Raw genomic sequence first — 71,785 nt, 5'->3', positions numbered from 1 at the left:
GAAACAAGGACAGTGCATCATCCCTCTTTTTTGCTTTTAGAAAGAAACATGGGTCAAATTTCTCATGAAGCTCTGAAGAGTGAGCTATAGCCCACATAGCTATATCTTGCTCGTTGCTGTGGCATTTGAATATTTTATTGGACTCTATAATGGATGAAACTCAGCTACTGAAGCTTGTGGTTTTTTCTCTACCTTCAACAGACACTGGAAAGACCAGGAGGCATCTGGATTCCCTTTTATAAAACAGAGGGCACACGGAGAAAATTATTGAAGAGGGAGGAAACATTTACAAATAGTAGCTATGTGACTTCTCAAGCCAAAAAAAAAAAGAAAAAAGATAAAAAAAAAGAAAGCATAGTTTAATGGCAGGAAGTGGTCCTTCAGGGAACAATTCTCCGAAGCTCTTGTGCCATTTTTAGCCTTGATCACTTAAGCAGAGCACAGCAGCTCTCGAAGGACTGCTCTCGAAGGTGTGGGCTGCTGGCTCTATGGGACACGTGCGGGCACGCTGCTGGTCGGTCTGAGTGAGGAGGGAGAGAGGGCACGTGCATGCCTCTGGGGAGGTGACGCCTCAGGAAAGGTAGGTATAGAAGACGTCTGTGGAGGACCACAGATGGCTAGATTGTTTCTCTGGGAAGTCTAGAGAATATTTTTTCTTTCGTTGCCATTAGGTAGCATTGTCCCATGCTTTTGTTATGATTAGAAATAAAACCTAGTCTTGTGGCTGCAGCACTGGCTGTTCTGGCTAGCAAGAGGCAAGGTGAGGTTGTCTGCCCACGTCACGTTCTCCGAAACGTGGAGGGTGCAGTCGGATGGTGCGAGAGCCAGCCCTGCCTTACCCACTGAGGTGGGGCCCCTTTGATCTGTCCCACATGGGGCGAGGGAATGGACGCGGCTCGCCCGGGGCCAGCCGTTCCTGAGGCCTTCCCACGGCTGTCCCCAGAAGACGAGCACGTCTTCAGCCCTTTCCACTGAAAACAACTGCAGCAAAACAGTGCAAATAGCTCAGCACAAAGCCCAAAGCCTGGGTGTGCTCCCAAGCGCAGGGTGAATGAAAGATATTCACAGCTGGGCAGGCTGCTAATCACTTGGTGGAAACACTTCTCAATTATGCAACAGGCAGCCTTAAATAACCTCCTAGAAAAAAACCAAATGCTTCTTCCCTCTTGATGCAATACCTTCTTAAAGAGGCAGAGAAGCACTGAGAGAGCAGGGACAGGCAGCCACCGTGGAGTGCTGGGGGCTTCACAGAGCGGCTGTGGTGCGAGGGGTAGGGCAGCAAGACTGGTACGCGGGAAAGCCCGGCACGTGGGGCACGGTTGCTGGTCACGGAGCATTGTGCTTGTTTGCAGGGGGGAAGGTGAAATGCGGCAGGCAGGCAGGCAGGCCGGCCAGCCGCTGGCCAAGCAGGCAGGAGGAGGTTGTGACAAGCAAGGGGGAGGCAAAAAATGGCTAAAAGGGGAACTGGGAAGGAGAATCTACCCACAAGGAAACTTTTCTCAGCCGGCAGCATGACAGCACTCTCACTGCACGACAGCGGCTGTGCCGGCCCCGGGTGCTGCGCTGATGCCCTGGCTGGCTCGGGGTCCTCAGCACACGCAGCCCCGTCCTGGCAGCAACAAGCCTCTGCGATTGGAAAGCACAGAGGTGGAGACATTGGGACGCCAGAGCAGGTGGGAGACAATGCACCCAGCAAAGCTGTGAAGATCTGCCAGCCCTTGGAAGATGGTGGAGCAGTGGGGACTCAAGGCATCGTTTGCGGACATCAGACGAGCGTGCATGGTGTGCTGCTCCAGCCAAAGGCCTGCTTCCCATCTGACATCTTCTGGCAGCAATCACTTTTGAAATGGATGGAAGTACCTGTGACATTTTTGAAAAATATGACAATATTTTCATGTTGCTTGGAGAGATGTGGCTGGAGATAAGAGCTGTGTCTAAAACAACTCATCCTGAACTGAAATAATGAAAAACGGAGACTTATGCACAAGCATTTGCACCTAACGTACATAGACATGTGTGAAAAGCATCTAGATAAAGTGTCTGAGGAACAAGAACTATTTTCACGTGGGAAAGGAAGAGGTTGCATGAATCATTATTTACTTCCAACTTAGATTTTAGAGTAGTGAGGTTTTAGGGAGGAGAGATACCATCTAAAAGTTGGCAGAATTTGTTTTTAAAACACGTATCTGTGGAAATCCTATACTTTGAACAAAAAAAAAATTAAGTGACAGAAGTCAGAATAAACCACTTTGTTTAGCAAAATAGCTGCATGATCTACCAAACGCTGTCTTGTGATGACAAGCCACGTGAAACCTGTGCAGATAAGCCATCACCAGTGGCTAGTTTCCCCTGTCTCTCACTGACAAGGGGCGGGGAGGAGTATGCGTAATTAATACCCAGGGGACAAGTAGGGGACATCTGTTGAAGTAATCCCTCATTACTCTCGAGCAGGTATTGATCAAATGAAATCAAATATGCTTTTGTACTCATATTCCTCTGGATAGCAGAATCTGGAGATGGTCCAAGCAGAAGTAGCAGAGGAGCTGCTAGGTGGCCTGGTGGTACAGCATCCCATCCACCACTGCATGCCTGGAGGGGCGGAGGAGGTGGGACAGGGAGAGACCCTCTGCTGAGATGAGCCCATGCACCGCACTGCCGGTGGGCATAGAGGACAGACTCATCCAGTCTGGGTGAGTATTTAAGGGTGATTTTTTTTCTTAAGATTTTCACATGTGGTCTTTGATTAAGCTAGAAGTAGTAGGACAAAAATGAGTACTTGAAGGTTGGAAAAAATCACCTGTCATTTGTTCAGGAAACTCAGGTTATTCTGTGACTGTGCAAGAGAAGTTTCTGGGTGTGGTGTGACTTATCTTTTCCTGTTTCTCACTGCTATTCAGCGAGATGATGGCTTTTTAATTGCAGGTATTATCTTTATGTGATAAACTTAGTTCTGGTGACAAGATAAATAATGTAAGCAAGACTTCATTTTCCTCTCACCCGTTTCTTTGGTTAAGTAACTTAGGTTAGTTATGGAGGAAAGCAAAGTACAATGTAAACATACCCTTTTTTATCCAGCCTTTCAGTAATATTGTATTGTGCCAGGTAAGGACTTAATGTTGAGGTTTTGACATTATGTACAGTGATATGGCAAAAAACTTATGTTGTTTTGACAGAGATAATTTTACAACGATAAGCTGCAGTGTTAAAAAAAACCAACCCAGCAACAAAACTGTCTGCTTTCTCTTTCTTCACCCTGACCACAATTTTTCAGAAAAAGTTAGTTATGCAAAATTTTTCCTCTTAAATTTGTAATAACAGTTCCCTTGAAATTTCAAAGCCTGGAAACATTTAGAGCACAGATACCCTGGTTTGTTTGCTGTGAGGAAGGCTAAGCACAGTTCTGCACATCGGTCTGTCCCGAGCGACTGGTGCGGTATAAACGTGTCCGTCCACGCTCGGGCCTCCAGCTCTCTAGAGAATCATTGTGCGAAAAGCTGAGATGGGTGAACCAGAATTTAATGGCAGAAAAAGTGGTATCCTTGTGGGTGACTGGGGTGGAGTCAGCTGTTAGAAACTCACACCTAGCTCACGCTTCACCGCACCATCTGGGTAGGGGTGAATGGCCGGGCCGGGCAGGAGACACACCGCTGAGGTGTTCCTTCCTCCCGTGCTGGAAACACACTTGACTGGGGGCTTTCTGAGACATTTGCTTTCAAAATTCACAGAAAATGTGACAAAACCTGAAAAAAACAGATTCTGCTAGTTGTGTTTATGGAAGCAACGGACAAAGAGATCTCAAGGGGTTTTGCCACACATCCTAAAGACCCTGGGCCGTATTTTGTGTGGTGCAGGGGGAACTGATGGAGGCTGCATTGAGCTGGGCGTGAAAACAAGCTGTAATGAGCCGACTTCCACGGCTCTCCATGTTGCCTTGGTCATGCTGGAGAGCACAAGGGGAGCGCTCTGGCTCCTGCACCCGGGGACCGCCCAGGGTATTGCTGGGCAGGGATGGATGCCCTGACCTGGCGTGAGTGCCCTGCCGGGAACCCCCTCAGTTTACAAACACGCGGACCTCAGGGTAAAGCGGCAGCGCTGGTGTGTGCTGGCATACAAAACACATGGAGAGGAGGAAAGAAATGGAAATTCTGCAAAAGGTGAGGCAGCCGGGAGCCCGCTGCACAGCTGCCGCTCTCCCAGCACGACCAAACTGCCCGAGCACCTGGACACTGGTGTGAGCCCCTGGCTGGTTCACCCAGACTGCGCCCGCCAGCCTGCACCTGAGAATGGCTGGTGCCATTCTTCTTGGTAACTAACTCTTTTTAAAGAGGCAACATGGTCATCTCCTGTAGTAACATATGGGAAACCCTCTCTTTGCAAATGACCTTGTAAATGTGCCGTTTAGACCCTCCCCAGGCGGAGGCTCCAGAGAGAAAAATTCCTCTTCAGACCTATCAGGCCTGATTCTGTTGGAGAAGAATGGTCCTGAGGTGTCCTCAGTCCTGCACGTTGCAGCCTGGAGTCCTTGGAGCCAAGAGGGACAGGGAAATCTGAGATAAAGGATGTTTCTCTTAAGAAAATGCCTTAACAGGCTTCCCTTGGGTTATCTCAAGCCAGCTCCAACACTAGGCCACCACCGAGTGCGGCCAGGACCCCCAGAGAAAGAAATATCTCCTGTACAACAAGGATTTTTCATTTCTCCTTTGGGGATGGGCTACCCTGTGCTCTAACCAGGTGAGCTGCCACGTATCTTGCCCTGTGGCAACACCACGCCTGGGATCCCGCCGGGAAGGACTGCTAATGGGACACGCGACATTTGAACACAGCCTGGATCCGGGCTGAGCTGGCTTGCAAAGAGGCTTGGAGCTGGACAAGGGGGACCCAGCAACGCGCCCCAGGAGTCGGCAAGCATAGACAAGTGTAGGTGTGGTCATGCTGACCTCTAGTCACCACGAAGCACCCCATAGCAGAGAGGCTGATGATAGTTGGTCTATTGTAAATTTGTCATTTTTCATTTCTTCTTTTAGTTAGAAAAATAAAGATATCTCAATTCTGCATAAGCTTTCCCCCCTCCCCCGCATATAAACTAATCTGAGAGCTATTGAATTCTCACTTACACGGTGTTTTTTATTCTGATAGCGAATATACTTCTAAGTTCTTTTACTTGTGTCCCCATGTAAATCTTAGTACAAATATGTGAATTATGGTTTCTTAAACTAACGCTTTCCTCTTGAAAGTTTTCAGTGACCTGATGGAGGAAACCAATAGCACGCTGTTTTCTTTTTTAACGTAGGAAAAAATAAAATTTTTTGATTGTGTTTGCAGTTTGTTTAGCCCTTGTACAACACAGCAATTGAGTAGAATTAAAAATAAAGAACATCACATTTTCCAGACTGAGGGACCAAAGGGTCCTTTCCTCAGTTGTGCTGGAGCAGCTCAGTAGCCAGAGTATGGCAGTGGAGCTGGGTGGATGGTGCAGACACGTAGGAGTAGGCAACTTTTTGCATTGCCACATAATGCCAAAACTTGACGGTTGAACTCTAACCCAGCACCCTGTGTGTCATCCACTTGTTCTTTTGACATCTGACTTGTTTACAGCATGAACACTTATCTCCCACATACAGGGATCGAAACTCCCCAAAGTCTAGCACCAGATGCCAGAAGATAGAGTGGTTTACACATTTCGAACAGAGGGTAGGTAAAAAATTTTACCTGGTATGACACTTTTTCAAGGGTTTGACTTTGCTTATTTTTCATGTGGATTAGATGGGTACACAGGGGCTACTAAAGGTTAATGACACTGGAGAGCCTTTATACTGTAGGTTATCTCCCTAGGTCAATTTTTGTCTCAAGTCAAAAGTTTCTTGCAGTTTGGAACTGACAGTCAATGGGCTGTGTAAAATGATTAGGTCTTTTTAAAGGAATTCCACTTTATCAAACATGAACATGAACATTTGTGGAAGGATGAATTTAGGAACATTTTGGACATCTTCCCAAGTCCGAGTTGCACTCACATCGAGGGAAAATCAGAGGTTGGCAAATCTAAAGGCAACAAAGAATTTTTTATCATCAAATTAATCTCAGCAGTAGTAAATATCTCCTCTGGAGATAATAAAATTCTAAACATAGAGGGAAAAAGTGTTCAGTAAACATCCTGGTTCTGTATCTAACATTTCCCTTAAATATTTAATGTAATGGAAAGTTTTGTTCCTATGTGATACAAGTAAATAACATCACTTCTTCCTGAATGCAACTTACACCCACAAATCCTACAACAGTTGCTTGAAGAAGAAGGAAAACAACCAGTGTCATTCAATGTTAATTATTCAAAAAGAAAGCTTCTTAAATAAACCTGGTATCATGCTTTGCTGATGTCAATTACTAACCTGGTTGATAAAAGCAATTATGTAGACTTTTATGAGGTATTTGTTTGGTATAGTACAATGTTTGGACTGAAAAATCTAGCAACTTTACTGGCCAAAAACCCATGCCCATTAAACTGAGAACTGACGCACCAGCAGAATTACTAATAGGTTGGCAATAAGAAATCTTCAGCACATGACTTCTCTAGTTATTTTCTGCAAAGATCAGTGCCAGATTTTATCTCATTCTACATTTCCATCTCTGGCCAGGAAGAAAATATTAAGTCACTACTGATAAAAACCAAAGATGACAGGAAGACCGGGAAAACAGTAAAAACAGAGGAGGCAGAGGAGTGTAAAATATATGGATTAGCAAACTAGACCGACTGAAACAAATGCACTTTAATACAGGCAAATACAAGGTGGGGTATTATATCCTGAGAACAACAAAGAGCTTAGGGGGCACAGTGGGCAAATAGCTCAATATGAGTTCAGAGTTCATTACAGGGGTAAAAGGGAATGATGAAATTCATGGATGTATAAGCAAGCTAGGAGAAGATGTGATTCTTGCCTCTATATTTCTTATTGCTGAGATTTTTTCCCATGCTAGTAATTCTGTCTTTTTACCGGTACTTCCCAGGTCTCAGTGAGATCACAATTTTATCTTTATTATGAATATTTTTCCACTGCAAAGAGGGTGTTTATCCCTTGATTATGGCAATAAGTCACTGCAGAAATAGATAAAAGCCAGCTAGATGAACTTCTCACTTAACTTCCTTGTTCATGCCACAGCGGTTTATTCTCATCTCTCTTGATAACCTTGAAAACCTCAGAGTAAACAGGTGGGTCATCTTTTTCTCCCAATTTATAACATTAATCATTGTGTAAGCCGGATGTGAATTGCCTGGTATATCTCAACTGTGTTATGATTCAAAGAAGCTAAACATACTGATCTGCAGCCAACTGCAAGCGGCGTACAGAGAACTGTGGCCTGGGACTTTTCCTTGTTGTTTGACAACATTTCGGATCTTTTGCTTTATTAAAAAGAGAAATCGATGATGGAGCCAGGTAGTTCTTTGATGCAATTCCATTGACTACGCAGGAAAACCCTGTTTTCTTGAATGCATTGTTATTGCAAGTGGAGGATATATTGCCTTTGGCATCAATGCCAAGTATCTTGCCATTAACACTTATTTCAAACAGCCCTGCCCTGATATAACTGCATTTGCTCTGATTTTCTACGCTGGGAACATATTGGGCCTGAACTGGGAATTATTTGAGAATTCAAATACATTTCTAGAACACTGGTAAAATAACCAAGGAAATGGTAATGAAGTGAGCTTAGTCTTTAACTGTTGTTTAGTGCAAAGACATGCATCTGGTTCTACATGCTCCCTCTGGGCAAGTTTCATTTCGATTCCTCTATATCTCATGGAGTACCTGAAAGAAAACAAGACAAAGCAACTTCGGAAAAATGAAAGAGGAGTCTCAAAAGGTGAGACTCAGTTGATCCCAAAGTTATGTTGTTAGTGGGGAGTGAGTACATCCTCAATGCAGATAGAAATACTAAGTATTGTTATTTACGTATTGGAACTTTCACCTCAGGATGTCAGTGCATATTGTAATCATCAATGAATTTAATCTCCTAACTACTGAGTGAGTGAGTGTTATTTCTCTAATTTCACGCAGAACGAATATATAAATGGAAGAAGTGGGAGGTTAATTACCCCAGATATGCAAGGCATTTAAATGCCTAACACCCACTGATTTCAGGAGGCACTAGTTGCCATAAGTTTTGAGTGTCTCTGTGGTTTGCCCAGCATCAAACTGATTAGTCAGGAAGCTATGAAGTAAAAGTCAATCTGCTTATTGCCCTGATTTTCTAACTTTCTCCAAGAGGAGAAAGTTAGAAATGGGTTGTGAGATTCATCTCATCAAATGTGTCACCTTTACAGTGTAAACATCTACATCTGGACTAGTCATCTGGACGCTCCTTGTAGGCAAGGGAGGGAAAGACAACGGAGAGGAATTCCACCGTGGGTGTCTGCACCGCAAAAGCGGAATACCAAAACGCAGCCTACACCAGCTGTGGTCATCCACTTACCCTCGCCTCTCGTATTTGCTATCCTGAGATTCACAGGAAAAAGTTACAAAACTTATCCAGGGGATTTCCACGTAGTCCTTGATGCTATCTTTAGAGTGCTCTAATGCAGTTTCAGAATAAAGAACTTGTTTGTACTTTTTCGTGTGTCTACTTGTCTCCCAGCTCAAAACAAGAGAGTTTATAGATTAAACACTTACTGTTTCCACATGCCTATAAAGTTATCATCTCCCGGTTTTGCTGACCTCTGTGATGTCCTGTGATTATTTTCCGTTTATTATAGGCTTTGCTGGGTTAATTTTATCTGCTGATGATATTTTCATCATTGAAGTATTAAAACAGATTTATTAAATCTTTTATACATTAGCAAGTATTTTTAAATATCTTATTGCTTTTTAGCCAGGCAAAAATAAGTCACGATCGATATGATATAGCTACACATTCCCTAGAACTGAAAATATTTAGTTACACCCTTAAACATAACAGAAAGAGCATGTTAATAAAAACAGGTTAGGCACAAACACCGCTCCAGCAGCTATACTGCAGATGATATTATTACAGGCTGAACCTTCATTGTAGAGAAGAAAAAAAGAGATAAAACCTACCCATGACTGCTATATTTCGTGCTGGACTTTGATGAGAGCTTAATTCGAAGTTATTTCCAAATAGGAAGCATTTTTAACTCAAAAGAGTAAATACTGTGAAATTTGGAAGGTCAGCCCTTTGCAGAGCGTGGCCAGACTTCTGCATTTCTACAGCTGAAGCCATCTGCAAGATGAAGAAGGCAAGCATAAAGGAGGAGCGTTAGGTGGTGGAAATTTTCAGCAAGCCATGCTTGTGACCCTCGCCTTCTCCAAAGCCTCGGGGAGTGGAGGAACGTGCCCGACCCAGGAGGCGGCATGAGGGTGGGGGAACAGTGAGGCAGAAGCCTTGTTGTGGTGCAAAATGAAAGCACAGGTACCTTGGGGAGTTGGTTGAAGCTGGAAATGCTGTGCCATCTACAGCACATGTAGACACTTCTATAAGTGAATGTATAGCCGCACAGTGGAAAGTATAAGAAAGCTCTGCACATTGAAGACCAGCTTGTTCTTGGTCACAGCTGTTGGCAGGTTTCTCTTCTGGGAGAGGAGAGTGAGTCTGAATCAGAGAACGGATGTGTGACAGTGAGGTAACTCAACATTGTAGATGACATTGTGGTTGTAGTCAACTTACAATGTGCATGAAAAACATGTGTGTTTTTCAACTTACAACTTACATGAAAAACCCAAATCCTCAGAAAAAATCTTACGGCTCTGAAGAGGACTGAGTGCACAGCGGAGCCCAAAGTGGAAATCTGATGTAGCCCCAGTGCAGGGGAGATGAGCAAAGCTCAAAGGTCTGATGTAACAGCAAGCTGTCTGAACTGAAAGTCGGTTAATTAAATAATGAAACCCCGATGATATGAAATTCTGCCTTAATAGGTCTTCCCTGCTTAGTGCCCCAAAAAAAAAGCGAGAGGAAGAAAATTCTGGTGATGAATATGTTAAATTTGACATTCACGTAGACTCAGGTTTGGCTGGGACTGACGGGGCCTGAGCTACATGTCTGGTCTGAGTAATGCGTTTTGAACTTTAATGGTGCACACTACTGACATGACTCAAATGCACAGGAGCGCTGGCAAGCACTGGAGGCTTTCCTGCCTCCAAGCACCTGACCTGGTGCCAGCCTTCAAAGAAAACAGCTCTGCCAGGGGTCATCATTCATTGCTCTATCACCACCATCCAAACTTCCCTTTTTTAAAAAAAGTCTCTGGAAATGATGACTTTTTTCTTTCAGGCAAATGTAGGTTGGTCTAGACATGCACATGATTGTGAAAAAGCCATGCAACATCACCCTTTTCTGTTAGACTGTGCATTAATAATACGTAAATGAAAAATAATGTGATCTCTTCCCTCCAGTAGAAATAAGTCTTGTCCTCATTGCAGGTAATAAGTTCCAGGCTAAATAAGCTATAACCTATCATGCTGAAATATCAGTTTGGCTACTTTTTTTGCCTTTTAAGTGGTTGTGCATTAAGGACCACAGCAAGGGCTAAGACACCTAATTCCCATCAAACTGTAACCAGCAAGCAGCGCAAGACATAGAATCATAGAATCATAGAATCATACAGGTTGGAAAAGACCTCTAAGATCATCGTGTCCAACCGTCAACCCAACACACCATGCCCACTACACCATGTCCCTAAGGGCCTCATCTACACGTCTTTTAAATACCTCCAGGGATGGTGACTCCACCACTTCCCTGGGCAGCCTGTTCCAAGGCCTGACCACTCTTTCAGTAAAGAAATTTCTCCTAATGTCCAATCTAAACCTCCCTTGGTGCAACTTGAGGCCATTTCCTCTCATCCTATCACTTGTTACCTGGGAGAAGAGACCAACACCCATCTCGCTACAACCTCCTTTCAGGTAGTTGTAGAGCACGATGAGGTCTCCCCTCAGCCTCCTCTTCTCCAGGCTAAACAACCCCAGTTCCCTCAGCCGCTCCTCACAAGACTTGTGCTCCAGGCCCTTCACCAGCTTCGTTGCCCTCCTCTGGACACGCTCCAGCATCTCCATGTCCTTCTTGTAGTGAGGGGCCCAGAACTGAACACAGTATTCAAGGTGCGGCCTCACCAGTGCCGAGTACAGGGGCACGATCACCTCCCTGCTCCTGCTGGCCACACTATTTCTGATACAGGCCAGGATGCTGTTGGCCTTCTTGGCCACCTGGGCACACTGCCGGCTCATGTTCAGCCGGCTGTCAACCAGCACCCCCAGGTCCTTTTCCTCTGGGCAGCTTTCCAGCCACTCTTCCCCAAGCCTGTAGCGTTGCCTGGGGTTGTTGTGGCCCAAGTGCAGGACCCGGCACTTGGCCTTGTTGAACCTCATACAGTTGGCCTCGGCCCATCGATCCAGCCTGTCCAGGTCCCTCTGCAGAGCCTTCCTACCCTCCAGCAGATCAACACTCCTGCCCAGCTTGGTGTCGTCTGCAAACTGACTGAGGGAGCACTCGATCCCCTCGTCCAGATCGTTGATAAAGATATTGAACAGGACCGGCCCCAAAACTGAGCCCTGGGGAACACCGCTCGTGACCGGACACCAACTGGATTTAACTCCGTTGACCACAACTCTCTGGGCTCGGCCGTCCAGCCAGTTTTTTACCCAGCGAAGAGTGGGTATGTACATGCATGTATTTAAATGAGATCTTAACAATGAGGTCTGCATAGATAGGCATGCCTTTGTGGCACGAGGATTGCAACACAAGCACTTTAAGGTGCATCTTTTCACTCCAGAATGTGTAAAAGGAAGTAAGAGACTGTTTTTATAAGATAGCTGGCGAAATCCCCATCCTAGTTATCCTACAGCATACCTGGAAGCCAATCGAATTATTAAAGGTTTACACCAATATAAACGTTACCGGAGTTTGCAGTAAGATGTTTACCAGGCATCACTGCAGTGCGCGCTCTTCTGTCACCAACGTCAGGCAATAGGAAACGAAATGAGTCCTGCAACAAGTAATGTTAGTAAGTGGGAATTCTGACCGGGTGATCTCACGGTACATAATACTTCATGCCGTGACCAAATTCTGCCCCACGGTACTCGGTGGCGTATCTGAGAGTGGTCAGTAAGAACAGCATTGGTTTCAAAGCGCAAACCACTGCACAGAGCTGCGTTCCTCGGAGCAGATCCCCAGCTTGCTGGCTTTGCTTTACATTGTAAATGAGACGGGGATTTTGACCCTTCTTGTGATGTGCTACCAAACAGTCACTTTTTTAAAAAAAACAGTACCGTCTGGGAATTGGACTAACTCACGATGTGCATTCGTATGAGCTCATATGAATCCCTTGACATGGAGCCATAAACTGAGAGCAAAACCTAAGTTTCCCTCCCCCAAGTAATTCACCAGGGGAAATCTGCCTTTCTGCCCAACACCACGGATGTGTAGTAGGGCTTAACCTAAAACAAGGGGGGGGAAGCCAAATCAATAACGAAGAGAATCATTGCTGTCAGAGATAGGGAGTGGTGGGAGGGGGGAGAGGTTACGTACGTAATATTATTCACTTTAGTGAGGCTGGAGGAGGGGGTAGTGTGGATAGCATGCTGTAGGCTGTCTTTCAATATTAGATACAGGGAGTTTTTTAAAATTAACATTAGTACAAAAAGAAGTCATCGTAAAACTCCCAAGCAAAATCACCTGCTCTTATTTTAGGTTTCTGTTTGACAGACATTAAATACTTTTTTTTTAAAAATATATATATATGTATGTATACATACACGCTTTTTTTCAGTAGACATTTATCTTGACAAATGGGGACGCAATCACACCGAACTGACTAGGTTTCCTACAGCAGCTGTTGGGTGTAAAAGGGCTGCAAGAGCCCTTTGCAGGAGGTGCTGAGCTGCCTGGGAGGCAGCAGGAGGGCAGCCACGGCTCTGGCCAGCCTGCAGCAGCGGTCGGCTGCTGGGCCGCAGGGGAACTGGCCGAGTCGGCTCAGCTGCAGGTTGGGAAGTGATAATGCTCATACAGGGGCCGTGGCTGTCCTACTAAATATAAGAGCTAGAATGTGTCCTACTATATATAAGAGCTAGAGGAATAACCCTTGTAAGAGCCAGTGGCAGTCTTCTCCGAAATAACCACGGATGGTCAAGGAAAGGGGAGTTAACAAAGTAGCAGCTCAATTAGACCACTTCCAAGCATTTTGTCTTTCTTCCTATGCAGCTAGGACAATCCTTCTGAACCAGGCAAAGGTTGATGCTATCAGTATTTATCACAGATGTGGAGAAAGCATCAGCACAGAAATGACTGAACAAGTTAGTGCATTGAATCTGCTCCCATCAGTGACAGGTTTGCTACACCGCGGGTTAAACGAGAGCACCTGAGAAACGGAGCACTTGGATGTAAAGGCATCTGTACTTCTAAGTCCAGATTTTAAGGGGCCTTGGCAGTTTAATACAAACTGAAATTGTAACTGTTCTGTGTTGCGGTTTTCTATTTCGGTACATATTACACTATAGTGTCCTACTCAAGTATGCAGGATAAAATTATGCAGTCGCTGCTCCCCTGTGGCTCTCACCTGACCAAAACATGCATCATACCACCGTGCTGAACCACTTACTTTGCACGGATTGAATGCACAAGCTAATGTCATACACTGTGGCCTCATGGCCCCAAGTGCACAAAGTTATGCTCAGCATGAATTTTTGGAGATTTATATCTAAACCACTTATATCCAACATCTAGACGCTACTGATATCTTCACAGGCCCCCTCAAATACTGCCTGAAGTCCTTCAGCCCCTCTGTCAATAAAATCCCCAGGTGCTGAGGATCTCTCTGGTGAGTCTGTGTCCCCATTCCCCCGCTGCAGAGGTGTTCAGAGGCCTTCCTGGCGCCAGTCTCAGCAGGACTCTCAAACAGAGCACCGTCCTGGGCATCTGAACTACCAGGTCTGGCCCTACCAGATATCCCTGCTCACTCATTGCTTCCTAAACACAGCTAGGGATGAAGATTATTTTTTAATCTAGGGGTTAAGATTTTTTTTTCACTAGGTGGACTACCTCCTTGACATAGCGGTTTAAAAGTCGCTGCTGTGCCTGTTCAGAAGAGGAGCTTAGAGTCTAGTATCCCTGTGGTGGGAATACTAGGGTGGGAAAAGCACTTTAGCACATCCCAAGAGCTTTGGTGTCATGACGGGGGTCTTTTTTTTGTGTGTCTCCTAATCACTGAACTGCCTTTTCTCCTATGCTTATCACTGTCAGTGTAAAGGTCATAGCTGCCAGCTATGGATGATTTAACTGACTTTAGACACTTCTGAGGAATGGGGTGGTATAGATTAGGACAGTCTGTAGCATGTGCAGGAACAACAGGATGAAAGACAGCTGGCAAAATGGCTATATCACTTGCGATTCAATGAAGCGCATAAAAAGTGGATATGAAGCCACTCCTACATTTACACTAACTCAAACAAATGTTTTTCATTTCCATTTATTGCACTTCTACTTTCTCCAGGCCGTTGGTGGGTCAGCTGGAAACTGTACACCAAGTTGCATGGCAAGCAACTCATGAATGGCTAATCAAATAAGACATCTTTACTTAAATAACCACTTCTCGATAACTACCTGAGAGAGACAGGGTTTGTCCGTGAGGTCTGCCCGCAGCGAAGGAGTGGCACCGCAGACTGCGGGTCCCCTGCACCTGCAGGGAGCTCTTCTCTTCCGCTCTGCTGGGCGAGGGGGAGTGCTATGCGGGATGGGGATGGGGCCAAACAAGGGCAGGAAGAAAGGATGGGCAGATGGCTCACAGGCCGTAAATGGGATGCCTTACCTTCTGTGTAAATGTAGAACATCGCAGCCTGCACCTAAGGCTGTAGCAGCAGGGAACTCTTTGTTCTTGCTTTCCCTGCAAACCGCTGCCCACACTGAGTCCTGCCTGGGGCTCCTGGGGCACACACTTAGGTCAGTAGCTTGGTGTAAGGGCTTTGACCTAACAGAGCACGTGCTGCTTGGTGCTCCCAGCCCTGTTAAGCAGCCTAGTACTTCAGATCACACCAAGGGCTTGCTGAGCAGAGCACTGAAGTATCGAAAGACAAACTGACATTCTCCCTACACTAAAAATTTAGTACGTGCTTTCTTCTTTTCTGTATCGTAAGTTATCTATTAATATAGTGGTTAGATCCCCGAGAAATCCAGAAACATAGATAATATTCAGATCATCCATCTTCCCAGTCAGGAATTACTGTAATCATCTAAAAGTATCCCTTCCCCAAACAAAATGAATGTGTAAGCACAGCCTGCACAGCAATCCCTGCACTGTATTATAAGGAATTCCAGTGCGATGCAAGTAGTCATTAAGCCAATTGTTTCATATTAGTTTTGCCTTTCTACTAAGAAAAGAATCTCTGGCTATGAAAGATTTGCATCTTAGCAAAGAGACTTCCAGAAGTGGTCACAAAAAGGGAGAATCCAAATAAAAGTTCTCTCTTGCAGAACAGGAAGGAAAAAAATACGTGAACTTGAAGAGGTGTCTGGGCAAAGAGTAGAAAGCATCAGAGGGTCAAAATCCCCTAAGGACATTAGGGAAATACCAGAGTATGTTAAAAAAAAGGCCCTACCAGCTTTAATGTTCCCACACAAGTAAATCACAAGAGACAGGCTGGGCACTCATTTACATAGGAACTTCAGAATGAGACAAGCCTCATGTGACTTCAGGGTTATGAGTAATGGGCTCAGAAAGCAGCAGAGCAAAATCAGGGGGATCTGGGGCATTTAATCTGAAATCCTTCCTCTGCGCAGAAGTTGCAGTTAACAGCAACGGGAGTTAACCAACCTCCCGACGCTGAAGGTGTCGTGATGGAGGCTCTGCCTTTTCAGCGTGCAGGGGCTGATGGCTGCCGAGGCTGGATGCCGTGAGCTGCATCCGTCTCCTGGTGGAGGCATCCCTCCCAGTCTTTGGCCGCTCTTTCAGCACCGAGGTGTCCGCCTGGTGCAGAAGTTCGATGAATCGGGCAGGCATGTGAGTTGCATGAGTTGCAAAGAAAGGGGAAGGAGGGTACAGATAAACAGAGATTTTGAAAAAGAGGAGTATGCTGTACTCCTGTATGTATGTAGATAGGGTTGGTAGATCCAGCTCTGGGGGGAGTAGGCTGACTTCTGGGTTGTATGCTCTGAAAGGAGGGGTACATGGGTCCCGAGAGAGCTGGGCTAAACTGTAAGGAGAGCAGTTGGCGTGAGGGAGGTGGACAGGCATCCAGGAACATGGGCTAGAGAGCTGAGTGAATTACAAGGACTAGCTAACCTGTGGCAAAAGTACTCAGGAACTTAACATCTACATGGTTTCAATGGGGACATCACTGAAGCATACGCTGAGGTGTGCTCCTGAACAGGGATTAAAGGGTTAACCAGGATAGAGAGCAGCTGATCTGGAGAGGTCAGCCTCTTAGGAAAGGGTCCTCTTTCCTGACTGCACAGGGACGTTTGCAGCCCTGACTCATTTTTTTCCTTTGGGTCACGGGCAACACCAAGCAGCCATGGTAGTGTACAGTATTGCCCGTCAAGGCAGAGGTCTGAAACACTTGAGTGCCGACACAGGCACACTCGTGCCACACTGAGGGAGCGTTACAGAGCAGAAATCCCCTGGCAGTGGGGCTGGGTTAGGCTGAGCTTGGGATGAGAAGAAAACACCGCTTTCAAGTACTTTTTCAAATAGCACTTGGCTATTGGCAGCTTGCTTTTCAGGAGCAATCGAGCAACCCAGAAGCCAAGACTGGAAGGTGAGGGGCTTCCCTGCTGCCCCTGGTGAGGGGAGGTGGTAGGCCTGGCCTGTGCCCTCGGAGCTGCACGCGTGGCTGGGCATCACGCGCTGCCACCACCACCTCCCAAGGTGGCACTCAAGCAGCATCGGTTGGGAATCCCTTGCATAACCGATGGATGAATGAAGAAAGCAAAGTCAAGTCAGTCTAAGCTTAGCTTCTCTTGCAGCCTGGTCCTGATCACCCTTACTTTCCCACACCCGTAGTTCTGGGGACTGAAGATACTCTGCACCCACAGGAGCCAACTCCTTATGCACACCGACTGCATGGGTCTCCCACACTACCAAGAACTCTTCCTGAGAGGACAATGATGTAAGGTGGGAGTATGCAGAGACTTACAGCAAGTTTTCGTCTCTTCAAAGCGCTTGGCTACATCATCTGAACCAGGGAGCACTGGGTAATGTGCTGCATGGTGGTCCTGAACAGAAATGCTTTCTTCAGGGGGTGTCCCATGCTCAACTGTGCTCTCTCTCATCAATATAAAATAGCAAATTCAATCCTTCAATAATTTATTTTTTTATATCAGAGAATGTTTTTCAATTATACATTTAAGTTTGTAACTTTCAACACAAGAGTAAATATATGTAAAAAAAAATCCTGGCTGTGCAAATTTCAAGTTGCATTGTTTCAAATAATATAAATATTTTAATAAAACACATGTTCACATTAAGGTTCACAAAATATATAAAATTTAACTGAAATAAGTCATGAGTTATTTAATTTTTTTTCTTTTTAAAAACTGTTTTTTTAATAACTAGAAAAAGATTCTAGTATTGAGAAAGAGGCAGAATTGGGAAGTTCTTTGGATTCAAATGCTTCACACTTCCTCCTGGGAAGTCCAAGAATTAAATATGCCATTGTAGGAGCTTAGTCATGACCGACAGCTCTGTGCAGAAGGCAACCTGCCCTTCTCAGCAGTCCCTGTATGCAGTGTTTACAGGAAGTAGACATGTATTCCTGTTCTTGGGAATAAACACGAACACAAGCAAACAGCTTATATTTCCCCCCACGCTCCCACTCCCAGGACTGTTAAGTGTTTTCGATATAGCACCATTTCAGTGAAGGAAGTAGCTGGTATCGCTTTCTTCTTCTTTACCAACTCCTCCCCTCCGCTAGCCATAGATCTGTTTGAACTGGTAGCATTCGTTGCAGTAGCCGTTGCACTTGGCATTGCCATAGTGGTCACAAGCAGGGGCTCGGCAGCGTTGCTTCGGGGGCTCCTCTGCAGCCGGGTCCCTGGCACTCCCCGACGGCGCGAGCTGACCGAGGCGCTGGCACTCCTGGCACAAGTCGTCGCTTCTGCAGGCCAGGTTGTTTCTACACGAAGCCACAGCACACTGTCTCTTCTGGCTACTCAGCGCTGCTCGCTGCAAATCTCTGTGCTGTCCCGATCTCTTGAAAAACGTTAAAACACATTGTCAGTTGCCGTGCTGGCAGCACAAGCGGCTTTTCATTTACTTTCAACGCTGCTAATGGTTTGTATAGGTAACCACTGGGGGTTGTTGCGGACACATGCTTCTTCTGAAAAGTACAATACCAAGAGCCAAGTTGGGCTTTACCACAGAAAATAACAAATTTTCTTAGGAAAAAAATGCTTTTTATCTTTGGTAACTCTCAATGCTGAAAGGGTCAAAACAAACCAAATAAAAAAAAATCTGGAACAAAGAAAATCTGTAATGGGCTCAATGAAAAAGGCAACATGAAGCGGACTAAATCCGCTGCATAGCTCTAAGGGTAAGAAGGAAAATATCTCCCTGATCAGAAAAAAAACCAACTGTTGGTCCAATTGCTTCCACTGAAATTGCTGGCAAAATCCCAGCTGAGTGAAACTGAACACGGCCATGGTAACCCTAAACTGAGAATGACTTTCAGGAGTGTTGCTCAGTTGCAGCAGGAAAAAATAATGAGCTACTCTACGCTTGTCTTTCCATGATACTTAGGATGCAGTCATTTGAGGATTTTCTAGTAGCATCCTGAGTCGTTCACACAAGAGAAAAATGTGCAGCGCTAAACAAGAGGAAGATTTTGAGAAGTTCACACTTACTTCTGGCTGTCTCACCAGCTGTTCTTCCGTCCTCCTGGCTTCCTGAAATCGCTGGTTTTGGGCTTTAATGAAGCAGTTCTGGCAGTACCCTTCGAGCATCGTGCTGCCCAGGGTGCCGCAGTCGCGTTGCTGGCAGGACACGGTGTTACGGAAGGTGGCAGCGGAGGTCCCCAGCTGACCTGCTGCCGAGGACTTCCGCTGAGATCTCCTCTGGTGGCGTAGCAAAACGCTATCTGTAATGCAAAGTAAGGACAGGAGGAGTTTGAATGTGCCCAATAGATCTCATGACCCAAAGCAACTATGAAAAGCTCCCCGTTTTTAGAAAAAAAAAATCTACTAGCCTCAAACATGGGTTTTGGACAATCCTGAGACCCCTCAGTTGATGCACTTTCCTCCACATTGCATAAATAAGGGAGCTAATCTAGCCCAATTTTCATATCAGAAGTTGTTGAAACAGCTGATTTGGGAAAAACTTGCCCTCAGTGGGAAAACTAGATCCCATTGAAGTCAAGAGGAATTTCACCTTTGGCTTCAGCGTGACATCTGTGATCTACCCCAACACTTCCCTCTCGGCCTCCCCCATTTCAGGCGCATCAGGTAATGGAAGTACAGCAGCTTAATAGGCTTTTTAGTCTCATGAAGCAATCTTACATATTCCACAATCAGAAGGAAAAAATTTTAATTGTGAACAACGCTGGAAAATAATCTATTGCAAACTGGCATAGAAGTTCCCTAATTTGAAAGTATGGGGAAAGTGCAGCATTGGCACACTTGTCAGCAATGAAACAGTCTTAAGAGATAAGCAAAAATTCTCTTTTACATGTGCCTTTCACCCTCTATACCCAAGGGCTCTTTGCCTGTGTAACAGAGCAGTAGCATGAAAGATGAAGATTTCATGCTGTGATTTATTCACAAACTATTTCCTTTCTGAAGGTCTGCCTTTAAACACACGTGCACACACGTGCACGTGATACTACTAAGAAAGATTTCAAGGTAGATTATGACAACACACTCCTAAGTTACTCCAAAATACAAGCACATCATCTACAGTCAACTTCTACTTGCTCTGCTTATCAAGGCGACTTCAGTAGTCACTCCAGAGTGTTATACCTGTTACATCCAGAACGGATACGGATCTTCAAATTCATCCCAAGCTTTTTAAAAGTCTTGCTAACATAACTGGTTTTCAGTGGCATCAATACAACAGCATTTCCCTCACCGACTCCTACAACTTGTCTGGCTGTGAAGAAAATCCATACCAAACCATGACTGCAGTGGCCGGCGGGGAGGGATCAAACCCACTCCCTCTTGTGCTAGTTTTGCTTCCATGCAAGCCGACGGGAAGTTTTACAAAGAGATTTCACAGATCTCCCCCAGTGTTACCACGTGCCCCTTTACGGGATAGCAACGGCCAAAAAAGCACCTTCTCCTCAGACTGCTGCTTCTGCGCCACACCGTTTCCGTCACCCCCTGCCCTTTCAGCAGCCAGTGCACGCAGAGCTGCCCAGCTCGAGGAGGCCGACCTGCAGCCCAAGTGTGCCGAAGCTCACCCCATCTCCACTTACCGTGGTTTTCCCGGTACTCAAAGAAGCACAGCGTGCAAAAGCCCTCATTCTGCGACGTGCCAAAAAACTTGCAGCCGGGTTTCCTGCAGAGGTTGCCTCCCCTCTTCTCCTCGGGAGGCAGGGCCGGTGGCGGGGGCTCCTCGCCGCGGCTGTTGGGAGCCTGATGGCAGGAGTGCTGGAGGAGGCTCTGCGAGATCTGGGACGGGTCAGACGTCGATCTCTGGTGGCACGTGGGCAGGAAAGCAGGGCTGCCGTTTGAGGAGCGCTCCGTAGACCTTTTGAAGCAAGTGCTGCATATGCCGTTGAAGGTCCTTTTGGCCTTCTGACGGCACACCTTGCATGTGGCATAGTCTAAATGTCTCCGGTCATCAAAGTTGTTGCAAGGACTAAGCTGTCTGGAGTTGTAGCAGCGTTCGCAAAGCCCGTTGTGTTGCACATTCAATGTAAAGGGGCAGTCCGGTGTCCTGCATTTCATGGCCGTGGTCTCGCTGTATAGGAAAAGGCTCGGAGCAGTCGGAGGTGCGGAGCGAGGCCCTGTTACAGGCCCTTCGGACGTCCATCCCCCAGGTTCACAAACGTCCCCACGGGAGGAGCCCGACCCAGCTGCCTTCAGTTTCTCAGGTGCTGCTTTGGAGGTCTGCTTTCTCCCTTTGCTTCCCTGGGACCTCCGCTCAAAGCACTCGTGGCAGTAGGGCTGGGTGTTCACAGACATGTAGAAAGGGCAATTCGGCGTTTCGCATTTCACCTGTAAGAGGGAGAGCTGGGAAAGAGACAGTTCCTGTCTGTTCCTGGAGCAGGTCTCTCTTCTAGCAGGTTCAGCGTTCTCCTGCCACTTCTTGTACTCATGCTGTACCAGCTGAAAGTAATCTTCCACGAGGTTTATTTCTTTAGGGAGGTTGCCTTCATCTAACCTGACAGCCAAAAAAGGAAGATGGCATCAGTGGTTGAAAAGGGCAGATGGTGGGGGAGGAGGCAAATAAAAGCAATGTGGGGAGGAAATGTAGATTTAATGCACATCCATATTACTCAGCTAGAAGATCCAGGATGTTAAACTGTTGCTGTAAATGGAAATAATTTTAAAAGCAGGTGTTCGGTAACGTCAAATGGAGACTTTCACATCTAAAGAAATGGTCTGACACAATGCTAAACAGAAGTATTCTTAAAAGGATCTTCTAGGTGAGGGTTTTCTGTCTGAGAGCTGTTTGCACAAAGAATATGGATAATCTCTCAGAAGTGAAAAGAAAAGTCCCCCAAATCCTGAAGTCCTCTGAAGACCAGTGCTCAGCTGAGCAGAGGTTAGAGTGGAAGACCCCTCTCTTCACCAGCCCACGCTAAGAACTAGCCTTTTCTACAGCGGGCTCAGCATCTCATGATACAGTTTATCATGAAATCTGCTCCTGTTTTTGCCCTGTTGGGTCTGTATCTACCAGTGGAATTCTTCAAGCAAACCATGGGGCTTCAGTGCTAGCATCCATACACCATCCCTACTCTGCCCCCGACCGCAGGGAAAACCCCACACCAGAGCTTCACCGTGCCACAGTTGGTATGATGAGGAGCTAGCATTACTGGTGACACTCAAGAACACATCCGTGCTGTGGGACTAGGGAAGCTCAATTGCTGCTCTTTGTGTATGCATATATCCTTTGGGTAGGAGGACTTCAATTTTCAAGGCTCCTAAACCAGAACCACCCAACAGCATAAAAATATCTCCCTGCATGGTAATGGAAGCAAAGACAGAGGATACAGGGAGTCGCTTCCCTCCCACATTTGTGAAGGGGCTGGGCGGACACCGCTGCCAGCGTCCCCTAAATGTGAGAAGCCGACGGGTGCCGCCAGCTGCCCCCTGCACGTTACTGATGCTCAACCGTCAGGGGGACGAGCGCAGACGCCGGTTCCTCCACCGGCCACAGCTTCCTGCCTACTGCGGCACTGCAACAGCCCCGGCTGTCAAGGCATCTGCGCCAAGAACATACCGTCCCTCGGGCAGCCAAAATTACCAACTGCCCTTTATGCAAATGTGCCCTTACATCAAGTGCAAGAGTTCGGTCTAACTAGTTCCCGGGTTTAACCACTTTTCAGTCACCCTCTTGTGTAACCTAAAAGTCAGTGAAACTAATCCATTGGGTTTACTCTTCTAAAATATTAGTTTCAGTCTGCTAAGTCTAAAGACATTTTTGCCTTTAAATTTTAGACTAGCTTGAGCTCATACCACTTCAAAGCATGTCAGCAGTAATGCCATTATTTCATATTGCACATGTGTGCTACCGTGGAAGGAAAGACCAAAGGAACACACTGGGCAGCTCGGCTTCTCCCACCACCATAAACAAGGTAACTTTGAAGAAACAGGAATGACACTCACTTTGCAGCATTAATTAGATGAGTTGTACCATGATCCCAGCCTTGCACTGGAATTTCTATCACTATCAAGTAGTCTTTTAGCAGCTGCTCTTTCTCCTTCTCCTCTGTGTCTGTCAGAAAGTGCACGCTCAAGTCCTCAAATCTGCCTCGTTCACTGGTGACCAGAGGGACAGCCCGGATTTCTGTGGGGAAACAAGATGGGTTAGCATACAGATATATTTTACCAGGCAGGAGTAACCACAAGATGCAACACACAGAGATGTCATCACTGCTGCTGAATTTCGGAGAGAGGACAACGGCTGGCCAGAGCAACTGGTTTCTAAACAGTGCCACTGGGGGAGGATGCAGACATGCTTGCACCACAAACCTAGCCCCATCCCACGGGAATTTTAACGTCCCCATAGCAATTTCCTTCTCAGCGTGGGCAGCATTGTAGATCTTAGTTTGTTATACCTTTCCACGGGATGATGCCCTAACCTGAACCTAGAGAACTGCTACCCATTCAGAAGAGATGCATTAAAACTGGCAAAGCATATATCTCATTATCCCTGCCAGGCAGGGGTACACCGCTGCGAGACCACGTCTTTCAAAGCTTCTTCTCTTACGATGGCGCATGGAAAGGAGGCCAGAACACAATGAAGCAGAGGCCACCATTTGACTGATCCCAGCTTGCAAGCAAGTGACTTGTACTCTACTTTCAGCTGGCGTTTTGAAGACAACCTTTATTTTCTGTTCAGATTTACAGTCAAAACTGTTTCTGCTCACATTTTAAGCACATACTGCAAAGGAATCTTTTACATTAATTTTAACTTTTGAAATGTAAATCTAAACCAGATTATATTTTAAATGCTTTATCAGCATGATGATATTGAAGAAGCTACATAAATACCAAACAAGGTACTTGAAAAATACCTGGCCCGCTGTCCTTCAGAGTCACTAGTGGTGTAAAATGCATATTGTCGTAGCCGAGCACAATTGGGTATCTGTAGCATTCTTCAGCTGGCCAAAGGAGAGGCAAGTAAATACCACCAACATTCAGAGGAGCAAAACTGGAGCCTGACTCTAAACTTCTCACCACTTTATCTGCATAAGGAAGAAAAAGAAAACACAAATCAGTATGTGCTACAGGCAAGAGAAAACATATTCTGGGCGTTTTAGAACAATTGCTGAAAACGCCCCATTCTGAAATGCATCTACCTGAAAACAACAATTATCGAAGTAAGATTACTAACACAGCACAGAGTAACACGGTGAGATGACTGTCTGGACAACTCACCTGCAAGGACAATGACTGGCCTTCTGAGGATGTTAGCAAGGATGAAGATGTGGATTTCTTCCAGTGCATTATATGGAAGCCTGTTTCGAGCCCCAGATGTTTCTGGGGAGGTCATTTCAATGAGGTATTCCCACTCCTCCTCCCAATTCTGAGGAAAGAAACATCCATCAGCAACGGTTCAAAGACATGGAGGTCAGGAACCAACTGCAGCACAACAGTGCTCAAGATAATCGTATTTTCCCATTTCCTCCAAAGGAAGACTATTTCTGCTCTCCACTAACGGCGGAATCCGTGAAGCCAAAAAGCAAATGAAATCAGCAAGGCAACGCTGACGAGCACTCAGAAAACAGCAAGATTCCCTCAGGCCACCTTACCCGGGTGTCATAGTGGAGTCCCGTTTCTACAAACTCCTGGGATTTAATAGCCTCCCGCTGCCAGCGGAGCTTGAAGTTCCGTGTGTCAATCTCCCTGAGTGCGTTAAACAATGTTTTTCTTAAGACAAGGTCAATGTCTTCAATACCCCACATGTACTGTGATGCAGCATGCATGAGGCAATTTCCATCACCTGCAAAAAAAGAAAGGGTACATAATTTTTAAATGGCTACTTAAATAAAACCCCACAAACGCGCGGGATGTAGAATTACGCTGTGCGTATCCATATTCCCTGTGCACTTCTCTCTAAGCTTCGGACAGAAGGATTTTAACAAGAAGACCACAGCTATGAGCTCTCTGCTCAGAGACAGAAAGGAAGAAAGTCCCCTCTCTACCGGTTTCTCCCTTCACCGGTTGGTGTTAAGCTGTCACTCAGCAATGGTGGTGTGCTGGTATGGAATAAGGGGTGGAGAATGTGCTGGTTTTGGCTGGGGTAGAGTTGATTTTCTTCATAGTAGCTAGTATGGGGCTATATTTTGGATTTGTGCTGGAAACAGTGTTGATAACACAGGGATGTTTTTGTTACTGCTGAGCAGTGCTGACACAGAGTCGAGGCCTTTTCTGCTTCTCACCCCACCCCACCAGCGAGGAGGCTGGGGGTGCACAAGAAGCTGGGAGGGGACACAGCTGGGACAGCTGACCCCAACTGACCAAAGGGATATTCCATACCATATGACGTCATGCTCAGCATATAAAGCTGGGGGAAGAAGGAGGAAGAGGGGATGTTCGGAGTGATGGCATTAGTCTTCCCGAATAATTGTTAACGCATGATGGAGTCTTGCTGTCCTGGAGATGGCTGAACACCTGCCTGCCGATGGGAAGTAGTGAACGAATTCCTTGTTTTGCTTTGCTTGCGCGCGCAGCTTTTCCTTTCCCTATTAAACTGTCTTTACCTCAACCCACGAGTTTTCTCACTTTTACCCTTCCGATTCTCTCCCCCATCCCACCGGGGGGGAGTGAGCGAGCGGCTGGGTGGGGCTTAGTTGCCGGCTGGAGTTAAACCATGACAAGTGGGAAGCCTGCCCCTTATCTATCTTACTTAACTTCGACTGATATCATGAACTAAATTTTGGGGTCAACTGCAAATGTCAAACACAGTTGAAATAGCTTTTAAACACAACAAAGTCAACTTAAAATTACAAAAGAATGTGTAAATCTCCCTCATCAGTGTTTATACAAATATACACCTGATGGCACAGGGTAGAGATAATGGAAACCACTAAGAAAATACTATAGTAACACCAAGCCTCACATCCCCTGATGAGCACCACATTGAAAGGCTTGGCACTTGGCTGTGCTTGATGGAGGAATTGTAATTTAAAAAAAAAAAAAAAAGAGACAGAAAGGGAAGAGTAGGTGATTTATGTAAAGCAATTGTAGGAACACCTCTTGCCGTCCTCTCAGAACGGATAGTATGCTGTGCTGTTAAAAGTTTTATTTAGGGGTTGTTTTTCTAAAATACAAAATTAAAACTAAATAAATGAAAAACATAATGATTTGATTTTCATTTAGACACACTCCTTGCATTGAAAAAGTCCTCTTTACTCTACAGTAGGAAGGAAAGCGATGTTCTGCAATTTCAGAGGGGAGGAAACCAAGAATCAGAGGAGTTAACTAACTTCATTAAAAGGTGTGGCAAAGTATGCCTATGGCTGGGTTTCAAATTCTATCTCTAGCCATCTTCTTCAAAAGGGGATGTATCCCTTGAAAGGGAGACATCAAGAATCATTACTGTCATATCCTCAGATTCAAAACTAGGTCCGGTGTTTACTACAGTGGTAAACAGATTCACCGAATGCTAAGAAACCACAGCAATTTCCTTGGAATAGAGGACATCAACCATGGTAAAGCTACTAGATTTTTCTCATGTGGAAAAAACCTCACCCAAAGAACACCCACAAAAGACTTAAACCCAGTTTGCCACATGCCTTATGAGCTCACCATTTGTGAACACTTTTACTACTTTTTCTATGAAACTGCAGAGAAAAACCTACAACAGACCCCAGAACCTGAAAAAAGGTATCATTTGAAATCTAGTTAACACTTTATAAATTGCTATGGACGCAGTGTATATCAAGTTCCTGCAACTGCCTTCTGGTCTCTGAATGCTGTCTTGCAACTTAAGTCTGCAGGCTGCTTTCTTGAGCTCAAAAATCAGGGAACAACATATAAGACGGAAAAACTGTCTGGGTTTCCTTCTGACCAAGAAAGATAATATTAATCCCATAAAAATTTTCCCTTTGCAAAATCTAGAGCAAAGATAAGATTTTTTTTTTCCCTCTCTCTCCGAGAGCTCACTTTCAGTTCTTTATTGAGAAGTGCTGCCCAAAAATTCCTTACACAGCACTTGGAATTCCCCTGCGCTGTTTGACTAGCAATTGAGCAACAGTTGTACTTTTTGTTCTGCAGCGCGCAGGGCTGAGCAGCGAAGCCTCCCTCGGACTTTCCCGGGGGGTGTGGCTGGGCGAGCTGGAATGAATGCCGATTCATTATACAAGTGAAATCTCTACAGCCAATAGATGCTGGAATTTTTAAACTTAAGAAAAAAAAAAAACAAAAAACAGTTTCAATTTTTATACCTCCTACTGCTTTCCTTCTATCCTCCATCCACATGACTGCAAAGAAATGTGTGGTGATTCCAAAGGGCCTTTTTTAATTATAAAAAAAAAAAACACCACTCCACAAACTCATGCACATATTAGGTAAAATATACATTGAAGGATCCTATAGGAAATACCTTCTGTTTTCAACAATTAAAACCTTCATTAGAAAAAAACCCCAGAATTTTCTGAAGAAAGCCCACCGTTGGCTGAAAGAACTAGTATATTCCTCCCACACCTATGGGCCAAGCAGCTAAATGCTTTTTAAAGTATTCTTTATGCCACCTGGGAGAAAAAAAAGCCCATGTTATTTTCTGGGATAATACAGGGCTTCTGTCCCTTCTTTCAGGGATTCTCTCCTTCAGTCCAGTCTACCTTCTCTCTCCTGCAAAGGTCCCTCGCTGCGACTACTTTGCATAAACCACAGGTCCCCGAAGCCACTCCTTCTACACATGCACCTAATGACCCTAAAGCACTGAACCGAAGCAGAGTTCATGGCCTGCACAGGGTACGAGGGGACCACAAACCGAGCCCTGGCTTTGCCCTCCCTCAACCTGCCCTGGTATTTCAGCATCTTGTGTATTGGTACGCCTGCTCACGGATGGCATCCAAGTCACCAGTCCACAAATTGTTCCCATTTGTAACACTGGCCGACAGTCAGGAGACAACGCCAGAGGTCACAGTTATTGAATACAGTGTTGTCAGCAACAAGGGCCTGTCTGGGCAGCGTTAACCCCTGCAGGACTCGTACTAACAGGGGATGGGGGATTCCAAAACCGTTGCTCTTTGCCCTGGGCAAAAATTACGCACGCTATCCATTCTCCTAGTAAATCTGTATCTCCTGGGGTGAAGTTTTGAAGACGCAACACTTGGAGTGATGTTACCTTCCTAGTACCTGCAAAGCGCTGCCTGCCCTAGCTGCCACTCCAGTCCTTCCAGAAGTTCAAGACTACGCCATCTCCACGCACAGCCTAGTTACAGTCATAAGAATTTTACGCACGTGCAAAAGCCCACCAAAAGGTCAGTGCCTCTAGGCAGTTACAGAGACACACATTAGGATCAGGCTATTCTAGGTCACGGCACTGACATCTACACGGCGGTTCTGTTTTTATGGCTTTTGCACAACACAGCTGTGTGCAATCAGCCTGAGAAGTACGGTAGAACTTGCGATGAGAAGAATGTGGATTAGGAAGATAAGGGCAATGCGTATATAAACAGATATGGAAAGAAGCATCCACAGAACATAACATAAGGACTTCAATGATGCTGCAGGTCCACCACACCCAGTGTTTCTATAACCAGTGTCATCTGCTCCTTGAGCAAAGAATATGTATTTTCCATGTTCTTGGAGTCCTCACTGTCCCAGTCTACCTTCCCAGTTCGGGGCAATCTGTGCTGTAGGGAATCCTGAGTCCAAGTTTGCAGCTGCGTGATCATAAGTCATAGCCATTACCAAATCTTTCCTCCACTGAATGCGAAATGCCCAGCGACTCCTACAGTCATGTGCAAAAGTTTCCTGCTCAAGACTGTGGACACATGTCCAGGAAATCTTTGCACTACTGCTATACCTTTTAGTTTACAGCACTTGATGCAATACACACAAAGTAACCCAAAAGCCAAGTCCTAAAACCAGCACTGACCCTTGCAAGAAAGGGGCACTGCAAACTTTGTGTTGCACAAAAATGGCTGTCATTCACGCACACGGGAGTTACTGGTGAGCCCTGAGGGAGGGCAACAGCTGGCAAACCCCAGCAGGTAGCTGAGGATGAGGGAGCCGGCCGGCGTGCGGGGGCCGGGTGCGGGGCGCTGACTCCAGGGCCAGTGAGGTCAGGTTCCCAGAGACTCCACGTCCAGGATGCTCCCACCGGCACCGCTGTTAAAGCCGGATCAGCAAGTGAACCTTGCCTGCCAGATACAATGGCAGGGCTTATGGCAGGATATTAACTTCTGCTATACATACACGGGAATGCACCCCATCACTCAAAGCATGAGAAGTCTCCTCTTGCCTGGCATTAAGGGCCATTCGGCACTTCCGACGAGGCAGCCGACACATAGCAGAGTTGGATTCATGGAAAGGCGATGGATTGCAAGTCAAGGTTCCCGCCTGGTATTTTACTCTGATGTACCACGTGTTACTGATGTTATGAAAATATCTGTGAAATTTTCAGGCTATTCATAATACCGTGATATGGGCAGGGGACTGCTACAGCCTCAGGACAGTACATCATGTGGAAAGAATTTTAGTTTGCAAAACTAAGATTAAAAGGCATCACTTTTTTAAAGCCGTGCGCTTCTGTTTCAGTAACGTGAGCTCAGATGCTATTAATAAAGGTGCTACATTCGTATTACCCGTTTTAATGCGAGTGCACAGACCTGCTCAAAACTTACCATTAGTCTTCAAAGGGACAAGTCTCCGAACTTCCATGCACCAGTTGAGCTTCCTCTGGCGCTCCAGCGAAGTCTGGGTGGCCTGGTCAGTCAGGGCCTTCTGAAGTGTTTCCCGAAACTGAGGACAAAACTGGCACATTCTGAACATTTCTATGGTGTATCTGTGCATAGTCCTGAAGTGGTGAATTATTCCACTGGGGGGTTTGACCAGATCTTCAGGTGTCCTCTCTCTAATCTTCATGGCTTTCAGCATATTGCTCTGATACAAAGCTTGAGGAAGGATGTGTTGGCCAGCCATGTTTCTAGAAGACATCTGAAACGAAAAAGGATCCTTTTATTGGCATGTTAGTGTCCTTGCATCACCGCACTATCACTTCTGCAGAGATTGAGACCACACTTTCAGGGGCGGGATTCTGGCTGCAGTTTTGCCTAAAATGAGCACAGAGTGGATGCAGTCCACTGAGCCTTATATAGGTGATGGTTTTTAAAGCTCATATAGACCAGCCTCTCTGCATTACTCAGATATAGACACTGACCAGCTTATTCCAATCATTTACTGCTATCGCTTACTGAGATATTAAAGACAAATTATTCATATCTAAGGAAATTGCATCATCATTCAAAAAAAAAAAAAGCATTTAAATCAAAGTAAGGATAAAAGAAGGCAAGATCAAGGTAAGGGAAAATTATCCTGGAAACTTGACTAATTGATAATTGCACAGTGTAATCCCATATGAACTTGCTGAACTTTCAGCATGTTCCAAGCTCTTGTTTTGATGACATGCCAAAAAAAGCAGATAATGACCATTTCAGATTTCTGCAGCCCATACATTCTGAGAAGTGATGCTTTGTACAGGGCAAAAAGAGCCCCAAGAATTACATGCCATGCTAGTATCTGTCCCATACTTACAGCGACTGAAGATGGCAAATGAGGAATTTGTAGCAGAGCAAGTACTCAAGGACAGACTTACGTTACTCTTCTTGAGGCTCCTTATATTTTGTGAGCAGTAGAGCTACTGCACAGAGGTGCTTGTGCCATGCGTGGGGGTGCAGACTGCAGTGCCGCTATTACTCAGCGGTAAGTCAACATAGCTGAAAAAGCATTTCCACTTGGCTCAAAAACCCCAATATTTTTCCACGGTAGGACATGTAATGTTTGCTGCCCTGCATCCCTTTCTTCAGTATCTCTGCCCTCATAGGCTACAGCAGGAAGAACAAAAAAACCCCATAACCTCAAACTGTCTGTACTTTGTGGCTAGCTAGAGCCAAACGTAGGGACCACATCCCTCAGAACTCCCGTGCACTACAGTAACACCACCAACAACCTGTTTTTACACGGAGAGACTCCCCATGCTGTCCGTTTACATTACTGCTCTGTTTAAAAACAAAGCAAACTTTCTATTAAGACAAATAAAGATATGCATGCCTAACGTGTTTAGACTACATTAGGAGAGCCCGTCATTGTGATTATGAATCTGGGGACAAATATCAAGCCATAAGTATATATCAAGGTCTGGATATGTACCTTGCCAAGTACAGGGAGACAAGAAGCAACTGAAAACTGGTTTATGCAACTATTAGGAAGTTTTCTCATGGAGATGGGAGTCTGGAGGGCCAGAGAAAGAAGAAGAAAGACTACAACCTGAGAGACTGACCGGGAAGGGACTCCCAGGTCTGCAGAGGCAGAAGACCCCACTTCCACAGAAGGACTTAAGCACGTCCTTCCCCTGCTCTCTCCTGTTCACCCAGACACTTCCATTGGCGACATCTACCTCCAGCCGCCCAGCCGGAGTGCTGGAGAGGACCCTGCCAAGATAAGAGGGGACCTCAAACTCCTGCTGCCAAGAGCTGCCCTCTATAACCTCTCTGGGAACCAGCTGATCAAGAGGCTCAGTGAACGTCCTGTCAAGCCCTAAATAGAGGCAGGTGAAACACGAGATGCTGCAAAGTCCCTTCTGCTCAGTCCAGGCAATGTCATTCACACAATGTTTTCTCTGCTCTTGTAAGAGCACTAGGGACACGGCTCAGAGCTGTCACATCTTGCAACACACGGAAAAGCTTTCCTTTAGCTAATGAAGATGGCATATTCTTACCATTCCCCCACCAACATACAGCCTTAAAATGGAAATAACACATTTTCTCGTCCACTCACCCCACCAATATAGTTTTACATGTGCTATTTATGTAATCCTATATTTAAATGTGTGGATGATTTAAGAAATTAAATGTAAACAACCCCTTATTAATCTGTTTAACAACCACAGCTATACTTTGCTCCGAGGTGACCAAAATACTGAATTCCTTACTTACGTAAGTAGAGCCATTGAGTCAATGGGATTTTTTTACATGAATAAAGACTAATCACATGATAAAGAACTACCGGCATGGACTCCTGAAATGGTTATTTCCAGCTTTAAGTAACAAAAAGTACTGAGATTACAGAAGCATTCAATGAAACTATATTATTCAATATTATATTCTACAGGCATATTTTCCCCTCCGCACATGGAAATTACTGTCTATGCTATTTACGGTCATTAAATGTCAATCAAGGCAAAAGCTGAGCAACCCTTATTTTCAAAAACAATGTGATGAAACAAACAGAACTCAATAGCCACCTAAGCTAGAGATTTAAAGAACAGAAAGCTCAGCCACAATTACATTAGTTTATACTGCACTGTGCTTTACTGTATGCTATACTACTTTAACCTTTTGACATGTAATGACTAGGCATTCTCAGAAAAGAACAGCTGTAAACAATGATTAAATAGCTATCTGAGGCAGCATCCTTTCGGAACATGTAATACTGAGGATGCTGGGCTCAGGAAAGCTGAATACTGTTCTGAGATCTGCCAGTGACTTCATAAAGTTATTATAATTTTCTGTCCTCTACCTGAAAAATGGCAATAATAAACTCTTTTCCCTAAAGTGCTAAGGCAATACTAGAATAAACACGCTTCATACACCTTCAGCACCCACAGATTTCTATGCCTGGGTCTTCGTCTGAGCGCGTGGTACAGAACTAAGCATGTCATCACTCTTCACCACGGAAGAAGATGAGGATTGAGGGTGTTCTATATACCACAGGACTGGTTTACACGGCTTAGTTCCCTAACTTACTGGTGTGCTGGAAGCAAGTGTATGCCAGGTGGAAACGACAGCCGCTGTTGCCACCTGCCAGCTTCACAGGAGAAGGAGCTCAAAGCGGATAACTTTTCCAGCAGCGGCAAGCGCTACAAGCAAGCCCGGCGAACCCCCGCCGGTCGGTTTCCCCGCCGTACGTGCTGCGGAGAGCCCGCGGAGCCCCCGCGGGGGCCGGGGTCCCGCCGAGCCCGGGCCGGCGCCGATCAACGGGCAGCACAATTTCACCGCCCGGCCAAAGATGTCCCGCGCGAACCGGGAACGGGCGCACGGCCCCCTCGGAGCGCTAACTGCTCGGGTGCCGGGCGGAAAACGACCAAAGACCGCGGCCAAACCCGCCTGCTGCCCCCAGGCGCCCTGCTGCAAGCGGGACGGGGGAGATGGAGCCGGTTTGGGGGTCCGCCGCCCCGCCGTGCCCTGCCCGCCTCCCCTCCCCGTGCCCGGAGCGGCACTCACCTCTCCGCCGGCGGGCTCCTCGTCCGGTCGATCCTGCCGGTAACTCCTGCTCAGCAGCGGGGCTGGGGCGGTGGGACGCAGCCGAGCTCGGGAGCCATCAAGCCCCGCCGAGCCGGGGCTCCCTTCCCTCCGCCGCCCCCTCCCCGCCGGAGCTGCTGCCGCCGCCGCCGCCGCTGCGGAATGAAGGGCTGAGCCGAGCCTCTTGTTTTTTTTTCCCGTTCTGTTTCAGCGCCCGGGCGCAAAAAAAAAAAAAGAAAAAAGAAAAAACACACAACAAAAAAACCCCACCGGGGATTTCCACCGGCAGCGCCGGGGACTTTCCGACATGTGACAACCGCGGCCGCCGCCGCCCGCCCCGACCGCCGCCGCCAGAGGGCGCCGCCGCGCTCCCGGCCCCGGCCCCGCCGCGCTCCCCCCGCCGCCGCCGGGCAGCCCCGCCGCCTCTCCGCCCGGCGTGACTCACCGGCGGGCTTTTCGGGAGCCGGGCTGTCATTTTTTCCTTCCTTATTCCGTTTTTTCCGCCCCCGGGGGGGGTGCCCATCCCGTCCCGCGGCCCGAGTCGCTGGGGCCGGGGCATCTCTGTGCCCCCGCGCAGGGCATCGCCCTGGCGCCACTACGACGGTGTGAAAGGTCCCTCGGGCACCGGGGAGTTGTGCTGGGGAACCGGCAGCTGCAGCCCGTCGCGCCCTGCCGTGCCAAGAGCCGGGGGCTGCACCCCGGCTGCACCCTGGCTGCACCCCGGCTGCACCCCGGCTGCACCCCGGCTGTACCCTGGTTGTACCGTGACTGTACCCCGGCTGTACCCTGGCACCCTCTGAGCACCAGTAGCAGCAGCAGCAAGAGGCTCAGACTTCCCCAGGAACCGTTACCTTGTCCTTGTCCACACGGACGAGCGTGACAAGGGGCCTGCTGGACTCCTGATGCACGCAGAGAAGCCTCAGGGTGTAGGCGCCCACCCTCCCTGGAGCTGACATCCCAATGCGATTGAAAGGGAGCCTGTCCTGTTTGAAGCTATTGCTCTTCTAGACTGTTTTCAAACCCAAGCAAGTTTGTTTTGGGTTTTGTTTTGTTTTGTTTTGTTTTGTTTTTTTTCATTTAGGTTGCATCTGCTTCACAGTTTTGGCTTTTTATTGTAAGTAACCACAAGTGACTTCATTTCTTTAATTAGAGGTTAGACTGATATGTAATCCCATAACTCCATATGCTGGTATTTTGGGCAGGAGATGTTAATGTGCTTTAATCCAGCCCTGCTCAAGATAAGGTCATCGTAGGCAAGGGACAGAACTTTGGACTAAAGTTATGAGGTCAGGAGAATCTTAGTGCCTGTGTTTGTAAACTCTTGGCCGCGCCTAGCAGTTTGAAGGAATCATTAAATTTAATGATTGTAATCAATTAATTCACACCTTTAAACCATGTCCTAAAATCTGTGCAATGGAAAAACGCACTGAATAAAACACAATACTTAAGGCCTGTAAATATGACTTATAGATGGGATTTATGCTGGCAAAATGGCAGTTCCTTGCCCACCAGGCTTGCAACCTGAAGGCACCCAGAAATGAAATGCAGTGCAACAAAGTTTCTTGCAGTCTTAAAAGAGGACTCAGAGATGCTGAGCTCCTGCCCGTTCCCGAGCATCCGCCGCTCCCACTGGCTCGGTGAGAAGCTGGGGTTGCTCCACACCTTGAAATCAGGTCTTAAATCTTGACTCCTTCAGAGAACAGGTGGATTTTGGAAGAGTTCAGACTTGAGCTCCCTCACCTCACCTCCAGCAGCAGCAGCTGGCTCAGCTCATGCGCTTGCGTTACATGGTGTGGTTCTGTGGCAGCAGGCTCCTTCCCAGGGTTTATGGGCCTGTGTCTGGCTCTGCGCAGCCTGCTGACCTTCTTTCTCTGCCTTCGTTCAAAAAGAAGTCAGGGATGTGGCTGGAAAAAGAATAATCCCCATTTTTTTTTCTCCTCTCCTTGCGGAGATTTAAAGATTTTTGTGGGCGACTTGTTTGTTTGTTTGTTTTAGTACAGCTTTTTTTTTTTTTTTCCTTTTTTTCCCTTAACCTCTCTGCTGCCTTGGAAAGTAGTAGCTGTGTAGGAAGGCTCCGCACTTAAGGATTGATGGCCTGAGGGATGACTGAGATCCAAGGGGCTGGATGCCTGAGGGAACGGGGCCTGAGCGATGACTTGCATAACCAGCACAGCATCTGTTCAGTGGTTTACCCAGTGTATGTTTGCTTCAGCATCTTGGCATTCCCTGCTCCTGGACATTCTTCCCTGTCCCCTTATGTGGGCTGAGGTACTGGATTACTGAAGTGATCTGATTAGAAAACAGCTATATATATGTTTATATTTATTTTTACCCAAGCCATTTCTCTCATGTGATGTGAAGCCTGGCCGCTCAGTGAGTTTTACAGAGAGGATTTGAAGTGATGGAGAGTTTTACCGTGGAGTGGGAATGAGGAGCTAAGGTAGGAAGTAGGAACTTACACCCTGCTTTCTACGTGAAACTGCAGCAAATAGATTAACAAGTGGTCCTAGCCCCTTCTGGTTTTTGCTTACAGGAAGAAGGAAAGGAAGATAAGTGTGAGGAAGGAGATTAATAGTTCTGCAGGCATTAGCTGTAAGCCTATGAGGGAGACGCTGAGTCCCAGGAAAACCTGAAAAGGCAACAGCTTATTTTTGTTTTTCTAAATGTGAGCACATCTGAATATTCATAATTACTATTTACAACCCAATAAACTGAAAGTTGATTGCACATGGCTAAGGCTGATGTTTATCATACAGGTCTGAGCAGGATGGCAGGAATTTATTTGATCTGAGTTTGCACAGCACAAAATAAAGTTCTGTCTTGTCAACCGGATCTCCTAGGCAATATAGGAATACATTAAAAACATCAACAACATCAATAATTATGGAATGCATGAATATACATTCCTCTTTTCTGATTTACTCCTATTTCTTGTAATTATACCCCATAGTTTATCCCACCATTTATGATATAATGTTTATATTTGACAGAATATAAACATATATACATATATATAAGGGCAAGGAAAATTTTCTTCTTTGAAGTGTGTGCGTGTAGACACACACATACACACACACCCCCCTATACATATACAGATACACATATTTTTATGTATATATACATATCTAGATCTCTTGAGGGAAGGGGGAAGTTCTCCTTGCCATTGAGGACAGGATAAGAAATACTTTAAATTGCGGCAACCTAGATTCTGGTTAGGCATAAGGGTAAAAAACCCCACCCTTATAAGTGGTGAAGTTTGTATAACCCTGGAGCAGGCTGTCTAAGGAAGGTGTGGAATATCCATCTTTGGAGGGTATTTAAGTAATCAGTTTCATGCACATCAATCAATAAGAATTCTTTATTGTACTTGAGAAGAAGAATAAATCTCACAAGGCCCCATTCAGCTCTGTATCTCTAAATTATTTTAATTACTTCACTTCTTTTTACTGTTCAGGAAGGAGGAGCTCATGCTTACTAAACTAAACCAAGACCTCAGAGTGTCCAGAACACCATCACCAAGTGTTTCAGCGGTTGCATTAGGTCAAGACAGTACTCATATAATATTCTATCAGAGGATGATGATGATGATAATATTTATGGATAGTAACATTCAGCCTTTAATAGCTCAATCATTTGCCAGGTCTTTTAATATCAGATAATTCTGTAAGAGGTGTGATTCATCTAGAAGGAAGGAAAAGGATCATAACAGGGAAATCCCTTCTATTGCAATAGCAGTGCTTGAGGTCACGCTTGAGTTCAGCACTTCTGTCTTCCAGGAGCCCTTTCATTGCTTCTTTTCCTGGCGGAGAAGTGATGAGAAGAGCTTGTCAGTGCAGAGGAGAAAGAGGGAGGAAAATCCCTTAAAACCCTATCAGACAGAAAACTGGTGCTTACTACTGAATCAAGTAGTGATAGTAAAAACAAAAAAAATACCCAAACTCATCTCTGCCACTTAGAGAGCAAGAGCTGAACTGGTTTTGTGAATTTTCCTTTATACTCATCTGAATACAGTAAGAGAACTCTGGATTCCCAGGGAGACTTTTACCAGGGTATTATGGCAAGGGACTGTACTGGGAGTAGGGGTTCTTAATTATGCCACGGGGCCAAGCCTCCCTCTGCTTTTCTTCTGCTTTTTCTCTTCTTTTTTTTTTTTTTTTTCTCATTTTGTTCTTCTTTTTAATATCTGTGAGAGAAACACCAGAAGTAAAGGGCTGGAATTGCAATGGGTTCCAAAGAAGTTGAAAGTTCAAACCTTGCCCCTTTTGTTAAGCTGTAGGTTAAACATTAAGGATAACATTCTCCCATTAAGGCTGGTGAAACATTGCAATAAATGACCTATGGGGGCAAACATTGGACATTTTTAAGAACAGGTTATATTAGCTAGAAGAGTGTTAAGTATGGCCTTAACCATACTTACCTCCTGGTGTGGAGGTAACGCGCAAGCTGAAATCTCAGAGTGCCTTTCCAGTGCTGTTTTATGAAAGTCTATGAAATGTGTGAAAAGGTTGCAGTGGTAATATCTTTCTAACTCGATTTTTATCTGTTATATATTCCTCTGATATCTGTACACACTAGATCAAGCCTCAGAGCCCCTAAGGACTGCAGAAACATATAGCTGAGTACAGCTACATTTGAGATAGCAGCACAGCCCAGCATTACTGACTCTCTGCAATGCACAATATAGAGAATTCCAATAAGCCGGCAGCAAGAAATAAGCAGAAGACCAACATTATTTTTGCTTAGGAGAGCAAAGTGCTTTCAGTGGATTTTGAAGCAGGCTCAGACAGGGCTTGTGGCTAAATTGAAGAAAATAAGAATGGCAGCAGTAAGCTAAATCAAAGGCCCATCGAGCTCAGTGCCCTGTTTTTCACAGTGATTGAGAAGATGCCTAGGAAAGAGCATAGAAACAGGGTGGGTTGTTCCTGATACTTTTCCAGCCCACACTTTGCCACAGTTTTCCTATGGGATTTGGGGCTGTGGCTTAGCATTCTGGCACTTCAGTTTCTCAGTTGTACGGTAAGTGTAAGGATGTTTCTTGATTGTCGTGGTTTAACCCCAGCCGGCAACTAAGCCCCACCCAGCCGCTCACTCACTCCCCCCCGGTGGGATGGGGGAGAGAATCGGAAGGGTAAAAGAAAACGCGTGGGTTGAGGTAAAGACAGTTTAATATGTAAAGGAAAAGCTACACGCGCAAGCAAAGCAAAACAAGGAATTGATTCCCTACTTCCCATCGGCAGGCAGGTGTTCAGCCATCTCCAGGACAGCAGGACTCCATCATGCGTTAACAATTATTCGGGAAGACTAATGCCATCACTCCGAACATCCCCCCTTCCTCCTTCTTCCCCCAGCTTTATATGCTGAGCAGGACGTCATATGGTATGGAATATCCCTTTGGTCAGTTGGGGTCAGCTGTCCCAGCTGTGTCCCCTCCCAACTTCTTGTGCACCCCCAGCCTCCTCGCTGGTGGGGCGGGGTGAGAAGCAGAAAAGGCCTTGACTCTGTGTAAGCACTGCTCAGCAGTAACGAAAACATCCCTGTGTTATCTACACTGTTTCCAGCACAAATCCAAAACATAGCCCCATACTAGCTATTGTGAAAAAAATTCACTCCACCCCAGCCAAAACCAGGACATTGTCTCACACTTTTCCTTGCTTGTTTAATTTTGACTTCAAACTCTTTAGGATAGAGTCTTTTCTTGTTTTGTGTTTGCTGTACCTTAAAACCTAGCCACATGGTTTTTTACCATGCATATTTAGAGTGTGGTTCCTGCTTCAAGGAATTTACCATCCAAGTGTAGCAGACTTCACTTAACTGTGAAATGCGACTGTTGTAATGGTCTTTGATTTAGGTTGAGGGTTGTAAGCATAAAGCACTGCGTAGGTAACGCTGCAGAGGGATGGGTTCTGCACAGGGATGGTCTTCTCTTTCCAAAACTGTAGTAGTCAGCATGCCTTAATGCACAGAGCAAATGGCCGGGTTTAGGTAGTGCAAGTCCACTCATTTTAGCCTTTACCTTGATCTTTAGGCAGGGACAACTTCTGTGCTGCCTGAATGTATAGTGCACACCATAGCAGAGGACCCTAAAGCAGAGTCTGGGTTTCGGAGCTGTTTGCTTCAGCCAGCACTTTAGCATCTGTGAGTCAGCAACTGGTTAACAAACAAATAGCTAAAGAGAACGCCTCATCTGAAGTCCGGGGGGAACTACTATTGTTTTCCTTTCTTCTGTATTCCCGGGAACTACTATTGTTTTCGTTTCTTCTGTATTCCCGTCTGATGAGATTACATAAGCAGCTATTCTAACTTTAGGTAAGAAGTAAGCATTTAGCACAGAGCTATACCCTCTGGGAGTGGGTGGGAAGGGTCAGGGAATGGAGCTAGCGAATGCCTGCTTACGTAATTAAAGCCCTTACTCCTCTCTCCTCTATTCCCCAAACAATTTCAACATATAATGCAGTCAGTCAAACTCTCTTAGGTAGAACAGCCTGCGGTTCAGCTGACTTGCCAGTCTTTCAGGTCTTTAGCATCCTGTGCTATCTTAGCTCCTTTCCCAATGAAATCTAGTCTCACTGGAAGTTTTTATTTTCTCCCAAAATATATGCCGTTTGTATAGGCTGAATGGTAAAAAATTCAGTGCAACCTCTTCTCATTTCTTTCAGATATTTCCAATAATGTATTTTCTTACATATGTTTCCATTTATTAAGCCAACCTTACTCCCTTTAAAGTCAGTAAAGCTATTTTAAATTGTGGTTAATTTCCATGTGCTTGGTGAATACGTGAATGAATGACTCTGTATCATTCCTTACTAATGTGGGAAAACTGCTGACACTGTTTTCTCTCAAGATGGAAATGTCTCTTCTCCTCAACAGCTCTCAGCAATGGAATTATGTGGGGACTGCTAAGTGAAAAAAAAGTCACCATGTGAAGGTAATCTTTAGTCACAAATCATAAAGCATGAAGCTTGTCAATCTTTTCCCTGTGTAATTTTTGAAATTTCCCCCAATTCATAAAAATGTGGAGAAATAGAAAGAAATATCCATTTCTACAGTACATGGTGAATGTTTCTGACCAGCTTTCTATGTTCATAATTGTCTAGTCTGACCTTCTCAATAACACAGGCTGTTGAGCTTCATCTGTAGTTTCTGTGTCAGCCTCATAACTTTGGCTAGATGCACAGCATCTCCTTCAGGAAAAGACTATTTTGATTTCGTCAAAGAGAATAGAATCGTGTAAGGGGTCTGGTACCCCCAGCGCTTACTGTAAATCCTATTTTAGAATGACTAGCATAGGTGTGGGGTTTAATCTCATTCGGCACACCCCCAGCCAAACAATTTGACTGGGGGTTTACCTCAAAAGCATTAAGTATTGAATAGGTTTCAGTATCTTGTATGTTAAGAGGTTAACTACATTTTGGGTCTGTTCAAATCTCACAGCCGTTTTCCATGACAATGAGGAAGTTAATTCACTCCTGGACTTTCAAAAGCAGAGGAAAGGCATTTCCTTTGCGTAGAGCAAATTCAGTGCATGGGGAATAATACGAGAGGCTTATATGAGTGGCCAGAAATTAAAGCTAGCTTTACGAGTGGAGAGAAAATCTATTTGCCCTGTATTAGCAGAATTTCCCCAAGAAAAAATCCTTCAAAAAAAGGATGTTTGTTTACGCATGGGAATTTACCAGCATTTGCTGAATTAAATAACAGAGTCCACAGATTGTTTCCTAAAAACTAACCATCATCTCCCACCAGGGAAATGGTGATTTTGCTTTGTAAACATGGCTTTAGTCAATGTCCGTAGGGTGACTCTGATCATGTGTTTTTGTTTTCCATGGAATTTCTTCTGATTCATACTGATTTCAGGGAGAAGGGACTCCCCATTTTTGCAATTACAGCACTTATTGGTAACATTAACATAATCATTTATTCCGATCTTCACAGAGAGGGTTTTGTAAGATTTCTGCCATGTACATGCGGGGAATGTGTTTTCATGTCACATGCCCCCACTTCTGTAATTTTTGCAGCTGCAGAACACAGCCCACAAGCTGCTTACTATAAATTATCATCCATTCAGGTGGAGAGAAGTAAAAGTAGTCCCAGATAGATTTGGGAATAATAGAGAAAGAAGTAGCATATCATGCCCAGGAGATGCTATAGAAATCTATTCATCTCTGGTCTGCATGGAGCACCCTAAGTAACTGTGTTTCCATCCTCACGGTCCTAGAGCATTAAAATTGAGGACTGTCTAACCTGGAACACCTGCATCAAGCAAATGCATCTCTCTGTGTGTTGACCTTCTTCATATGGAGAGGGAGTCCCTTTTCATGGCGCAGTAACATAGTCCAGACCATGCAGGCAACTTCTGAAGGGCCGTAGATTTATGATTTTTGATATATTCCTGTGATAGTTCGTTGTCCAAAAGCATTTTGCATGTTTTCTAATTGGACTGATGAATTTGCCATACTCTTCAGAGGAGGCATTTCTTTATTTGGCAGACCAGTTTTACAGAAAGCTGCTTTTTCCATCGCAAAATCATTTTTTTTCATTGGGAGAGCTGCTGAAGGGCTAGTCAGCTCCTCATCATTGTGATCAAAATACGTTCACCTTTCAGTCCTCTCTGTACAGAAGAATAGATGTTGTGTATAAGAAAACTAAGCAGATGCTTTCGCATGATAGCTGAAGATGGATTGAAGGAAATATCCCGCCGTGGACAAGGTAAAGGCTGAAAGTCCAACACCAAAGATTTAAGTGTACAGTATGTACAGCTGTATCCTGGCTGGATCATGTCTGGCTTGTGGACCAGTAGTCAAACAACCTAAAAAGACCAGTGCACAGCTGATCCTGATCTCCTCGGCCTCCTTCTTCTGCTGTTCTGCCATTTTTTCCCTTTTATGATTATACACATTGCCCAAACTCGTTCATTTTAAAAATAGATGAAAGGAAACACTAACTATATGGCTAATTCTCAAATAACTTGTAATGAAATTTCATGAAGACAGGAGGCAGAAACACAAGGAGCTCATAGCCAGTAACTATTCCATGGGATTTGTTACCACAGTAGAGGTCACTAGTTGCACTGGCTTGACACGTTTCGATGAGGCCAACTAGGTCTGCCTACATAGGTTTCTGCTTGCAATTTCAGCAGGTTTATGACAACTTGTAATTTCCTGGCCTAAATAAAATCATGCACTGAGGAGCAGCTATGATATTCTTCCAAAGAAATGGCTACGTTTCAGGGGCAGTTCCAGTGTACAAGAAGAAAAAGAGAGAGAACTAGTATCAAAGAGATTGCCCTGTGCCACATCATCTGCTGAGAAACACAGACCAGCATATGATCGATTCCTATGCTTGTGAATAATAGTTCTTCTATCACGAAAGTGATATGTGGGCTTTACGCTCCAGTAAGGGTATACATCTATGTACACATGTGTGCACAAATAATAGAGAAGTGGAACAGAGAAGGCTAAATCTTAAGATGATAGAGGCAGCAGAAGGCAAACGACAGGGATAAAGATCATGGTGTGATATCTACAGAGTATAGAGTGGGTGGTTTTCACAGATTCCCCATGAATTTTTTCTCTTTGATACTCTCAGCAATAGCTTTTCAGCCCTTCTTCATGAGTCCTCCAAATCTTTGTGCCTCTCTGTTCTAATGGGTACAGTGCCAGGCTACCGTGCAGCTGGTGCCATGAGGGCACCCATCCCTGCTGCTCAGATCTGCCTGCCTTGCACTCCCCTGAGCTCCTGCCTCTGGGGTAGCCAGGGCAGCGTGAGCTCAAGTCTGTCTCCCCCAACAGTGCCCTTAACCAGTCATCCCCCTACCTGAGTAGGAAAGTATCATCTCTTTTGGGGTATCCAGCAGATCTGACAGCATCGTGACCAGTTATAACCATGATTCTGAATCCATGTCCTGAGAAGGGCTTGTTCACTTCAGTGGGATGGAAAATGAAATGGAGTGATAAGCTTCAGGTTTTTCTTGTGATACTTCAAGATGATCAGTCCTAAAGATAGGATCTCAGTGTCTGTATGGCTCGCTAGCTACGCTCTGACATGGTCACGCTCACCTAGCCCCTACAGGTACACTCAGCCTGGACATGTCTGTCTTTTAAAAGTCCTCCATCCAAAATAGGAATCATTAGTTATTTCTTGTCACAGACCAGGGCCTTACTCTAAGCAAACATCATTCCATCGTGCTCCTATGACTATTTACTCTTCTGGTGGCAGGTACATTACATTGCCTGTGGGAGCAGGTATCTATCTGATCTATCTATGTTCTCTTTCTACGGTACATTGAATCCCTAGAGATGCAGGGAGGAAGTAATCTCTGCACCCTCTGCCTTTGTGGTAGATTCTTGTGGAGATTGCAGAGGAAGATGTGTTCTGCCCCCTTGGCTGCTTGGTGTGTATACCCTAATCGGACATTAATGAAACCAGGATTATCTCTGCCCTCATGTTCTGCAGAGAGATTTGTTCCTTTATAGATAGGACAGCTGGCACCAGAATGGGAAGAATTTACAACAGGCCAAAGTAGAGCAGCACTGTTACTTCAAAGTTCAAAGTGGGAGCCTGCAAACTCTGGAGAAACTTCCTGGTACTGAAGCTGTTCCAGGCAGAGAGGGCGACTCCTTCTAATGAAGTCCTGCACGATTCTAACGAAGCCCTGCAGTAGTTCACCTACTTCCACTGAACTGTGCATAAAAACCCCACAATGCTGTTGTAGTCCATAGCTAATTTAACATCTGAATTGCTCATCAAAGGTAAATCCCCTAATTGAATATTCACCGTTGCATAAGCGTTTTTGCAGATTAGAGGCACCTACGCACTCTTACCCGTTTCTTGCCTTAGTTCAATACTCACTGTATCTGCTCGATGTTAAGCCATCACTGTTATTATTTAGAGAAAGCCGATACAGCGTCTCTCACGAATGAAATTATAGCATGTGTTTCAGTCTTAATTATAAGCAGGATCAGGTAAAAACAGTTTACTAAATTGCTCAGCATCGCTGGTGTTAAAACCCTATTTTTTCCATGTTTGTCAAATCACATCTGTTTTGGATGAAGTGTCTGAAGTTGGCCTCCACAGTGAATTTGGGGAGGGAGGTGAGAAAGAGGGAAAGCCTGACTTAAAATAGCTCATTCTTTTCTAGGGACAAGGCTAGGGGAAAAAACACATTGTTTTGCCTGTGTAAAAAAAATTCTAGCAACTTTTTCTTTAAATTGCTCAGATGACCCATTCTTTGGAGCAGAAACCTGACTTATGGCAACAGAAAGACTTATGCATCAGGGATGTGCTATTTGTAGCTCAAAGAAATGTCAGTCTAAACCTATTGCTAGTCAACAGCTATTTGCACTTGTGGGTAGACTTTTAAAAGTCAAACTACAGGTGGTTCTGTAATGAGTGACCACGGGCAAATTCCCCTTAGCTCCTCACAGTGGCTGTACCACTGTGCCTCCCTCTGTCCTGGCTGGAGCTGTGTCTCTGGAGCACGTCCTGCAGAGCTCACTCCATGCCTTGGCTTGGCCGTGCTGCTTCCAGTGAAGAGCATATTTGCCTGCCATCCAAGAAATGTGTTCTGGTTGACCTGAAACCATCAGGAGTCAGACCAAATACTTGCACCTGGAAAATATTGCAGTGTGAACACGAGTGGAAGTGGCAATTCCCCCTGTTGCCCAGTGGCCCAGGGGAGGTCACACGTACAGAATGTGGTTGGCACTGTTTAATTTCTGCCTCTGCCACATAAAGCCAGATGAGGACAGAGGCAAACCTAGATTTCCTTTACCCTCCTTGGTGAAATAAGGAAATCTCCAAGCTATGCTGAGGCACAGAGTATGCAGGAGGAGTCTTTCAGTCCCTCTCTCAAACCGTGGCATTTAAAGAAATAATTGTTTATTTTCTGGGTAGGAGAGAAAGCACCAAGGAGTTAGGTTTAATCATAGACTGACAATGAGGAATCTTACTGAGGTTACTCCAAGTAATAGTTAAATATTTCTAAATAGAGTAGGGTAGTCTCGACATGCAAGGTTGGAAGCACTTTACCCTGGACTATACCAGCTGGTGATATTAGCTGTGGAAGAAGAGCCCGGGTCTCCTCACATACCAAAAAGTTAACCAAAGGCTCTTTTAGTTAAAAGGCAGGAAGCTACAGCACTGCCGCCTTGTTCTTCACTTTGTGCCTTTTTTTTTTTTGTTTCCAATGCTGCAAATGGAAATGAAAGGTTTTCTAATGAGTAAAAATGCAGGTGAATGTAATTTTTCAGGTTAATAAAGGAACAGAAAAATCTGCATTTTCCTCCAGATCAAACCACTTTTATTGATTTTTCAGTTCTTCCACCAACACAAACTAGGTTTACCCAGAGCTGGAGTAAGATGCCATCCTGCAACTCTGTGCTCCCCACAGTGTGATGGAGCATACGTCATCCCCTCACAGATCCAGTGCTGCCCACAAGATGCAACCATGGGTGATCCAGAGAAGGTTTGCTGCAGCCCTTTTGTAGGCCAAGGCTGGACCTCCTACAGTTCCTGCCCCCCACTAGTCCAAATCAAGGTGGGAGGCAATGTAAATGAAACAAGGGAGCTTCTCTCTATTTTGTGCTTTCAGTGTGGCCTTTGCCTTGCCGGCCAGCATGGTAGAAGAGGGGAATATCTGTGACTGGTGTTATTTGAGTGGCAGCTGAGACTTGGTGGTGATTGCTGGTATCTAAAGATGAAGAAGACTGAATTTCAGAGGTGGGGAAGCTGGGGACACAGAACAGTTTCTGTGGGAGACGGGAAACCAGGAGCTGAGAAGCTGTGTAAGGGAAGCAATTCAGTCAAGCAATTCACTCATCAGTGGTACTAGAATAGAAACCAACTGGGACTGTGGAATCGGTGATGGAAGAAGAGTCAGCTCTTACTAAGAGCTAAAATACAGGATGAGAAAAGGAAATGACTGGAGAACAAAAGATCAAGTAAAGGAAGGAACTGAGTGGGACAGGGATAGGAGGAGCCCAGGGAAAAGGCTATGATGAGGAGTTGGAAAACAGAGAACAGGGAAGATGAAGGCTATCAGCAAAAGGACCAATATTATGAATTTTGAAGAGGTGAAGACTGAGCCAGAAGGGCTAGAAAAGACGACTGGAACTTAGTAAAGCAAGGAGCCTGGAGCTTGATGGAGAAGCTTGAGGAATGGAGACTGAAAGTTGAAGAGAACAAAATTAGAGGGATAAGAAAGAAACAGGTGGCACCTGAACAGGGGGGAGTGAGGAATGAAAAGGAGAAAATGTGAGGCAGTAGGCAGAGACATGTGTACCCCGCTGCGGAGTCTGTGCTTGAGCCTGTTGAAGCCCCTTGAGTTTTGCCATTTCTACACCAGGGATTATCCATTATCTTTGTCCCACACTTCCTATCGCTTCCCCTGAGATTAAAGAACATTAACGTCACTAAGTGTGATACGTGAGAATGCCCATCTCCTTCACAGTACATAAGACATTTGTCCTGGGGGAGTCAGGGACGTGAGGCAGAGCAAACAGGACATCCCCCGTGTGCCCGGGACCTCTGCCCAGCTCGCCGTCTCGTCCTGAAGCTGCAGGACGAGGGAAGGGACTGCACCGAGAGCAAGCACAGGCGCCTGGTGAAGGCAGTCGCATGCTGGCCTGGGAAACTGTACTTTATCCTCTTCTTTGCCGCAAAATTTCTGTGCGGTGCCGGGCAAATTTTTGAAACCTACCTTGTCAGAGGTGGTGACTGACTGGGTGCTCCTCGTATTATGCTTGTGTGGGTGGAGATTTCAGGTCTGACGTGAAGGAGTGCTGAGTTCTCACAGCTGTAGCTGAGGTAATGCATACTGTGCTTTGGAGACAGAAAGTAAAGTATTAAATAAACTGAGAAATCAGGTCCTTGGGAGTACACAGAAGTAATGGAAACTTTTGACCTTAATCACTTTGTGCTTCAGTTCCCTATGTGTAAAATGTGGATTGTACCACCCCCTCATGTTGCAGGGCTTACGAACAAAGATTAGCTAACATCCAAAGATACTCAGATGCTTTAGCGATGAGGCAAGAGCAAGAGTCTCTGAGTAATTTATGTTCAGAGCCATTTTTGAGTAGTAGGTAAAGTGTGAGGCTAGGCGCTGAGCAAAGGGGAGGACCTGAAAGCCCAAAGAGCTGCTCACCAAATGACTAGCTTTGCAGCCTGTGCATGCAAAGAGATGGCAGTGGGGTGGAAAAAGTTATTGTGAGATCCTGAAAGGACTCGCTCCTAAGGCACAGAGCAACTAAAACAGAGCTGCAAAGGTAACTCAAATTCTGGGATTTCCTACCCTGAGTAGTCGGTTTGTAAATGTCTGATGAACATTTCTGTGTGCAACGTAAACTTGTGCTAGCAAGCTCTGTTTGGTGAAACGGACATTTCTCTTTTTCTGTAATGCCAGATGAGTGAGGCTTTCCTCCTCGTAGTATAATATACTCTGTTGGTGAATAACAGTGTTATTAATGCAGTATTTTTAATTGATATGTCGGCATTTATAGTCTTCTTAGTAGCAGGATTTTAGAAAAGTGGGCAAGTATCGCAACCATCTTACAGAACTATCCTATCAAGATTTGAAATGAGCATTGAAGAGTTGGGAACAAACCCCAGATCCCTGCATCTTGCTCTTTCCCCTAAAGATCAAAGAAGACATGGATCAAAGACTGACCCAATTGTTCCAGCCATATTGGGTTAGAAACGCTGCGTAAATACACACAGGTCTGCAGTTCACCTTGGAGTCCGGTGGTTGTCCTGCCATTTAACATAACTAGGGGAATAGTTATTTGGCAACACCAGGCATGTTAGAGGAGAAATCCAGGCATGACATTGAAGGAAACCTTAATTTTACAAAAATCTCTGGGATCTGGATGGGTGTGATTCAATGGAATCAAAAGAGCTTCTGGTATCAACAGCGCAAAGCCAGGGACACGGATGACGGGCTTGGCTTTGGAATTAAAGGCAGTTTCCTAGAACTGACGTTCACCTGTACCTTAATGAGCAAAGGGGTACTCCTTTCCATTGCAGAGTATGTGGAATCCCCTCTAATAGCTGATAATGAAACTGTAACTGATACTCTTAAAATCACATATTTGGTGGTTTGTTTTTTAAAAATTTCTGTGAGTCACAGGAATCTGTGAGGCCAGTTGGGAGCAGGGGGAGAAAAAGAAACCCTCTACAATATAGGTCACTCATTATCGAAAAGTCAGTGGAGAAAAAAAAAACCCCAAACCAAGTCACTATTTTGGGTACAGATATATTTAATTTCTGAGCAAAAAAGAACCCACAACTTTGTTTTCTTCTCCACCGTGAAAATAAGATCGGAGTGAAATTTATTCCAAATGTCATGACAGTCTGCAGATTCAGAGCAATGAGTCTGACATCATGTGGGACATTTATCAGTAACATTTTAAAACTCAGTATGCACAATTTTCCTGGTGTCTGTCTTCACTAGTGGCTTCTCTTGGTCTCAGACATGAGTTTTCTCTTTTACGTACTCTGTATTCGTAGCAGGAAGGGCAATGTCTTGTCTCCCTTTTTTTTTTTTTTAACTTTTTGCAATATTTAACAATGTGGACTAGGACTGGAGCTTTCTTTAATTACACTGTGGAAATAATAAGTAAAAGGATAATATAAAAGTATCTATCTCCAGCCTTTCCAAGGCAAACCCAAGAAAGCAGTCATTAAACAAAGGGATTGTGCTGATTCTTACCTTCTCTTCTGCTGCAGCTCTAACTACAGCTGAAATTGTGGGCCTGACACCAGCTACTGGAAAATGGTTAATATTAGCTGTGAGCAGAAGATGCTGCAGGCCTTGACCTGTCATTTTTCTTCACCACAATCACAGCATGTATCGCATTTAGACAACTGATTCTCTGCTGTATTTGCTGTTGTAGTGTATTAGGATTTGCACGCAACAAGCACTTTCAATGAGGATTGGGACCCGTGGCATGGAGGAGGCAATGAGTATGAGCAGCTCCTGAGAGGAGATCTGGAAGAGAACTCAGAAACAGTAACATAGTTCAAGGAGTTCTTGTTCTTGTTCAAGTTCCAAGATTCATCTCAAGGTATTAAGGACTCTATTAATGAGGTTTTATGGCAGACATGCTGTTAGGGAGCTTCTAGCTTACCTGGTTAAACTTCTGGAAGATGATCTTTCTGGCATACCTCTTCTCCTGCAGTAAGATTTTTTTTGAGAAGGATTCAGCAGCAGGACTGCTGATTTTAATTCTTTATGGTGTTGTCTCTAATCCAGTCCATTTGAACATCTGGATTGTTATCTGGAGGAACATAATTGTTTTTCATAATGGCCTGATGCATGCAAACACATGAACTTACGCCCTAAAGTTTCTACTCTATTTTTTAAGACCAGTGAAAAAATGGAGAGGCAGTTCAGTGTAGGTAGAGTTCATATCTTATCTGACCAGCTGATATAGTTGGAAAAAACAGACAAAAAATTCAGTGCACAACTCCTTCTTCCAATTTGAAACAGAATATTCAGTTTTCAAAAATAAAGAGGCTTATTTGCAGGTTGGAGAAAACATCTTTCACTGGGAGATTTAAAGGGCTTTGGACTGAAAGAATCGTAGAATCGTAGAATACTTTGGATTGGAAGGGACCTTTAAAGGTCATCTAGGCCAACCTCCCTGCCATGGGCAGGGACATATTCAACTAGATCAGGTTGCTCAGAGCCCTGTCCAACCTGACCTTGAATGTTTCCAGGGATGGGGCACCTACCACCTCTCTGGGCAACCTGTTCCAGTGTTTCACCACCTTCACTGTAAAAAATTTCTTCCTTACAGCTAGTCTAAATCCACCCTCTTTTAGTTTAAAACCATTTCCCCTTGTCCTGTCGCAACAGGCCCTGCTAAAAAGTCTGCCGCCATCTTTCTTACAAGCCCCCTTTAAGTCCTGGAAGGCCGCAATAAGGTCTCCCTGAAGCCTTCTCTTCTCCAGGCTGAACAACCCCAACTCTCTCAGCCTTTCTTCATAGGAAAGGTGTTCCACCCCCCTGATCATTTTCATGGCCCTCGTCTGGACCCACTCCACCAGGTCCATGTCTGTCTTGTGCTGAGGGCTCCAGAGCTGGATGCAGTACTCCAGGTGGGGTCTCACCAGAGCAGAGTAGAGGGGCAGAATCACCTCCCGCAACCTGCTGGCCATGCTTCTTTTGATGCAGCCCAGGCCTTCTGGACTGCGAGTGCACATTGTCGGCTCATGTCCACCAGTACGCCCAAGTCCTTCTCGGCAGGGCTGCTCTCAATCCCTTCATCCCCCAGCCTGTGTTGATGCTGGGGGTTGCCCTGACCCAGCTGCAGGACCTTGCACTTGGCCTTGTTGAACCTCATGAGGTTCACATGGGCCCACTTCTTGAGCTTGTCCAGATCCCTCTCGATGGCATCCTGTCCCTCAGGCATGTCAACTGCACCACTCAGCTTGGTGTTGTCTGCAAACTTGCTGAGGGTGCACTCGATCCCACTGTCTCTGTCATTGATGAAGATATTAAACAGTACTGGTCCCAATATGGACCCCTGCGGGACACCACTTGTCACCGATCTCCATCTGGACATTGAGCCGTTGAGTACTACCTTCTGGATGTGACCATCCAACCAATTCCTCATCCATCAGAATGATCAAGCTTGGGTTTTGATAGGCATATTCTAAAGGAGACAGGACTAAGTGCTAATGGTAGAAAAAGGCAAACAAACCCCAGTGGCTGGAAATGAAGGCTAGACAAGTTCAAATGAGAAGTTAGATGCTCATAGCTAAATTATGGTTAATTGTTATTGGAACAAATACAAGATGGAGCCAAGATCTCTTGAATGTCAAATCAAAACAGGACAGCTCTCTGGATAAGCATCAGCCAAACACCACTGAATGCAACTAACTGTGTTCAGTGCAGGGGTGACTAGATGTGTAACACTGGGATCGTCAAACTATCTGATTGCCCCTCTTGGCCTATGACTCTCTGAGGCTGTAGGTGATCACTTTGTGGAAGAACACATAAACCTCCCACTGCTTAGATAAACGGGTCACAAACCCAACCACACACCACCTTCTTTGGGGAAAAAGGGCTGGAAGATATTTTCAGAAATAGCTAAATTATTTGGAAGTCCAGGTACCACCTTCAGAAGCGACCTTTGTCTCATCTGCGCTGAATAGTCCAGATTATTGCTAATATGAGCTGGCAATGGGTCCTCATGGCAAAACCAGCCAGCAGCATCCTGGGCTGCATCAGGAGGATTGTTACCAGTAGGTGGAGGGAGGTGATCCTTCCCCTCTGCTCAGCACTGGAGAGACACACCTGGAGTGCCGGGTCCAGCGCTGGGCTCCCCAGTACAAGTGAGACATGGACTTGCTAGGGTGAGACCAGTGAAAGGCCACAAAGATGATGAAGGGACTGGAGCATCTGTCATACAAGGAGAGGCTGGGAGAGCTCGGACTGCTCAGCCTGGAGAAGAGAAGGCTCAGGGGGATCTCATAAATGTGTACAAATACCCAGATGGGAAGAAGTAAAGAAGAGGGAGCCAGGCTCTGCTCAGTGGTGCCCAGTGACAGGATGAGAGGCAATGGGCACAAACCGAAACACAGAAAACTCCGCTTAAACATAAGAAAAACTTTTTTACTCTGAGGGTGGTCAAACACTGGAAGATGTTGCCCAGAGAGGCTGTGGAGTCTCCACCCTTGGAGATATTCAAAACCCGACTGGACACAGTGCTGAGCACCCTGCTCAAGTTGACCTTCCTCTGAACTGGGTGACCTCTACCAGATGATCTCCAGAGGTGCCTTCCCACCTCAGCGACTCTGGGACTCTGCGAACATGGTAAAGAGGCAAATTCAGCCAATGTATTACAGCCTGACATGTTTCTTTGTCTGGATGAACCTTGGTTTATGATAATCACACACAAATATCACTCTCCATACTGGTCTTGCTAGATGTGGGCGCTGGCAAGTACGTACATTGTCTCATACTAAAATACTACTGGTATTCATTGGGTAGTGTTTTTGTATTAATACATAAATAAACACAAAGATGTTTATAAATAAATATATACAAAATATTGTTTCATACCAATGCAACTTGCTCCAAGTCAACAGCTGGTAATTAATAAAAAGTATTTCCATACAGCTAAGTATCAGAACTGTTACCAGCACAACCATGGTGGCAGAAAATCAACTCTCTTATCAGCAAGTTTATACTGATCAAAAAAAAAAGAAATGTACACTGAAGTCCCAAGTATTTATGTAAAAACTCTGGCATAAGCTCCAAAATCATATAGGTATTTTTGAACCATTCCATCTTCATATGCAGGTAGTAGTATAGCTAAGGGCACGCAGTCATCTGCTTCCAGAGGAGACACATTTACACAGCTGTGAAGGTGCTCTATGCTTCTATACTGCAGGAAAAGACAAAAATTATATATTGATGGAAGTTAGGTCTTTCTTGATAAACTACATATGAAGCAAGAATTATTCGATTCCAGTAAAAAATTGCACCCCTCATTTACAAAAAATCTGGGGCTGTCCGAGGAGCGAAGTGACTCTTTTTGCCTCTATTTTTTTTTAAGTTTGGATGCTGACTCTAGTAAGTGAGAGCGCTGTTGGAGTGTGGATATTTCAAACACATCCTGAAATTGGATTAGCTGAGGTGGAATAGACCTCTGTGTGTAGACATTGGATAGAAAGTCTCTTTATCAACATACACAGTCTCTTAAACACATGTAGAGGGAAACATCATCCTGTTAACCCACTCAAAAAAGGAGAAGGTGTAGCTTTTCCGTGTAGGGACTGTATCCACAAAGCAGTTATGGGTCATAAAGCTGCGCTCACTTTCAAGAAAACCAAAAATGGCCAAATCAGGTAATAAACATCTTTGTACAGCTATGTTTTAACTGAATGAGGCATACACAAAAATAGCAATACCCTCCTTAGGAAGGTATATAGAAGCATCCTTTTTAATATAATGTAACTAGTAATTATTTTTTAAATGGCTGCCTTTGCCACTCAGATCTTCAAAGATTACTGTTTACTTCGAGGCGTCTTATTTTTTGTGTACCAGACACCCAAAAGAAACTCAAGGAAGGGCACTCATGTAGCACTGTAGAAGAATCTGGTCTGCTTAAGTATCTCTCAAAAGGGTACCACCCAACGAAGGCAAGCGAGGTGACCAGTCACTTTTGAATGGTTTGCCCCACGAAGACAGGAGTGTGCTGCTAGGTGTGCGTTGGCAAGCATTACTCCTGGATTGTTGAAGCACTCAGCTCTATGGTTTTCAAACACAAGTGTTCAATGCTGCTGCAAGCCTTTGGCATTTCCCTGCCTAGCAGTCATGACAGAGGGTAGTTTCACCTTGTGAGGGTTGCTTCTGGCCAGTAGTACAAGGCTGCCACAGCTGGAGGGAGAACATGAATGGTCCTCCTGCAATTATTTTATCGGTGGGAGAGAGTCTGCTGCTGTTACATGCTGCTGAAGTGGCTTGAAAAGTTGCACAGTAACTCAGGTCAGCGGTGCTGCATCATGGTAATATGTGCTAGGTTGCAGAGTTGCTGTCATCGTGACTTTAAGCAACAGTGCTTTTCTCCTTGCAGGTGCATGTTTACAGAATTAAAAGAGTTAACTACGAGATGCTGATCTAAGAAAGAAGGTCAAACCACTTTCATCGTTTCCTATTGTCTCCCTTCGTTTCCACAGCATTTTGGCACGATAAAGCATTTATGACTTTCTTTGCAAATAAGAAATCTGCTACTGCAGACATTAAATCTCTCTTAACCTCGTTGGTTCTTTTCATACCTGTAAGTGACCACAACAGATCAGTTGTTGCTTAGGGACGGCTGTTGACATCCAACCTATTTTCTTCGCCTTTGTTACATGATCAGTATCACCCCAAAAGGGACTTATCTGGTACACTCGCTGGCGTAGCCGCTTCAAGAGATGGCAGATTGAAGTCATTGGTACATTGTGTTTCTGTCTTCTGCTACGTGTTCAGTGGAAAGGCCCATCCTTGCTGTGCTGGTCTGGAGTAAAACTCTGTGCTAAAGATACATGCATGTGGGAATGAAAAGCCCCTGTGGGAATGAAAAGCCACTATATTCTTAGAAATAGATGGCCTCTGGAAGTGGTGAGTGTAGCGGTCAGTCATCTCAGCCCACTTTGTGCATCAGACGTGGGAGGATGCGCCCACGCTCGTTAACATTTATATAGCTATAGGCTAATTTAGCATTGCTTGACTGCTTTTTTTTAAGCAGTATCTTCTTTTCTTTCTTTCTCTTTTTTTTTTTTTTTTTTTGGAGGGGAATGCCAGACTTGACTAACAAAGACAAGAGCAGACTAAATGTTTCCTTAACAGGAAGCCACTAGCTCTCTGCTTAGCAAGTGGGGAGGTAAAGCCTTTAAAACTGTTCAAACTTTCTTATGCAAATTTCAGTTACACACAAGTTAAGCTTTTGGGAGAATATCCCAGGGAAAGCCTATTCAATTGGAAATTGAGCCCCTTAGTCCCTTCCAAAAGGTGATTGCGGTCTCTCAGTGATTATAAATGCACAGTACACAAAACTGCATGCAGTACCACACAGAAATCCAAAGGTGAGGGGGCTTTCAGGTATCCCAGAGTGTTGTTCCACAGTTTCCATCCAATCCAGTTTTGGCTGAGGATAACATCTTTTCTAAGAAAAATATTAGAAGAGCTTTGAAGCAAAAATAGAGCATTGAAAGGCAAAGTAATGCGGTCCCCCTAGAGGAACATGACAGTTTCTCCAATGAAGACATTACTACAGTTGTAGCCAGAAAATTAGTGTTTGAGTGGCCATTTGAAACATCTGTGTATACAATTGCCATTATTAGAAAATATGCCAGAGTCCTGTCAGAGATCAAGGATGCTTTCTAACTGCTCTTCTCACATACATCAAGGAGATAATTTTTGTCTCCAAACTGTTCTGCCTTGGACTTGGGACCTGTATGCAAGTGTCTTAGTTGGCTTGTATGTGAGGTTGCCTTAAAACTGCACTGTGGCACATACATCCCAGAACTGAAGACCATCGTGTGCCTGGCCTGATGGCTGTCAGAGAGACTAGCCTGAGACTCTGCTTTTATATAGGCCAGCATCTAATGGTCCTAAGGAGGGGACACCTCAGTTGAGTATCAGGAGAGCAGAGAGTTATTCAGGCATGTCCCCTCCCTTCACCTCCCACCCTCGCCACTGTCAGGAAAGCAGGCAGTAGCTCATACTACCAGAGGATGCCTTTTGCATTTGAGTGAGGTACCTGCGGCTGAGCATATCTCAAAGTAGGCACAAAGCCCCAGGGGGGTGTTGCTGTTTGAGCTAATGCTTCAGGGCGAGAAGCGCAGTCCGTCCCTTGACAGGCCCAGGTCCCGCTGGGCCCAGTTTCCTCAGCTCAACCCCTTCACCAACAGGAAAGACAGTGTTTTATCATGGTGACATGGCCACGCATCTTCATGAGGATTGTCTGCCTACTAGCCAGCTCTTGGTGTACAAGACCTGGGTTGTACTCTTGCTTCTGCTATGTTATCTCTCTGACTCAGTTTCCTCATCCGTCGAATGCGAGTAAGGATGCTGCTCTCCTTTGTGAAGTCTGTTGAGCAATGTGGATGAAAGCGGTGCACAAGGGAGAGGAACTGGGAGGCAGCTCAGGGGCAGAACACAACGCTGGCCTGCCGCGGTCTGCGGTGTGCGACTATGCTATGGGCACCTAGTGACAGCTGTAATCCTTCTCAGATAAGGAGAGGGATGGTCTGAGTTGCCTTAGCTACCCTCGCTTTGCTCGTCTTCGTGAGGAAACAACCACTTTTATCCATGTGGCTGACATCTGAGAGAAGTGACCATTCTCTAGAGAACTGACAGTGCTTTTTGGCACGCCGGAGAATTTTATTCCCTAACAGATAAGCACAGCACTTGTTTCTGAGAAAGAACCCTGGCCAAACCGACTATCTCTAGCTGTCCACAGCCGTAGGTTGTCACACGGCCACACATCAGCAGATAAAGTGCTCTGGGCCCTGCTGGAGGGTGGGAGATGGTGAAGGAAATTCCCGGGGTGCTGCAGAGGGTAACGTGGCAGCAGTGGAAGCAATGATTCAGGAGGCAGCATTATTTTCTCTGAGTCATTGCTGACCCTTTACCTCTGCCTGATGTGTTGCTGCATAGTTACTATCTTTCTCATGATATTTAAAGCTGAGGGTTTGACACTTTTTAGCATGAGTGGGGGCTACAGAACTTTTTGCAGTAGCAGGTTGAGATGAGTTTTTACTGGGTCATGAGAGACAAGATAAGAGGCACTCTGAGATGACCTGTCCTACCCCTGCCCTGAGGTAGGACCCCACACACCTCAGCTGATCCTGACAGATGCCCCTATTACCTGTTCTTAAACACCTGCAATGATAAGGGTTCCACACTCTTTCTTGGCGATATCTTCCAGTCTCCTTTGCTGACTGGAAGTGTCTCCTCACGTTTAACTTCCAGCTCCCTAACTTGTGCACTCTGCAGTTGGAACCAAGTAGTGTGAGTATAAGCGTCATTTGGCATCAAACACTTCCACTTGGAAGGAAGGAAGAGAAGGATTCTTTTTTGCATTAAAGAAATGTGGGGAAATTAGGTATTTATAATGCAAATGCCTAGTTTCAGACTTTGTTTTCCATCTTTATAGTGAAAAGCCAACCTAGAAAACCCCTCACTGCAGGCTGGATGTTGCAGGTGCCCCTGATCTGCAGTTAGGACCAGTATGGCAGCACCAAGCCATAAACCCCACGTCACTGGTGGACGCTGCTGCTGTTGCCGGTCCGAGGCCTGCGAGCCCAGGCACCGCTTCGCTTCGACATTTCATGTGTCTGCAGGGAAGCTGGGGGCCGTTGTGATGGAGGTGGGATGAAGCATATGCGAGCAACGGAGTCACTCTGCGGGTGGCGGGAGGGCAACAGTCCCATTTGGTGACCTTGTCCTCACCCACCCATCCCCTAGCATCCTCTCGCCATGCACTGGGTGACAAGCACAGCAGAAATCTGACGTATTTCTTATTTTGATTGTGTGCTGAACAAGTAATTCCCAACGGACATCAGTGGTTTCGCTCAGGCTGGGCGGTAGCATTCAGCACACCCCATGGCATGTCGGCTGGGTGATCACGGTGGGGTGCTGATGCCAGGCGGGGTTTGGGGCATGGCCGAGGCAGCACAGCAAGACGGGGAGTGGTGCGAGGCAGTCCGGGAAGTCACATTCCTGCCACAGCAATGACAGCAAAACTTTTTAGGACTTGGCTTTCCACAGAAGCACATACCAATGAGGTTAATGTCTCTTTTTAAAATCTTCAGAGAACTTCAAATCAGGTCCTATACCCCTTCTTGTCCTATAGACTTATCTTTTATTTCACTTTTATCAACCAGATAGTTAAGCAAAGAGCTGGATCCTCGATAAATCAGAACAGCTCAATTGAAGTCAATAGCACAGCTATGTTATTTTAGTACCAGTGTGTGTGTTCAGACCCCAAATTGAAAATTGATTTATTATCTGCCTAGATATAAATTCATGGCACAGGTCCTCACTTTCCCACACTGTCCCATCCTGCTAAAGATGTCACCAGGCTGGTTCAGCTTGTTTCGGTGTGGATGTGCAGTAGTTTTTGGTGCTGTGGATCGTACTCTGCAGCCACTGCCTGCATAGCAATTCCCTTATTAATTTTCTCTTTCAAAGGTGGCAACTTTACCTTCTCCTTACCCAGCAAAATTCTGTCCTCGAGTACCAACTTCAAATATATGCATATATCGTATATCCACTTGTATACTAATTCATTCCTGTGCCTCTGCTTAATTTATCAAGAATTTTGCATTAGCCAAACTCTTGTAATTACGTAATGGAGGAAAAAACAAAGGAAAACCACTTGAAGCATTCATACTGCACATTTACCAATACTGCTTAATGCACCTAGTTCTTGTGTATCAAGTATGTGGCAATTTCACAAGAATCAACTGCCACTTTAGTGAAAGTGATTTTTAGCTATATGACCAGGGAAAGCCACTATTACTTTTCATTTCCCAACAACAACCAATTTAGTTTGAAATTCATATTTTGTAATAGCTGAAATGAATATATTTTCTACCAGACAGTCCTGGTGACTTCTTACCATAAGACCAGCAACATCGGGCAGATGGAAGCGGATCATTTCTGCTAAGAGAGGTCATCAGTCCTGTTGCAAAAGTGTCTTCTGATTCCAGCTGGACACATAATGACTAATTTCTAATGAACAGTTTTTGCAAGTCTGTTGGTTTGCTTGGTTTTACTCTATACTGACTTTCTACCTTTTCTACTGTTTTGACAAAAGCTCTGCAGTTTCTGAAGTGCAACGGTTTTCTGCACAGCTCTGCTTCTAGCAGTCATCTAAGTGTGTTTTACCTTTAAGGGCGTGTACTCCTGTGGATAGCGATGTCAGCTCTAAGGAGGAAAGTGATTTTTCTCTTTTTTTGGTTATCTCATTTTTGACCTGGCAAACCCAGGTGTGGTTTAGGTGATTGCCAGCTACGCCAGAGGGCTCGTTTGGCTCGCTGCGGCTGAGGCCAGAGGCTGATCTCACGCACATTGTTTTTACAGGCGTGCAACTCTGCTGACGTCCTTCGGCTTCCTGTTTGGTGCGGCTGCACTCGGCGTCCTCGGCTTTAGGCACGACCTGCGCCCCCTTAGACTTCACCCTCCGGATCTCGTTTTGTTTCAGCAGCCCCTCCTGCCTGTGAATAACGTTTGGTCGTGATCACAGCGCGGGGTGGCTGCGGGGAGGGAAGGTCCCCTCTGCTGCAGCCCTTTCGGTGGCAGCAATGTGGGCGAGGTAGGTGTGCGCGGGAGGGAGAGGGAGCAAGTTTCAGGCAGGCGCTGGTAGCGTGCGAGACACGCAGTGGGTGGTGTTTCCCCCCCAACACCATTAAACCTTCAGGTTGCAAGTGGGCTGAATCCTGTCAGGTCATAGGCACGTTATAAAAATAAACACAGACCTCTGAGGTGGATCGGTGAGGGGGCAGTAGCATGGGTAAATCAGATCATTCCTCTCTCTGGTAGACACCGAGAGTAAAATCAACTGTTCCTACTGCCAGGCTGAAAGGTTTTGCCTCCCCTTAGCATTGCTGGCGTTGGTGCTGTATTGCATGTCTTGGACGGCCACACCAAGGAAAGGTCCTGCCCACGCTGAAGTTTCTGAGTGCATTTGAAGGTCCTGAGTGCTGTTTTCTGGTGCCTGACCAGAGTAATAACAACGGGCTAACGAGCAGCTTCTCTGAGAATTACTGAGACCAGAATCGAGGGTCATGCCAGTCCACCCTTTTATCTTTGAGATATTAGTTAGGGAGGTGGTTTCAGAAGAAACCAGGGCAGACAGTGCTTTTCCCTGTGTTCCAGGTCTGTCCTTTTCTGAACCTCATTTCAGTAATAAACTCATATAGCACTCCCAAAAACAAACATCTCGTAATATAAGCTGAGGATTCCATTGCCTGAAGTATTCTGCTGTCTATATTTAAGTAGTAGTGCTGTGTTTTGTCAGCGGGAGCAAGAAAATCAAAAATATCTTTCACCCTTTAAATTGGCTAAGCTTCACTGCAGACATAGCTGTCATATGCTGTGGCTGCTTGCAGGACTGGTCTAAAGAGAACATTTGCTTTTTCCAGTGGTTTCTAGACTTGCACAACCGAAGAAAGTAGTAAATGTCCAATCCAGTGCAAGTGTAAGGATGTTAAAAGACAGGGCTGCCAGGCCCTGGACAGGCTGGTGGCGTGGGCTGACAGGAACCTCATGGAATTCAACAAAAGCAAATGCAAAGTTGTGCGCCTGGGAAGGAAAAGGCCCTTGCAGTGATATAGGGAGGGGACTGACTAGGGGGAAGAGGACTGGGGACAGGCAGCAAGCTAACATGAGCCAGCAACGTGCCCTCACAGCAAAGGAAGCCAACAGCATCCTGGGCTGCGTTAACAGGAGAAGAGGCAGCAGACGGAGGGGAGGATTATTCCCCTCCACTCAGCGCCCATCAGACCACATCTAGAATACTGTGTCCAGCTTTGTACACCCCCTTCCCCCCAAGTACAGGGGAGTTGGAGCATGTTCAGCCGAGGGCCACCAACATGGTCAGGGCTGGAGCACTTACTTACCCTGTGAGGAGAGGCTGAGGGATCGGGTCTGGTTCGGCCTGGGGCAGAGACATCTTTGGAGGGACCTAACGGCAGCCTCCCAGCACCTATGGAGAGGTCAGCAATAAGACAGTGCCAGGATCTTCACAGCACTACTCATTGGGAGGACAAGGGGCTGAAGTTGAAACAAGAGGCTCATGCTGGATGTAAGGAGACACATCCCCATGAGGACAGTCAAGCACTGGACCAGGTCACCCAGTGAGGCTGTGCACTCTTTGTCCTTGAAGGTTTTCAAGACTGACTGGATAGAACCCTGGGCGACTTGGTCTGAGCTCACAGCTGAGCCTGCTTTGAGCAGGAGGTTGGAGTAGAGACCTCTCGATGTCCCTTCCAGCCTGGTACCCTATATCCTATACCTAGGATTTAGCGGGTATCCCACACTCCGAGTGTCACGAAAAGTCTCAAAACTGGGTGAAGGGCTGAAAAGATAAAAGGAATATGTTTTGACCCCTCTCTCCACCTTTGACCGATTGATTTACCTAGTTGATTTAGCTGCAGTCCAGGAGCAATTGTATTTCCTGATTTCTCTAACCATGATCAGGCAGTGGGCTTGTGTTAAGTGTTGGCTTGGCAGCTGGTATTTTAAGATGAGCTCAGAGGAGGTGAGCACAGGGCAGAGGGGATAATGCACCCATTGCCTGAGGAGCTTCTAATGCTAAAGCAAGGCTCAATCAAGCAGGAGTGCCTGAGCCTCATGGGAGGCTCAGAGGTAGGAACAGAAACCCAGCTTTGCCCAGCAATCTATACCCAGTGGGATACCCCTGGTAAGTGAGCTGCTGATACATATGGAGACAAAGCAGATAGGGTGGGCCAGAATTTGACACTTTTAATCTCCCCAGAATACAAAATCAATATTATACCACAGCATTAAAATAATTGCTGTTATTTGGGGTATTTCACTTTTCCAACCTAAAATTAGTTGTGTGCGAATTCAGCTCTGAGACTAAGGCACCCATGTTGCCTGCGGGGCAGTCGCTGTGCTGAACGGTGCCACTGTATCATACTTCTTCCTTCCTCGCAGCTCAGAAGCTCGATGTTGGTCTGTCCCCTCCCCGCGATCCCAGTCCTGAGCAGTCACTGGCAGTCAAGAGAGTCAAGAGAAGTCACCGTGTTTGTGTTCGTTGTTTTTTTATGAATGCAGGAATTACCACAACTGAGTGAATAATTCATTCATGAAAATGATGCATGAAAAAGAAAAGCGCTCCTCTGTTATTCTTGGAAATTGTTAACCCAGTTGCTTTTTTTTGCCTTTGCTGTGGTGGGGGCCGGCAGCGGCTGTCGCTGAGAGCCAGCGAGTTCGCGCTCAGTGAAAGTTTGCGAATGGGGGGGAGGAAAGGTGCATGTCTTCTGGGGATGAGCTCTGACCCACTGTCACTGCTGGCTTTTGTGGGTGTTCTCAGAAAGTCCTGCCGGGCGGCCGGGGTGACTCACCGGCAGCTGACTGAAGGCAGGCAGGAGGCCAACAGCCCAAGCACAACTGGAAAGTACAGAGCAAGCCCAGTGCGCACCAGAAAAAGGAGAAGACGACATGCAACAATGTGTCCGTCTGTCTGCCTGTCTGTCTGTCACAATGCTAGAAAAACCAGTGACTCTCTGTATTCCTTGCAGGATATAGGGGAGCTCGGTGCTGTGAAGCCACCTTCGTTCTTGCAAGAGGGCATGTTAAATGGTCACATAGCAAAAGGGGAAGCTATTGTAGGCTTCCTGCAGACTGTTTGGCAAACCAAACTTTCTAAGGCAAATGTGATATTAAATCCTTTCCAAGGCACAGCGTATTTTGAGGATCCCTGAGGACTAGGGTCAGGTTTACTTTATCAAACCTACTCACTTCCCTGTGAAGCTCCTCTTGCCACTTTCTGGCAGGGAAGTGATGGAGACCCAACGGGATAATGCCATATAGGGGTAGGGGTGTAAATAGAGCCCAAGTCTTGTTTTGTGGCATCTCCTTTACTGGGAGCTCTGAAGAGCAAGTTAGGGTAGCCAGTTCTGTGCATTAGCCCTGGAGCTCATGAAGTCTCATTTCCTACAGAGCTGTGTCTTCAACTCTTGTGACAGCAAGCTCTGACTGGAGATCTTCCTGTCATGGGCTTGTTTATAAGGTGCCCCTTCTCTGTGGACTTGCTGGTGCTCGAGGAGGATTATGCCCCTGCCACAGCATCCCTCCACCCCTTGGGCCGCTCGCCCTGACAAACTGCCTCTTCTCACAGATTTGGCAGAATTTAATTTTCTTCAAAACTCCTGCCCCTGAAAGTCATAGGTGGCATTAGCCAACAGGCTCTGGGCTAGCTGGCCAGGTGTTTCTGAGAGAGGGGGCGGGCAGGAAGGGCAGGATGGACAGGCAGACAGTCAGACACACGCACCATGACTCCTGGCGTTTTTTAAAGAAGCCAAGATGAACGGCTGCTAGGGGTGACCCCAGGCGGGAGCTTGTTACTGCCTCTAGGACCCTGCCTAGACAGAGCTGGATTTAGCAGACCACCAGCAGCACGTGCCTGGGGCTTACGCTAACGGGCCCTACCACCGCCCTGCCTGGACATCCCAGGGCTGCGTCTGATGCCGGTTCCCCCCACTGGGCCTGATCCTGAGCCTCACCTGCAGGCCGACATCCTGTCCCCATCCCCGGGGAGCTGCCCGATGCGGAATCCTGGCTGGTTCCTTCCTGGCCCTGGATGCCTGAGGCACATAACCAGGAATGAAGAGTCACAGGGGTGCTTGAGGCCAAGGAGCTACAGCATGTCCCTAGCTGCAGCCGAGCCGTGGTATTTCAGAGATCACCAACCCCCCAGCCCCGGCTCCCACTGACACCAAAGTTATTCATCAGAGGCAGGAAAAAAGCCTTCCTGGTTTCAAGCCTCTGGGGAAGCACTGAGGCGTGGGCTCAGCATGATATAATACAGAGCAAACAGTGATTCAGTTTTGATCCAAAGCCCCTGGTGAAGGGCACGGGCAGCTTGGCTTTCTCTCTTTCTTCCTTGAAAGGGCAGATCTCTCTTACATCCCGGGGGAGATGTGAACACATTTCCCCCTTCCCGCAGGGTCAAAAGCAGAAGGGTTTTGTGCCATCAAAAAGCCCACGAAATCCGCTTCACTTCTCTCCAGCGGACAAGTACCATTCAGCTGGCGTACCGTGACTCAGACCGTATGGGAAACGCTGCAGGCTGCTCTCTGGGGGTGGAGGTGCAGTTGTTCCCGCTGCCGGTGGGCAAGGTGAAGAGGCTTGCTGGAGCACCCCAGCTGCTCTTGCTGGTATGGACCATGAGATCGCCACGAGGGCTGCTCCAGGGACAAGTCTAGGAGAAGAGGTTTACATACCGGCAGTTCAGGCTGGGTTGGTTAAATCACCACTTAAGTAACTGCCCTAATATGGGCAGGAAGGACATTAAACGCTGGAGTTTAAAGAGGGAACTGACACTAGTGTTTAGGGATGAAAATAATGAAGCGTGCCTTTTTTCAGTGAGTGAGTGATCTCCAACTGCAAAGAGGGAGTTTTTCAGAATGCAGGCACTTACTTTCTGTGGTTTGTACCGCCTGACAACCATTCAAGCTTCAGAAACTGTCAAGTAAGTCTTTTCTGTGATGAATGGAAAAGCAAATTGAAAAGCAACGCTCTAAAAACAACTGACCTTTGCAAAAGTTCAGTACTTCATAAAATCAAGGGCTGATAGTGCTGGCGAGGGAGCGATGCAGCTTGCAGCAGGCACCACGCAGCCTCCTCTGCTGAGCTCCTGGTTCCCAAAGGCGAGGGCGGAGGGAGGTGAGGTGTGTGGTAAGAGCAGGACCCCATAAGGATGAAGCAGGGACCAACTAGTTTGCATTTGCTTGTAGTAACTGGAACTTCTTTCTTTTTCTGTGGTGTTTTGTTTATTTTTAAGTCTCCCTTTATCCAAAAAAGAGGTGTGACATTCAAGAATTCCTTTAGCCTAAGCCAAAGCCCCAGGGCACTCAGCAGCAGACAGGTCTGTGACACTGAACTCAGCAATGTTCAGAAAAAGGCAGTGACCCTAGAGACAAGTCCTGGGGAAATACAGAGCCTGGCCCTACCAGAGCTACTGGCACAAACCTTTTAGGGCACCTCTACCCCCACCGCAATGCTTAGCTACGAACGTGCATATGACATGGTGCCACGTCACGGGGCATCTCCAGGACAGCTCCGGATCCTTTTGCTAGCCTGGCACTGTGCCAGGGATGATAAGCTCTACGCCTTGGCAGGGAGGATTGCTTTGGGCACAGAGCCATCCCATGAGCACTAGTACTACCGTACCAGCACCCAAAGCAAGGCTGCTGAGGGTCCCATCTGCAGCGGCGGTGCTCTCTGAGCTGTGCTGCCGGCAGTTCCCTTGCCAGCCCGGGCAATGGGTGAAGCCAGCCCAGACTTCGCTGTGCTAAACATCTGAAACACTGAAACATCTTCTTGTGCCTGCAGATGTTTTGAATGTTGGGGCTGTGCATCAAGGTTTTTACTGTTAAGGAGCTATATCATCCTCTGTTTTCTGTGTCAGAGGTTTTGAGTCAAAGATTGCAAAAATGCAGCTTTCTGTTTCCTTGTAATGTGTTTTGCTGTGACAGAATGTATGAAAATAATATAAATACATGAAGAATAAGAAAGTAAAAAAAGCTCTGAAGATCTCCATAATTCAAAAAGCCAGAAAGAAGCCCTGATACTAACTTATACTTGTCAGGCTACTCAACGGGTAAGATCAGGTTTAAAAAAAAAATTTAATTCAGACTCCTCCTTAATAAGTATGCAGCAGATTAAAGGGGAAGTGCTAAAACACTTCTGATACAAGCTGTGGACTGGAGTTCCTCATCTTCATTGAGTCCTATGGATTGCAAAGGCATGACAGTTTGTTAATCAAAAGCAAAACCCTAAGCAGTGAGTGAGGAGAAGCCAAAGGTACAAACAGAGGAAACTCCCTCAGACTGATTTCACAGTTCCCCTTCAAGTGAACTCCTTCCTGAACTGCAGGAGGGAGCTTAAATGATCTCCTGTGTTACTGCACTTCCACCTGCTGCTCCGTTTCCTTCTGTGTCAGTTGTCCTATGAAGCAAGTGTAAAACCATCAGCCTAAAATATTCTTTCTTGCTCTGTTGCAAAGACAGTCAGCAATTCCAGCTGCTCTTAAAATGTACAATGTTAGCAGGTAAGCTACTGTGACCTAAATATGGTTTCTTTTTAAGAAGAAAAGGGATATGAAAAATATTGCGGGCACATTAGCCCGCATGGAGAAGTCTTAGGGGCAGGTCAATGCTTTGCTTAAGCCAGTACATCCTGCTTATAGTTAATATATTCAGAGTTTGTGAAAGACCCAAACAAACATAAAGGTGTGAAAGATGGAAAAACATTCTCCTACTGGGCTGTGAGTGTGCTTTAGGACAGTAAAGTCCCTGTCAGGTTTGTTTGTCTTTCCTGAGACCGCCAGCAGGACTGTCACTGAGATGGTGATTCCCAGCTGCACGTCAGTGTGATACTGCATGTTTCATCCTGAAGGGAAACCTAGCAAGGTTCCTGGTTGCTGCTCCTTTAGGAAAGCTATGTTGTTGCCTTGGTGTTCAGTAAAGAAAATCTTTTCATCCCTTGAATTTATTTCTGTCATGCTCTGGAGAGCTGCACCACAAATGACATTGCTTTGGCTGGTTTCATTAGCAGTACATGAGAGTGTTGAAAACGTAGTTCATGCAAAGGTCCATCATATACCAAGAACCATAAAAAATTAAAAAACAGTCTTCAGTAGGGCTGTTTGCAGACATCTGAGTTTCTGTGACCAATTTACCCACTGTTAAGAATGGAGATAATGATATTCCCATGGCAAAGCTCCTGGAGATCTACTGACAAAACAAGCTACATGATATTTGACATTGCTATCACTATAATTGCTGTTAGCAGTGCATGGGCTTCATGTGCAGTGAAATGATTGCAAGCCAAACTGGTACCAGCCACGTTTAAACCTAGTAGGAGGAAAACAAGAAAGGAGTCTGAGTCCACGTAAGGGGAAGTCTCTGACAGCTGAGCCTTGGTGATGCTTGGCATAGCAATTGAAGATGCCAGCACTGGCAGCTCTCTGCACTGCTTCTCCAGCAGACCCTGCTCTCAGCAGAGCTGGTGGATCTGCATCCTGCTTGTGCCTTAGGCATCCTGGTTCACAGTTTGATATTCTGGGGTACCCAGAGAGTCACCGTTTGTCATATTAAGGTACCCAAAGTGTAAAGGATGGTAGCTTTGTGCTAAGATTTTGGCCCATAGGCAAATGTTGCATTCTGCCCACTCTCTCATAGGAATGGAAACCTCCGGCTTTGGTTCTTAGTGGACCAGAAGGGTCAGTAGCATCTCCACCTGGATTTTCCAGAGGTTGTTAGGCTTAAAAGGAATTTTAAAACAGTCTTTAGTTAAATCAGCACAACTTCCCTGTATGGATGTGGCCAGAGTTTCTTACAGTACTGACCTAAGAAGGAAGCAGAAAAAAAGTCTACACTTCCCCCAGTCCCCACAAAGCCCTGGCCTCTGTATTCTCTTTTTCCTGAAGAGCTGCAAAATAAGTCTGTTTTCTTCTAAAAAGGACAAACTACATGTGGATTTCCCATCTCTGAGTTCATACAGTCACGCTTTCTGAGAGCTCAATCCCTTCTTTTGCAAGGCAGAAAGGATGGGTGAAAAATCCAGATTTTATTTCAGCATTCTCACCATCAGACAACATCAGATCCTGATAATGAATCTGGTCTGTGCTGAGATTTTTCAAGATGCTCCCAAGATGCCAAAAAGAGTGCCATGACACAGAGACCGCTATTCTGAGTGCCTCAGTAATTACTCGATTGATAGCAGAGCACTACTACTCATTTCTGGCCATGTGGAAAAGCACGCTGACCACTGTTACTGTGCATTCCCAGCCAAGCTCCCAAAGATACGTTTGGTAGGAGAAAGGCTAGTGGCCCACTTCCAGGAGCGGGGAAGGTAATTCAGGCCGGCAGCTGTTGGAGCATGAACAGAGCATCCCTGCCGATGGGTGCTGCGGGGTGGTGGCGGTCGGGGAGAGGCGGTGGTGACGGCTGGGTGAGAGGAGAGGGAGGGCGACGGAGGGCACATGGTGCATGGCCAGAGCAGCAGCAGAGAGCTCTGAGACCTCAGAAAGAGTCTGGGAGGAGAAGAGTGCGGGAAAGGGGAAAGAGAAATGCAAACAGAGGCAGAGGGAGCAGAGAGATTTGCGCTGGAACAAGAGCTGCACGGAGGATTCAAAGGGGAGTGTGTGGCAAAGGCACAGCAGCAGAAGAGGAAGATGAGCGTTTCTTTTGGCTGCTTATGCAACAAAGCTGTACCTACAGGTGCTGGCAATAGTCACTACACCCATCAGTCTTGGTAACAGACATTGGACAAGCGCTGACAATAAACAAAACATTTATATCTATTCCAAGCTAACTGAACTGGTTAACCTTATGGTTCAAAGGAAGTTGTGATGGGGTAATCCATCTTCTGTTGGGACTACAGTTACAACACTGGCTCTGATAATCTTTCCTTCTGTGTATATCTCAAAAAGTATTCAGGGAAGTTTTATTACCCTCAATTACTTGTGCTCCCCAAAATGAAAATATTCCAAGATCACCATGAAAAAGGCCAAAATATTTCCACTTAAATATTTTCTCACTAAGAAATGATGTTTAGCAAAACCAATCCTTGCATTTGGGAATTTGTCCTTTCTGGGGAAAAGTCCATTTTTACATGGGAAACATAAAAGTAAAACTTGAAATACCACGTGAATTTCATTTTTGTTCTGTTTACGAAAACATGTCTTCTTCAAAGTTATGATGAATCAAGGAACAATTTGTAGTCAGGATTTAGAAATGGAAGTAGAGATGCTTATATTCTAGATCAGTGTCGTTTAAGGGGTTGTGAGGAACCATACGCTACAACAGTGATCCAAGCAAAACTGTCATGTACATTGACTTGTGCACATTGGTCTTCAGTGTCTTGCCCAGACTTTGCTGACTGCATTCTGTGGGGGCACCACCAGGTCATGTTTCATTTTCTTTTTCCTATTGCAGCTTTCAAATCCCCCTCAGCTTCAGCAAAGCAACAGAGCAGGTAAAAAAAGACTAGGGGAAAAAAAAAAAAACACTGGCCCTAGGGAAAAGCGAAAAGCTAAAGTTTAACAGGCTTGAATAGTTCACTGCCGTACATTTTGCCCAATTGGAGACCGTATGAAAAATCACAAAATGGAAAAAGAAAAAAAAAAGGGGATTTATACTAAAATGTCCTTGTTAGGGTAGTTTGAAGTCCTCAGGGGACTGGTTGTCTAAAATAGTGGAGTCACGGCTAGGGATTCATAAATGTTTTCAAGGACAACATTTTCAATGGAGAAAACAGCCTCATTGTGAAAAGCAGCAAATATGCATTTTCATTCTTCACTACCTCAACATTTCTCAGCAGACTATCACAGCAAACGCAATTTTTGTTTTGTTTTGAGTCTTTTGTCTTGCCTTTAACTTCTTCAACTTTCTGATTCCTTCCTTTTCGTTTCTTGGTCTTTGCAGGAAAATTTGGGTGACTGGCTGTTAACCTGAATTCTCTTTGGGAAGGGACCTACTTCTCCACGATGAGTGTTGGGTACATTTAAAGATTAATTTCCCTTTCTGAGTAAGAAATTCTCCATTCTAAACTCCTGTAAATAGAGATGGTGTGACTGGAAGAGACTCTCAAAGTAGAAAACAGAAAGAGAAATAACTGTGAAATGGAAATCACTTACAGTGAGAATCCTTATTTTTAGACCTTCCAGGTAAAGTCCAACCCCAGGGGGTTGATAATATTTAGATTTTATGCATCTTTTTTCATTCTTGTACAGTAGCTAAAGCTTGGAGTCGTTATAGATGTTACTGTCAGACCAGTCTCACTCTAATCTATATGGCCACCTCTCCTGTCCTTCCTTGTTTGCCTGGAAGTTCCCGGCTTGCAAGATTATGGCGTAAATGTAGAAAAGAGACAGAAGTTAGTAGGAAATTGGTGAATCAATTGCCTAACGCGCCATGTGTCACATAGCAGGAATGCCAGTGTCTTCAGCACCCAGTTCCTTTGCTCCCTGGTGAGAGCATGTTTTTTTACTGTTTCATATTGTCCTTTTGAGACAAGAACCGGTGCCTGCTGCAGTGCCAGCATCATCAAAGCTCTCCCTTGGATCAGCATCCACTTTTGATGACCCTGGCTTGCCAGCTCTCTGGTAAGAGTGGCTGCCAGCGGGACTGGCCAGGTCAGGAGGCTGGCATCCCCTGAGCATCCCTTGGTAACCCGTGACGACTTCTCTTTGCTTCAAATCCGCTCAAGAATAAGCCTCTGAACTTTCGCAGCACCACGCACTGCCCGTGCCAGAAGTTCAGGCTGGGAGTGCACGACTGGCTTCCTTGGTGATCACGTTTCCTTCCCGTCCTTCAGGTGGTGTTTCTGGGGGAGCTCGGTCGGAGGCGAGCACATCGGGGACAGCAGGCTGCCCGCTCCTGTGGGGACACCTTAGCGAATCAGAAAAAAAAAGGCTGAAAAAACTTCACTGTATCAGTTTAACCCCACACCCAGGAGCGGGAACTATGCTGTCCTTTAGTCAGAGATGGGGTCAGAGATGTTTCCTTCTCTGATTGTGAAACAGGGAGTGTTGCAGTCACCACCCATGTTTCCTGATAACAGCAATACTGGGATGTGTTGTCAGATACCTCTCGCTGGGAAAAGATGTGCTGTCACGTTTATCCCAATCCCCCCAAAGGAGCGGCCGGAGCAGAAGCAGAACACCCATCTTGTGCTTCCTCCTGGGTCAGCGTGCCCAGGGAAGTTCTGGGTTGCGTACCGGGGCACCCCTCTGCTGTGGGCGATCAGAGGGGTGCCAGGCACCAGCAAACCACTGAGCTTCTGTCACCCAAAAATGCTCCTGTGACCCACCGTCACGTGGAGCTCCAAGTTGCAGATGAGATTCAGGTATCCTAAGGAGGCATCTACATCGTGTTCTCTCCGAGAGGAGGATACAGCGGGTTGATGCCATATTGCACAAGTGCATGAGGTGCCTATGGGATGTGGGGACTAGCTGTGAAAGTCTGACGAGGTGGGGCTGGCCAGAGTCACTTTGCCTCCATCATCGGCACTAATCCAGAGCCTCTGAGCGAAGCCCTGGAGGAAGCCTGCAGAGAGGAGCCAGCATCAGAAGCCTGCGCAGGGGGTGCAGAAAGCACCCTGCGGTTTTGACTGGGCTTTTTGGGGAGCCCAAAGCCTGGGTCCCTGAGCTTCCTTCTCACCCTTCCTTTCAGGCTCACTCTGCATACTCCTGCCCATTCCCTCCTTCCAAATCCTTTCGATCCTTTCCTGCTTCTTTCTTGTGATTGCATTTCCATCTCACTGATCTTTCTGTCGTGGGCACGACACCCTTCCCTCTGCCCGGCATCCATCTGGTCTAGCGGGGTTCTGCCACATTTGCAGAGGGGCGGAAAGCCTCCTGCTTCTGCACAACTGCTCCGAATTTGATGTTGCGTCTAAGCAGTGAGTCTCCGAATTAACTGAGGGCTGCGAAGCAACTGCTGTGAACAAATGCATTTTTTAGTTTTCCTTCAGTTTCTGAGACACGTATTTGTTAAGAAAAAGATACACACACATGCTCACACAGACTTTCTCCCCAAACTGTACCCTTTTTAACTAATGGCAGCAGTGACAAAGCAGTAGGATGTGCAAAGTATGAAGAACATGAAGTAAGCATATCTCCTCTGAAACTGTTCAAATGAGCTTGGTGAACTAGACTGTGCTCTTCTGGTTGATCTTCTGGATAAACAGAGGCTTTTGAAAAAAGAGAGGGAAAACAACCCCAAGAAAATAAAACTTTTATTTTTAAGGGCCCGTAAAAGCTCTAAACAAGCACAATTTTTGTGGTGTGACAGGAGCTCGTGCTCCAGCTTCTCAGTTTAACACTAGGGAGATAATGGGTTCATTTGGAGACTAAAGGCCTTAACATCAAGGAGAAAAATCTTGCAATTTTACTCACAGAAATTACAAAGGTCTTCTGTTAACTGAAGTGAAGTGCTGCCTAAACCAGGCAAAAGAGTTTGGCTGGATGACAGAGCAAGAAATGAGTTTGCAGTGTCAAATTACTACAGACCAGAACTTGCTGAGGTGATGCTGGGCTGATCTTTCTGTCTGTTAAAAGTAACATTTCTGTGAGTCATCCTAGATAATTCCTCAGATGCCTTTCTGGCCCTACAGCAGGAAACCTCTCCTTGTTTTTGGTGGGAATTTTCCCTGTGCTATAGCAGAGCCTGCTGTGGTTTCATAGAAAGGAAATCCATATCTCCCTCCCAGGTACGCAACAGTCAGGGTTGTGGTTTAGTTTGGTAGTTATGATATTTTGACCGTATAATCCATAGCATTTCTTCTTCCACTCACTCTGAGCTCTCTGCAATGACCTTCAGGGGTCCTGGGCTTTACCTGTAGCTCGTACCTCCCTCTGAGTTGGTTGCTCTATGCATTTACATACCCTCCCACGCACAAATACACACTGGGGATAAGAGCTGTAGCGCCTTCATCTCAGGCAAACGGGCTGCATGCATAGAAGGGGCCC

General features: G+C 45.8%; 1 protein-coding gene across 1 annotated transcript; it reads right to left on the bottom strand.

The window, feature by feature from the left end:
- Window positions 1–17,518: 17,518 nt before the first annotated feature.
- On the bottom strand, window positions 17,519–33,255 carry TNFAIP3 (TNF alpha induced protein 3). Its single transcript, XM_075145936.1, has 9 exons — window positions 33,045–33,255; window positions 29,448–29,760; window positions 24,402–24,592; window positions 24,028–24,175; window positions 23,664–23,834; window positions 22,753–22,933; window positions 20,394–21,304; window positions 18,829–19,061; window positions 17,519–18,178 (listed from the first exon to the last, which is right to left on the bottom strand). The coding sequence occupies exons 2-9, from the start codon at window positions 29,758–29,760 to the stop codon at window positions 17,897–17,899; spliced, it is 2,430 nt and encodes an 809-aa protein (XP_075002037.1). The 5' UTR covers window positions 33,045–33,255; the 3' UTR covers window positions 17,519–17,896.
- Between the last annotated feature and the right edge of the window lie 38,530 nt (window positions 33,256–71,785).

Source organism: Calonectris borealis, chromosome 3 (assembly GCF_964195595.1).
Source record: "Calonectris borealis chromosome 3, bCalBor7.hap1.2, whole genome shotgun sequence".
NCBI lineage: Eukaryota > Metazoa > Chordata > Aves > Procellariiformes > Procellariidae > Calonectris > Calonectris borealis.
This window is presented reverse-complemented; position numbering and strand designations above follow the sequence as displayed.

Coding starts and splice junctions, on each gene's coding strand:
- TNFAIP3 (XM_075145936.1), bottom strand. CDS start 29,760: ATGTCTTCTAGAAACATGGCTGGCCAACACATCCTTCCTCAAGCTTTG. Junction 24,593..29,447: donor TGTCCCTTTGAAGACTAATG/GTAAGTTTTGAG, acceptor CTTTTTTTGCAG/GTGATGGAAATTGCCTCATG. Junction 19,062..20,393: donor TGAGTACCGGGAAAACCACG/GTAAGTGGAGAT, acceptor TTTGCATTACAG/ATAGCGTTTTGCTACGCCAC.